General features: G+C 39.2%; 3 pseudogenes; all 3 read right to left on the reverse strand.

Moving 5' to 3' along the window:
• Positions 1–9,389: 9,389 nt before the first annotated feature.
• On the reverse strand, positions 9,390–28,636 carry LOC144250061 (integrin alpha-V-like; annotated as a pseudogene).
• Positions 28,637–29,355: 719 nt separating this feature from the next.
• Positions 29,356–36,291, reverse strand: LOC144250062 (zinc finger BED domain-containing protein 4-like; annotated as a pseudogene).
• A 5,956-nt stretch (positions 36,292–42,247) lies between these two features.
• On the reverse strand, positions 42,248–44,006 carry LOC144250144 (sodium/calcium exchanger 1 pseudogene; annotated as a pseudogene).
• Positions 44,007–60,948: the final 16,942 nt, after the last annotated feature.

Below are 60,948 nucleotides of genomic sequence, written 5' to 3' on the forward strand. Positions count from 1 at the left end.
ACATTTATAAAGATCCAAATAACTGATGGTTCATTGGAAACAAATGTGTTCCAAATGTCTGTGACATAGAGCACGGGACCTCAGGTCCAACCTCTATAATAATTACTTGAATACTCTGTGTGTGTGTGTGCACTCACACCTTCTCTTTAGAGAAATATTGTATTTGCAAGACCACCTTTATTTTAGCTTCCCATTCTTGCAGCAGGTTGAAGAGCAGCAAAAGAAAATGAGAGTGGAATTGACATAAGGAGGGGAGGGTGGAAGAAATAAGCTTCTTAAGAACAGGCTGAAATGCTCAAAACTCATATACTTTTTCCATGTTTGTGTAAATATAACTGAAACCAAATATAAAACTTTGTAGCCAAACTCTGTTACAATTAGCTATGTTAATCATGCTGAACTAGGCTCTTACCATAAAAACAATTACTTAGGGTACTTAAGAATTGAGATTGATGAGACACTAGATAAAGTCATTTATTATCTGTTAATTAATTTGGTCAAATTAATATATATGTATAAATGAAATCCAAACTCTAGGAAGCATCTCAGATTGACATATCTAAATTGTTACTGGAAAAACACATGATTCCTATTCTGAGAGAAGGACTGTAAAATATGTTTTCTTTTAGGTCAAATAAATCAATGTTTATGCCACTGATGAGTAGAGCCACTAGGAAATCATCACCTGCTTTAGGGATTAGAATGCTGCCTTTGAGAACAAAATGAAATGCATGACAGTATTTACACATGAATTGCCACAAAATTTGGAAGTGATTCAGAATGTTTTATGTATCACATTAATATGTATATGACCCCAGTAAATATAAAGCATACATTTATTGGTGCAAAATGTGTTCTGACTTCACAGAAGATGTACATATAAGCAGTATTTGAAAAAATGACTAATGATAGAAAAAATAATGACAAATACCCTTTCAATAGTGACTTCAAGTTCATAGATGGTATAGTATTATGAATAAGTTATGACACCTTGGTAAAGATTTTTGTTAAGCTCACTGCTTTGTGGCAATTTTTATTGGACATTTTCATTTTCTAACTTTCCTGTTTTATTCAAAAGCTTGCACCAATTCAAATGATAACCCAAAGTGAGCATCACTCTTTTAGTGAGTCACAAGCAAAGAGAACTCCAGCATGTTTTATGATTGTAATAATCAAGGTGATTTAGAAAGAAAGAGTATTAAAATTGTGAAGAACTTAGAATCAAAATCAGGGGTGTATTTTATAAAACAATTAACCAAGAATAAAACCAGATAAGAAAGTCATTGAAGACTTTAAGTTAATTATTAAATACCGAGTGAATCTAAGAAATGATGAAGCCAAATTCTATAAAACAAAAAGTGGTTCCTAATCACATTATATTAGAATATATATATGATATCAGAGAATTGAACCCAGGAGCCCTGTTTTAGTCAAGCTTTTTCACTGTTGTAACTAAAGGGCCTGACCAGAACAACTGTAATGCAGGAAAGGTTTATTTGAGGGCTCATGGTTTTAGAGGTCTTAGTTCATAGAAGGCTGTTTCCATTCCTCAGGGCTCAAGGAAAGTCAGAACATCATGGTAGAAGAGGGTGTCAGGGGAAAGCAACTCACATGTCATCAGAAAACAGAAACAAATATATATATATATATATATATATATATATATATATATATATATATATCCCAGAGCCATGTCCCCAATGAACCATTTCCTCTAGCCACACCCCACACCCACTGTCTCCAGTTACCACTCAGTTAATCCCACCAGGAATTAATTCACTTGGGTCCTAGGTTAAGGCTATGAGCCTATCATTTCTCCTCCCAACCTTCTTGCATTGTCTCACATGTGAGCCTTTGGGGGACATCACATCTAAACCATAATAGGTCCTTAGCCACTGAGTCACATCCCCATCCCTTTTTATATATTATTTTGTGACAGGGTCTCACTAAGTTGTTTAGGACCTCATTAAATTACTGAGTCTGGCTTTGAACACACGATCCTCCTGCCTCAGCCTCTTGAGTTGCTGATTACAGGTGTATACCACCATGTCCGGCTAAAAATGTAGATATCTCATGCAGGTTTTTGTATTTTTGCTAAGTGATTGTTTGTGTGATGTTTACAATGATGGCTTTAAGTTTTACCTAAAATACTTCTATCTCATCTTTGATCATGTTGATAGAAGTATTCAACAGAGGGTGATCTGAACTTCTGATTCTGAAACACTTTGATGCCAAGCTAAAAACATCAGTTCTCAGTATTTCCTCTTTATGATCTAATTCAAGTTTCTAGTATTTTCCTCACCCTGAAAGACATAAAAGACACTTAAACATATTCATCATTAATGGTGGGTTTTAGCAATTAAAATCACTACAGTATGATTGATACTAATGTGGTTATAAAAATCCTTCTGTCAATTGCCAAAAATTCTAAGTCTACCACTTTAGACAATTTTTATTTCCCACCAATACAGACATATTGTCCATGCCATGCAACTGAGAAACAGTAACATTACCCCAGTGTTCCTCCTTTCTTAACTACTAGGTCAGTGTGGGGGTCTCATTCATAAGTGTGGGGGATCAGAGGAGAGTCTATGAGAAATCTTTCTCCAGTTTTTAGAGGGAATGTTTGCAATTTTTCTTCATTTAGAATGATGTTGGCCTTGGGTTTAGCATGTATACCTTTTACAGTGTTGAGGTATGTTCCTACTATCCCTAGTTTTTCTAGACGTTTGAGCATAAATTGATGTTAAATTTTGGCAAATACTTTTTCTGTATCTATTGAGATAATAATATGATTCTTATAAGTCTATTGATGTGATGAGTTAACTTTATTGATTTCTGTATATTGAACCAAACTTGCATCCCTGGAATGAACCCAGCTTGATCATGGTGTACTAAGTTTTAAATATATTTTTGTATGCAATGTGCTAGTATTTATTAAGAATTTTAGCATCTATGTGCACAGAGATATTGGTCTCAAGGTTTCTTTCCTTGATATGTCTGGTTTTGTATCAGGGTGATACAAATTTTCTGAAAGGGCAAGTAGTAAATCCTAGAGCTCCCAAATGGCACTTTGTGGATTTATCTTGAGGCAAGTCTGGCATGTTATGTTGCTGTTTCTGGAAAGATTATTGATAAGACAGATTGTATTATGGAAGCTACTTGTATTTCCAAGTAGGAAAATATTGCTCTCAACAAGGGCTCTTCTACTAATCCTTCCTAGTAAGCATTCTATTTCATATGCATATAAGAAATAGATATTTCCTATTTCACCTATATATATATGTATAGATAAACTCAATTTGGGTGGAAAGCATACTTTGAAGAAAATCAGTTCATTTAATATTTAGCAAGGCAAGGTGATGCTGGTGTGTCACCAAGGGATTTGAATAAATATGATTATGTTTCCTTTTGAAAACAGCAGAGCACTGAACAAGAAATACTTCCTAGAAGCTGCACTCTTCCATTTTAAGAAAATCCAATTGTTCTGGCTAATTGTAAATTAGGAGCTTATAGCCCAGTTTCCCTCCTTCTATTCAATGTGGGATAGTCATACAGCTATAAGGAATTTACTTACCATAAAATTTTACTTACCATAAAATCTTCTCCTATAAATCCCCAAGGATCTACAAGAGCATTATGTCTCATCCTCTTTCCTCCCAGAGTCTTTCCTTCAAATTCTCCTGGGACTAGGAGAGCCCTGAGCAATCATCCAGCCCCCACACTGTAGAAATCTTCATCCTAGACTCTTAAATTTCAGAACACAGAGGAACTTCAGGGAGAACAGAAATCAAACACCTACATTTGGCAGCTGACAAAGTGAAATAGGTAGATGAAAACGTTTATCCACAGCACACAGTGATCAAGAGCCAGAGTTCCACCTCGTGAGAGAGCACCCTCAACTTCATGTCACCAGCCTCCATTTCTATCAATGTCATTGACTAAATGCCCTGACCACTGGAAAGTGTACACAGAAATTAGCCAAGTTCTCCATGATCAAGTTCGGCTTTATTTCTTCTGAGTTCCCAAGCAGAGATAGCAAAGGGCTGGTTGTCTTCTTCAAAGGAACATAAGTTTTTTTTTTTAATCATAGCTTTTATCATAGAATTTCAGAGAAGAGAGATCAAGAGGCCATTTTATCTACCCCTTACAACTGGACATTACCAAACAGAGAATAAGACATCTCTTACTTGACTAAAGATTTCCAATAAAGACAAGAAATGCCCTGGTGAGTTAGGGCACCTGAGTATTCAGGCTCATTTACTGATAAGCATGAGCAAAATGAAATCGCCCTATAAATCTAAGTAATGCTGTGTAGAATCATGGGTGCATGAGGCTGGTATCAATTGTCTTACACAAATTCTAGCTGCTAAAGACCTACTAAATTTGCTTTTGTGCTTTTACTAAAAATATCTTTAAAATACCCAGCGCTTTCTAAGATTTTGTAAGATACAATCTTTCCCTTTTCCACATAGCCTCTTATCTATTAGTAATGAAAGCTGACAATCACAGTATTTAAGGAAAAGATAAAAAAATGAAAAGAGGGACAAGGAAGGCATCGTGGTTAGGATCTGTAGAGCAAAGGAAGGCTTTGGGCATTAAAGTCTACAGTAAAGTGAAATGTATACCATGGCTTTTCACTGGGTTCACTTATTTTTCCCTTGATGGATTTAAATACTTATTGTTTAATTTTTTTTCAGATGTCCCTAAATTTGATGCTGGCTTGAACTTGCCATCTTTCTCTCTCAGTCTCTTATGTCTTTTGGTATTATAGGTGTGCACGGCCATGTCCCACCCACTCTCTTTATCATCATAGCAAAGTGAAAGGAAAACTTCCACGTGTTACCCTGGAGTTATCACTCAGCTACCCACTACACCATCCTCATTCACCCTTTTAATTCTGTGTGTGCTTCTCTCAGATAAAGTCTTTGCTATTAGCTACTGACACGATGGTCCATTTGATTTTCATTTGTGACTTACTGCTCCTGAACTGAGCCACAGTTAACAAAATTAAAGCCATGAATTTTTTCCCTACTTAGACATTTGTGACTTCCATAAAGGACACTGGAATGTATAAGATGTAGGTTTCATGAATAATCCACATCAATAGAACTGCATGAAATCATTTGGAAACTTAAATTTATATTTAATTGATATTTTAGAGTTGATCCTCAGTGAATAGGAAACATTAAAAATAAACTCAAAACACCAAGCAATTTGGCATTACTCACTGTAGCATGACAATTCCCTTTATTCGAAAACAAACGTTTTGCAATCAATAATTCTTCCTTTAAATTCAAGCATCAAAAAGAAAGTAGTCACTTGATTGTTTAAGAAGGAAATGCACTTGCCCCCCTGGTTAGCAGATTAGCAGTGTAAACAGCCCAGGGAGCTTTCCCAGGGGCTGTCCTTTCAAGAGGCCCAGCTTCCACTTTCCCATTCCCTCCAGGCAACAGGGGCCAATATCTTTGCCCATTAACAGCAGTTTTCCATATTGAGAAAGACATTATTGACCACAGTAGGATAGCTCAGGTCTTTTCCCTCACTTTCCCCACAGGAGTGAATTCAGTAGAATCTTTCAATTCGGAAACAGTCAAGTCACTGACCATCTGACTCCTTAGATAGTCTCAGCAGTACTCTTAGCAATCTGGAAATCCCTCCCTTAAAATTTCCTCTCTCTCTCTTTCCTCTTTCATACATAGTCAATGTTGAAATTCAACATTAGCTTTGAAGTAAAAGAAGTAAGAAATAGGTAGAAAGGAAACATAAAGGAAGGACTAGGGGATGTTAGAGGGATGAGGCTTTCCAGGAAACTGAGGCAGCATACAGATACTCCCCACCACCACTCTTTAAACCCTGATTCTTGAGATCAAGTCAGACTTTAGACATGTTGCTCAGAGTTAACAGGCACGGTTTATTGAAGGGATAGTAAAAGGGAGAGAGTTGGGTCCTCTCTGGAAAGAGAGGGACAGCATGCCTCTCTCCTACACTCCAGATTATTGGGGATCCCATTAAAACTAACCTCTGTTTATGCCTCTGAATTTTTTTCTATCACATAAGCAAAGGATCCCACTGGTCCTCAGTGGAGTTTTACCTTCTCCCCAGGGAACTCCTCTGGACCCTTCTTCAGAAACACCTCTTCTCCCATGACAGCTTCAGACTAGTAAAAGAATAATCACTGTGCAGGATTCAAAAAGTACAGAACCTATTCACAGAAAGCATTCACACATCCAAAACAAATGTGTCACTAATAATGAATGATGACAGCCATGTCTCTGAAGGAAGAACATGAAAATACAGCATGGAAGTAAAAGTAAACACTAGCCACACCTGTCCTCAAGGAAATAAGCAGAAATCTTTGGTTGTTTTTGAATATTAGATGCTACTATTTTACTTGTTTTAAAATGTCACTTTATTATTATTTAAAAAAATGTATATATATATACATACATATATATTTTTTTTCACCATATGCTCAAGTTTATTGTACAGCCACAAGTTACACATGGGAAACTAAGCAGAACACTGTATCAGCTTTCACTAACTCACACCAATTTAGCCAATGATTGATTTGAGAAGAAAACTTTATTTGATGTCCCAACTAATGTGGGTGATCAGAAGAGAAGCTGAATAAAGATAATTACTTCCTGTGTTATTTAGTTAGCAAATTATTTTGATATATACAGCTTCTAAGTTACCTTAAGATATTTCCAAGTGTTTCAAAGCTGGTGAGGAAGAGTTTATATTCATCCTGAAATAAATCATAGAATGGAGTGTTTAACTTCTTTGTACATCCACAGCAGAGACATTCTTTCACACTAACAGAAATACTATTAATCTTTGCTCTTTGGGCTTACTAAATTAATGATTGAAAAGTCAAGGCTCTTCATCGGAGATTAAAATGCACACACACAGACAGCAGTGACAAAGATGAAGCACTTTATTGCAAGCTGCTGCCAGCTTATATAGGGAAATGAAAGTCAGTTATCCTAAAACAGGAACCCCCTGGGACCAATCATAGTAATTGTTAGGTCATCATCTGAGGTGCATGGGATTCATGGGGGTCATGAGCTGTTCACAAGCCCAGATGGGTGAGCCAACTGAAAAAATTTTAAAACAACCTGTTATCCGCTCATTGGCAATTTGCCTGCTGCCATGTTACATTCATGGACCCATTATTAGAAAAACCCAGGGAATCCTCAGGGAAACTCCCAACAATGATGAATTTGATATTAGCTAGGTTTGGTTACATTGTTGTATTGCACTTGATAATAATGACAATGAAGATCAAAGTTTCAATACCTTTTTCAAGAAGTTCATTGAGATAGAGTTCATAAAAGGAAAAAAATTGAGTGAAAGCAAATACTAACACCAGCTGAAGAGTGTATTTCTATTCAAAATGTATTTTTATGAATGACAGCTCTTAGTTAGAAAAACAGATGAGGGAAAAGTTGCTATAGACCAACTTAGTGACTGCTTGGTGGTAGGCAACACTTGGCCCTAGGGTAAAAATAATTTTTTTCTTAAAAGAATTTAAAATTATTGGTAATAAAATACTTATTACATATGATTGAGATCTTTCAAGCTACTAATAAATTCTACCCCCAAACCCATTAATTTTAAAACTCACTAAAGCTAAATATAAGGTTTTGTCCATGTTCTAACTTGCATCTAAATGTGCTTCTACTTTGCGAATATATTCTCCAGTTCTGGTCATCACTTGTGCTTATATAACACAAGATATGGCAAGATAAATTTCCATTATTTTTTAAATACAGAAAAACAGACAATTATTTTAAGGAAATATTTATCATTGCTTAATGAGAACAGCAGTTAAAAAAAACTATTAAAGTCTCTATTTCTAGAGTAAAACATGATGTAATTGAACAAAATAGGGATAATTAAAAGTCATCCCTAGGTCTTGAGGAACTGTGAATAAATCACACATTCTACCAGAAGATTCACCACCCTGCAGGCATAGAAAACTACAACTTGCTGTCTATGCTGCTTTTATTAAAAAATTAATTTCTGTTAAAAAACAAACAAACAAAACTCAAGAAAGCTTTAAAAGGTTTTCAATAAATTGAATACCTTATGAAAATACCTTTTTGCAGTAATTCTGATAACTGAGAGTGGTTTTACACATTATCTTGCTTAAACTGAGGTACCACCCATGGGAGTAGCATCATGCTACTGCTAAAAGTAAACTTGGGAGCTACCTGAAGAGTATTGATCCCATGAATTTCTCATGGGGTGGGAATAGGGATTCAGGTTCCTGTCTGTAATGAAAATGATCTTGACCCTTTATTGCAACAATTTTAGAAATATAAGAAAAAAACATATTGGAGGAAAATAAATTCATAACTAAAGACTCCACTCTATCTAAGAACATACTATTAATAAGGTAATAGTCTTTCAATTAAAATGCTTTCTTTAAGTGTACTATAAATAATATCCAGATGAAAACAATGGGATAGAAGTGCTTTGGAAATGATTTCCAACTCCATATGACTTTAACCATCATGATATTGAGCTGAAATTAAACTATTACACACACTAAAAGATATTTGTGAATACAGATTACATTTTTATATAGGTTGGCTTAAAGGATTTCTTGTAGAACTTAAAAAAGTAAAGTAATAAAATATATACTACTTTATACTTTAATAAATATATATGGATTAAATATAAGGAAAAAGTAATCACATGTACCCAATTTTCATGTTAAAATATTGTACAATTATCATTACAGGAAAATTTGCTCCCCAGAGCTGGGGACTGAACTCAAGGCCTCATGTATGCTAAGCACATGCTCAACCACTCAGCTAAACCTAAACACCCAGTTTCCAGGAAAGAATTCTGGTGGCATCATAAATTTTTTAAAAAAAGTTCAACTATGTAATAGATATTCAAATCCAAATTCAGGTAATTGCAAAGCTTTCAGTTGCTTTAAAAGTAAACTGTAGCGTAGTGTGTATTAAATAAATACCTGTATAAAATATGTGGATGCTAAGGTCCAAATTTAGATTTCTTTAAAAAAACAATGAACAGTAAAACCTCAAATACTAAATCAGAAATGGTAATTGTAATAGATACTATTTTATATAAAGTAGGAACTGAGGCCCTACCTGTCTTATGTACAATGAATAAAAACCATCATGTGAAATTTCATTATTTAAATATACAAAACAGGGCAATGTATGTGTATTAACCTGTCTGAATTTATTTATAAAGAGAAGACCGACAAATATTGCTCTCAATTTTGTGGTTAGACAGAAGTCACTGGGTACATTCAGCAGAAGTCTTAGAATTTTATTCCTCATGAAGGGAATTTAAATCTGTAATCAAGTTTGTAATCCTAACAATCCAGGATGTAGTATAACTTAAAATCACAGATAATTTTCTGAGTTTTACTCACCATTTTCATGCAGTTGAAGCTGTTATCTTTCTTGTTCTTCTTGAGGTGGTTGAACATGTTTTAAAAAGCCCATCCTGTACATTACAAAACCCAAAACAGCCAGCAACACAATCCTGCCAGAACTGCTAAAATGATCACCCACACAGTCATAGGCATGGGGCTAAATGCTCCAGGTGACATTAGTGATAACTAATGTGGAATTGAAGATATCCTCAATTGGAAGGATTTTGTAAGGAAATTCTATGACATTAAATGAAGCAGATGACTTCAGAGAATATGAATGATTCTGGTATTTCTTATTTATAAAAGTCTCAGTCCATAGTAAAGACAGGATTGAACTCGGGCCTCTGTATAGCTGCCTAACTTAAGACAATCCTCAGGCACTGAGCAATTCCACAATCCAAAGTGTGAACATCTCTTTCACTGAAGGCAAGATCTTGCTTTGTGATGAGATGGTTCTGGTCACCTTGCCCAGCAATTGTATCATTCTTCTTAGTTGTTTGTAAATATGAGATCTTGATTCTTAAAGGGTTGATCTCCATATCTGAAGTACAATTCATTGACCCATTAATGTCATAATGAAGGATGTACAACAAAGTGTTGTTGTTATGTTTATAAGGCCACTGAAGATTTAGCATGGCTTTGCTGAATGAACTTGAACCATTGTTTCTCACCTCCTAAATGTGCTGAACAACTGGTCTAACATCCTGTCTTCAGTCTTGGGTTTCTCCATGTGCTCCCAATTTGCAATAGGAAGAAAGACATGATCAGGACTTGAGACTCCTCTTATCTCAACAGCAGCTATAACAGCAAGGTCAACTCTGTAAGATACAACTGGGCTTACTTTATCAAAAAGATTAGAACTTTGAATTTGTAAATAAAATTTCACAATCTCTGTGATTGCTGGTGTGCACTTAATCAAAGACCAGCTAAGAGTTGAGTTCCAGCCTTCATTGGGTTTCCTAGGTCACACAGCACTTGGCGGGTTTGGCTTTCTGTCTTAAATTCACAAGAAAGTCTTGCTAATGCTTCACTGTTCCAGACAACCCTGAAGAAATCAGCCTGTGGTGGCATGGAAATGCTGAGCTCAGCTTCATAGCCACCTTCTCCTTGATTCTGAGTTTAACAATCAATGTGAGAGGGTTGTCATCTCCAATATAGATCTTCTTTTGATCACTATGTACAGAAACTTCCAGTTTGGGTTTACAGACATTGGCTTCACCACAGTCAAGTAGAAAATGAGCCTGTCCACTGATGTTGGCAGGGGTGAACTGGTTAAGGATGGGTCACAAGCCTGTGGCATCAGCAGCTGTTCTATAATCCAAGTGATGCGCCATAAAAATAGTAATTGGAGTAAGTTTGTCTCTAAATTCAGATTCATCTGCAGATATGCTATCAGCTCTTTCACACTGCATCTGCACCCTCTAGAAATTGTCATGTTCTTGGAGTGACCTGGGAACCTGCTATGGAGAAACAGTGCTTGCTGAATTGATCCTTTTTGCTTGAGTATATACAAAAGAAGCTCCATCTGGAAGTTAAGTTTCCTTGGAAATGCTCCTTTGCCATCTGCCTTTAAGCAGAACCTGACATTAAAAAAGGAAACTTTGAGAGTTGTCCCAGGCAATGAGCAGGTTTTATTGTCTTGATTTTAAATGCTAGGGTATACTTGAATGCCAGCATTTATGGTGATAACAGGTCTGGTCCTGTATAAGACAGCTCTACACAAAAAGCTCTTACAATGAAGTCTGGATATGCATTCTTGTTTCTGTCTGTGGCTTCCTTTATGGAATAGCCAAAGCTTGGTGGCATCCTCTGTGCAGCCCACTGCCCTTCAAGGATGAGATGGCACTGTGTTCAAGCCTGTTGATTTTCTATTGAAGATATAAACAATTCCTTTTTTATCTTCACCCCCATTTGGAGCAGTGATTGCAATATCATTGACGCCATCCTGGTCCAGATCTCCCAAAGGAGCTATGGCACTACCAAACTGTGCCAAGACCTCAAACCCATTCAGCTTTGTAGTATGGAATTCTCCTGAAGCTTTATGAAGAGACACAGACCCCACCATTTGGAGTTTGCCATCAGAGCCTCAAAAAACATCTGCATAATCATCCCCATTAACGCCAGTGGCAGCTACAGAAAATCCGAAATATGCAGCCATCTGCTCACCAGTAAAATTGTGCAAGGAAGACATGTTTTTCCCATCATAAAAATAAACCACTCCCAGAGTCCTTGCTGCTTTTGGAACTCCGGAAACAAAGACATTTATGCCATTACAATTGAAATCTCCGACAGCCAACTAACTGAGTAACCCAACTAACTGTCATCAAAAATTGCTTGTGGAGTCTGAGTGGCTAACTGATTATTATACTTGATGCTATGAACATTGGGGTCATATTTAGATAAGATTTCTGCCACTTGATCCAAAATGAGCTGACATTGTTAATAAAAACTACCAGGGCCACCAAGAAGTACTCTGTCAGCTTTAGTAAAATCAATGCTGAATCCTCCTTGAAAAAAATCCCTGTCCATCAGCATCAATATTTTTTGACTTGCATGGAGCATAGTCAACAGTCTTGGGTCCATCTTGAAGAAAGAAAAATTCCAACAGGCTCTCTCTCCTGTTTCAGCTCAGTCCACCAGTGGTACAAGGGAGCACAGGCCAAAAATTTATCCTGTTTTGACCTCACAGATGCTCCAAACCACTGGCGGGATTTAATCTCTTATGGATCATCCTTGGCATAATCTCTATTGCCTGTTGCATCAAATTCAGTTGGTTGGCACTGGTGGCTAGAAGAGCAGTCACATTTGAGGACTTGCCTTCCTTCTACAACCCCGAGCTGGGTAGTGTTTGCTTAGGGAGCTTCCTCCAGAAAAAACATCCTGAAAGAAGGTGCTGGGCATGAAGAAATCCACCGCTTAAGCCAAGTAACTTCCTTCTGGGCCAAGAGTACTCTGCAGAACTGTTCACATCTAGGTTGAAGGTGCTGCAGAGGCAGCAGTAGTCCAGAGACAGAAGCAGGAGGAGGCAGGGGCCAATGCGCACCGCCGCTGCACCTGAGAATCCATGGCCAAGTGCGCCCAGGATGCCAAGCCTGGAGCGGCTGCCCCTCCCGGGACACAGGGTGCCAGGGGCCCACCGCTTGTGCGCGCCCAAACTTGTGGGCTCTCTTCCCAGCTAGCCTGGGACAGCGCTGGGAGAGGCAGGAGGGCTGTTTCCTAGAGGCTGCCCTGGAAGGGAGGCGCAGGGTGCATGAGGTGGGGACAGCAGCGCGGGTGCCCCTCGCCTCCTCTGAGCTCGGTTCAATGCAACATCACGGGCTGGGGACTCTAAAATATATTTTAAAATATAACTTTTCATAAGTTTAATATGATCCTAGATTTGCAGATTCACTGACATTTAATAGGGAATATTAACCTTAGACTATGAAGATAAAGTAAATTCATGAATTTTAACCTGCTTCTCTACAGGTTTCTCACTTGTCATTCATTAGTGGATGAAAGCCTTCTCTGAACACATTCTGACAACAAATCTTTTTTTTTTTTTTGACTGGTCGTGTGTCTTTTAGAGTCAAACCTTGCACAACTTTAATTCATTCTCACTTACAAACACTAATACCCCGTCCATACTTTCTCTGTAATTCATTGGTTTTACTATGGCTTCAAGAATTGTTGCATCTTTTCTTTTCCTTTTCTTTTTTGGCAGTCTATATGGTGATCTGAAAAGAACATGTTAAGACATGATTTTATGCAATAGCTATCAAATATGTAAACTTCAGTATTCCAAGAGCTTGTGCACAACAAGGAAAGAAATTCAAGAAATATTTAATGAAATTAATGTATCGGCATTTCCCTCCTGGTCTTCTGTGTTCTGTGCTCATTAAAATGGAGAATATGTACTGTAGGGGCCATTGGTCTGCTTTAGGGTGATGTTTCTTGCATTTTCATGATCTAAAAGTAGAACTAAAGATCTCAGCAATTTCAAGCTGGCACAAGTACATTGTTTTCAACCCGAAATGCATAATTAACCAGAAAGCTAGTTGTTGACAGCTAAACTGACTGTTCAAAAAAGGCCCTATTGCAGTTCTAATGAATGCTGAAAAGTAGGGTGTCACAGTGATTTTTTTTTTTTTTACAGAGAAGCTATATCCACGCAATTGACAAAGGCTCATTTTTCAAAGCTGATGAAAGCTTAAGGGTAATAACAATTATCTCTGTTGTCAAGTACTTATATCCAAGAGGGTATTTATAATCCTATGGAAATTCTATAATTTACTAAACCACTAAGCAGGTCCATGCTATTCGCCCTCCCCAGCCCCATAGGAAGCATCTTATCTCAACAGAGAATTGGAGTCAATGATGTAAATTAAGTAGTTCTCATAAGGAAGACAGGAGAAAAATGCTATAAAAGCATGCTTCCCAATTTCCAACAGAAATACCCAATAATTGGATAGGATACCAAATTTCACAGCACAAATTAATCTCATGGTTATAGAATGAGAAAGATACCCAAGCAGGATTAGTGGCTTATAGTTAAGATGGGCTATTATGTCTACTCTTGCTAACAGCAATTTCACATGAAAAATTAAAATAAATATGGGATACATTATGGATCAAAGCCAAGGAATGCCTTAAATATAGATTTCTTCAGGAATGTGCATGAATATTACCACATCTTTAAATGGTAATTTTAAGAGATTGTCTTCAAAATACATGGATGACTCATGATGTAATAATCGCCCTCTTTCCAGCACCTTCGACAAATTAGAATTCTTGGGAGATCCATGTACTAATCTGCCTCCCAATTACAAGAAGCTTTTTTTTTTTTTCTGGTACTGGGAATTGAACCCCAGGGGCACTTAACTACTGAACCACATCCCCAGCCCTTTTAAAAATATTTTATTTAGAGACAGGGTATCACAAGTTGCTTAGGGTCTCACTAAGTTTCTGAGGCTGGCTTTGAACTCCTGATCCTTCTTTCTCAGCCTCCAGAGCCACTGGTATTACAGGCGTGCACCACTGTGCCTGGCTCAAGAAGAAGGAAGTTCATCTTTTCACATTTGTAGTGCAGTGCTTACTCTGTCAAGTCTATGGTTGATCTGGACATGTTTCTTTTTTAGAAAAGTTAGAACAAGAAGAATGAGGTTATTCTTCAAATGACTTTGATGAAATTCAGTCTTTATACTTGAGTTAATGACTCTTTTATTTCTTCATTGTCTTCCTTCCCTCCTTTTCTCCTTTCTTCCTTCTTTCCTCCCTTCCTCTCTCCCTCCCTCTCTTCCTTCTTTCCTTCCTTCCTTTTTTCCTTCTGTGGTTAATCCATGAAACACTCCAGCTATGTCATTCTGATTGTACTATCAACTTGAAATCCAGTTTAAATTTCCATAAATTTGCCTTATTCCTTGAAAATAATTAGCATGAGTTTTATTTATTTATTTAAAAATTTTAATCTTTATTTAACTTATTTATTTATATGTGGTGCTGAGGATCAAACCCAGGGCCTCACTCATGCTAGGCGAGTGCTCTACCACTGAGCCACAACTCCAGCCCCTAGCATGAGTTTTAAAAATCTGTTTGCCAGATCTTTATAGACTTAATAAACTTGACAAGATCATTTTATATAATGTGCATACATAGCATTACTGTATGCTATTCATACATCCATTCTCTTTCTGTAACACCAAGTTTCTAGATGTTTCCCACTCATGAAAAAAAGCAGTTCATACTGAATTCATCTATTGTCAGTCCCTTTACAAAGTATGCACAAACACAAATATATACATGCACACACACAGAAGTTCTAGTTTTTAAATTCCACATTCCTTAAAAATTCATACATGTAAGACAAAGATTATGCTAAATAGAATCTTTCTCTAGAGCATTTTCCCTTTGATAGGCAATGGAAAAGTAACAGAAAATATCACTCTTCTTGGAGCTGTGGGCTTCCCTAGACTTTCTAATTCTTCATGAATGCACAGTTATTTTTCTAAGGTGCTAGAATGTCCCCCGTGCAAACTTAACAGATAAGTGGATACAGAAATAGAGCTATAAATGTCTTATAGCTTTTCAATAATGGCAGCTGAGAGCTAGAAAGGATGACAACACAGGGTCTGTGGTGAGGGCTGAGTGCAGATGCTAGTAAGCTGGGGGCTAGCAGAGTGGAATGTCTCTCCAGACTGACTGATAAAATCAGCATGGTGAAGCTACAGGAAAGCCATAGCCCTCTGCTATCCTGAGCCATGTGTGTGGTGCTGAGGACTTGACCATGAGGACAGCTGGAATGTTTCTATATTTGCACCAAAGCCTAAAATTTAACCATCATCAGCACATCATGTTAGTTTCAAGCCAAAGCATTTTGTGTGACCCTTCTCTGAATGATATAGCCTTCCAACTTACCACCTGGGATTTAAATAGTGTCCATAATCCCCACATCCATGTCACATGCTGACTGCATGTGCATAAAACAGGAATAAGACAATTCTCCCTGTGTTTTGTTCTCTCAATTTCTTTCCCATTGACTTGTTATTTTGTGAGGACAGCAAAGAGTAGACTGAGGATTAGGGTAAGTGAGTTCTAGGCCCAGTTCTGCCTCTTCTTAACTGTGTGATCTTAGTAAGTCACTTGCTACTTTCCTGTGGACAGTTTCCTTATCTGTGACATTAGACCTTTAATTAAATGTGAGATACTTCTTCAAATTTCAGATTTTTCTTCTTTATTGGTAGTTTTCTCTTTTGTACCTGTGTCCATTTCTCCATTTTTATTTTATGAATTTTTAATCCTTCACCTCCGACCTTCAAAAGTTCCCTGTCCTGGGGAAATATGACCCCTCTATACTTGGAGCCTCTGTAGCTCCCAGCACATTGCATTTGGATCACTCTTCCTGTATAGTCAATTTCTTTCAACAAAGACTTTTTGTATCTTATTTATAATATGTTCCCAAGTTCTTGGCACTTAGCCATGCATTCAATGAATATCTTTGGAATACCTGACCTTCCTAGCCTTCTCTTGGAGAGCCCCTTTAGGCAAAGGCAGAGGTCAAGAGGAGTCTAAGTTTGTTTCAGGCTAACTCTGTTCACAAGGATCCAGGCTAGTGTTCAGACTTAGACATCTGAGTTAGGAGTGTTCACAGGTGATTGTAGTGACTAACCAGTTTGCATTTATTCACTTACAAATGTGGGCATTCACACACTATTATGTCAAGATCCAAGGAATATATTCCAAAGATAATAAAGTCCAAAATATGTTATCTCATAACAAGTGAATAGTTTTATATTACACTAGACTGTATATTTGGTCATGGAACAAGCCATATTTTCTTCAGCCCTCTATGGCTCCTTCTTTATTTCCTTCTTCTGCCCCAGTTCCTAATGAAGTTTGAGGAATCAAACCTGGTTCAATACATTTTTACCAAAAGTTAGTTTGAAGTTGAACAACATCAGATCCAATCTCCTCAAAAGTCTTTATTCTGTGTAGTTCTCTTTATATAAAAACATGCAGGTGCCCATTTTAGCCTATCAGTCTCAGCTCATCAATATGCTCTTTTAGAGTGTGGATATCTTCTTTGCATACTTCATAGATTCACACCCAAAGCCCAATTTAGAAGCACTAAGTGGAGAGACTCTCTGCTTTATTTTTTTTACATTTCTCTTCTGAAGCCCCAGGAATGTTGGAACTTAAGACACCCTTTTTACACAAGGAACACATGAAGCAGTCTAATCGCCTGAATCTGGGTAAAACAGGATGGCTTTGGGAAGAAGTGGAGTAAGAAGTTACATGGCCCAGCTGAAGGAACTAAAACTACAGTGACAGCTTTTACTTAACAAGCCACTGCACATTGAAGCATGCCTCCACACTCATAAAAGTGTGAGCTCCTACCCAAGGCCTATATTTTGAAGTGGCTCTAATATATATATATTTAAAATTCATGAGCTTGATCAAGTTTTAGCATACAAATTATTTCTTGGACATGACCAACTCATTCTGCTATGCTGAAAGATTTGACATTGGAGCAAATTTTAACAGCAGTATTAAATTAAAAGATATTAATATAAGGAATAATTCATAGTCTTAGAATCATAAAGGAAAACATTTTCTTGATGACTAATCTACAACTACCCAAGAATGAAAGAAAACATTATATGCTTGAAATCAGAGTTAATGATTACATTTAAGCATCATTTTGATATTATCATGAATACATCAATTTAAGAAAGGCCTGTAAAATTATGCTTTTTCATAGTCATTTATATCTTTGAGACCCTGAGTCAAGAATACAAGTACTTGCTGGGTGCAGTGACGCACACCTATAATCCCAGCAACTAGGGAGGCTGAGGCTGAAGAATAACAAATTCAAGGCCAGCCTCAGCAAATTAATGAGGCCCTAAGCAACTCAGTGAGACCGTGTCTCAAAATAAAAAAATAAAAAGGGCTCGGATGGGCTCAGTGATTAAGCACCCCTGGGTTCAACCCCCAATACAAAAAAAAAAAAAAAAAAAGAATATAAGTTACTTTCCTCAGAGGGAAAAGATTTTCCTGCAATGGTCGTATTGGTACATTTCTTTCTTTCTTTTTTTTTTTTTTTGGTGTTGGAACTTTTTTAAAAAAATTTTTAATTTGTTTTAATTAGTTACATAGGACAGTACAATGACCTTGACATATCATACATTTGAATCAGATGGGATATAATTTCTCATTTTTCTGTTACATTTCTTGTATTTAGTTGAAAGTCTACTTGTTGTCTCAAATACCACCCCAATATATTTTGCTAAAGGGATATATTTTGAATTTTTTTCAAACAAGAAAAATACATGCAGATTTGGGTTTCAGAAACACACACTGGGAGAGTTTCTGCCCTGCTTTATAGTAAAAAAAAAATAATGGATTTTTAGGCCCTTTGTCCAGAAAAAAAATTCATGCTTGAAAATTGTTGAAATAAAGCTGCTGGTCAGAAATAAATTTGAACCCCAAAGGCTTCTGAATTTACAAATCTTTAGAAACATACACACAAAACATCACACCTGTGCTTCCATTTATCAAGAGAGTGTATATAGTCACCCAAACTCTTACCACATAGATCCCACCTACTCTTCAGTCTGCTGAAGAGAAAACAGTTGCAGATGCTGGCATATCACAAGGCTAGATAGTAAAAGGAATAAGAGAAATAGGATGCTCAAGTTTGGGGAAATAATTACTATAGAAGTCTTCTTGCTCAAAATACAGTGGAAATTATGCATTCCAGTACTAAAGGATACACTATTATCAATCTAAAAGGTGGAAGAAGTAGTGAGGGTATAGTCATGTGTATATGGTCATCTTGCTTCTGCTTTGCTTTCAATCTCATAACTGCCTATTTATTAATGGTGTTATTCCATATGGCCCACAACCATGCCACTGAAAATGGAGTTTCATGAACTACTTAAAAAATAGTGTGCTGGGTGAAAAGGCACAATCCTGTAATCCAATGGCTTGAGAGGCTGAGGCAGGAGGATCACAAGTACAAAGACAGCCTCAGCAACTTAGAGAGGCCCTAAGCAACTTAGTAAGACCCTGTCTCAAAATAAAACATAAAAGGGGCCAGGGATGTTGTCCAGTGGTTAAGCACCCTAGATTAAATCACTGGTAAATAATAACAACATAATTATAAAATTTTAAAAATAGTGTGGTGAATTAAAGCAACCATGAATTTAGAGTGGGAGGAGGAAAGTGGAGAGCAAAGGAAAGAGAGAAAAAAAGGAGGTAACCTCTGGAAGCAAATATCAGAGAATGCCTAATATATAAAACCTTTCTAATTTAACTTCCCAATAATCATGAGGCAAAGGGAAGAACAGGTGCTTCTTCTCACTAAAGCTTTATGCAAATAAAATTAGAGATGATTTGTTATGTTTTTATAGTATTCCTATGAGATGCATGATATAATGAAAAACTCAGACCATCAGAATATTAAATTATCTTGACTTAGAAAATACCAGAAAAACATTTCAATTTGAATTCTTCTTGGTCAAGATACATTGAAGCCAACATCCAGTACTGGTAATCACACTGAAAGTAATCTGACTTGTTTTATATTAAAAACTTTCTACATGGGAACTATCAAGAGGCCCATATAGTCAACCTAGAGTTAATGTATGTATTACAGAAAGGAAGAAAATTTTGCAGATTTTTACTTGCAAATACAGATATGAGAAAATAATGTGAGATCTTCCTACTATACAAATATTGTCATCATCATAATTCCACATGGCATTTTAATACATGTCTTCTCACCCTTTGAACTCACTCACATATCACTGTGGATGTATGACAATAATGATAACACATTGTACACCATTTGCTAATTGCCAAAGCATTTTCACTTACCTTATCTTATGATGCTCATCATGGCACTTTGAGAACTATTTTCATCATTTTTCAGAAAAGTACATAGGATTTTAAGAACACATAACTAAATTACCCCTGATCATAAAGCTAGTAAATGGGATTCAAACAAGATTTTCAATCCCAGGAATGTGCCCTTTCTACTATTATGTAATACATGCAAACTTGATAAGTTATTTTGAAATTTTGTTGTTGTTTTGCAGCTGGATTTGTTTCAGGGATCAAACTGAAGTTGTTTGGTTTTAAGACTTTTGAAAATGAATAACCAGGCAAGATACTATCATATGAAAATTTTAAAAATAATTATTACCTATGGTTCTGAACATCTCTTCAAAACAGCATTTTATTAACAGTTTTGAATAATAATAGTTCTCATTGGACTCAAAAAACACACTTCAAAAGTAACAGATTTATATTATAATAATGATTGACATAATTCTTTGCATACAGTAAACAATAAATACTATCAAAAAAATTTAAAGGATGCATTTTCACATATAAGCAATGGTAAGGTTTCCTAGAAAGTATGCATTCTCATCATAAAATTACATACAGAAATTAGGGATGTAAATTGATATAGATTCTCTTAAAATAGCTTTGTGAAGTTATGCCTATATATTTTGGTCTATCCATTTCAATTTAAATATTTAGCTTAAATAACTAAACTAAGATGTAGACCAAGATTTTTCTACTTTCCCCCAAATTTTTGACATTAATTATTTATCAATTAATAGAAATAGAATATAAATAAATAGAAAAACAATATCAAAACAAAAAGAAGTATTAGGATGCTTATTAAATAATTATACTGTAGTTTTTACAATGGAATATTATTCAGATAGCAAGATTTTATTTCAAAAAGCTTTACTTATGTGTTCAAGACTTTTTATACAGACCTACCCAGAAAAAGGAAGGTCAAAATGAAAACTGTATATACTAAAATGTAAAAGATGACAATTTCTTGTTGGTAAAACTACTTAAAATTTTCTTATCTTTTAAAAATATTTTTATAGAAACACTTAGGATATTTTAAAATCAGTATATTTTCTTGAAGAAGGTGGTATTAGAAACTTTATCACTGAGCTACATCCTCAACTCTATTTATTATTTTTATTTTGAGACAGGGTCTTGTTAAGTTGCCAAGGCTGGCCTCAAACTTGTGGTCCTCCCGCCTCAGCCTCCAGAGTCACTGGGATTACATGTATGTGCCACCATGCCCTGCTAATATCACTATCTTAAAAAATGGTCAAAATTAATTTAGTTTTTACCATATATCAGGCATAGATATAACTTTTTTACACATATTATCTAATTTAGTTTTTAGAAAAACCATTTAAAATTAAAAGTAAAAAAACAATGTAAACAAACCTGTTTAAGGCCATGCAATTGACAAAATAGAAGATCAGAGAGACTAACATCTTTAAATATTTAAAGCACTATTATTTTATTTTCTGACACAGATTTGTCAACTGCTAGATATTTGAGTTGAATTAGAATGTGCATTTGAACTTGAGGAAAGAAGTTGACTGACGTTATCAACCTAAATGTATTCAAGAAGCAGCTACATAACCTAGATTTTAACACAATGAAACTTCTTGCATGGAGATATAATTCTACTTAATGCATATACATAATTGATATCTCTATCTAAAATCTATAAAAAATTCAGACAGGATCATGTTTATCTAGAGATTTCTTTGTGGAGGAGGGTATGGGGAATGAGAGAACATGTTGTGAATATCCAGGTAGGTCTTTTTTTTTTTTTTTTTTTTTTTAAAGAGAGAGTGAGAGAGGAGAGAGACAGAGAGAGAGAATTTTTAATGTTTATTTTTTAGTTCTCGGCGGACACAACATCTTTGTTGGTATGTAGTGCTGAGGATCGAACCCGGACCACACGCATGCCAGGCGAGCGCGCTACCGCTTGAGCCACATCCCCAGCCCCAGGTAGGTCTTAATTATGAAAAGTGATTATTATTTTCAGACAGCTCAGATGAGATTTCCACATATTTTTCACAAATTTCAAAAATATTTAATTATGTACTAAAAAAACACTGTCCTGAGGCACAGTGGCACATGTCTATAATCCCAATGGTTTAGGATGCTGAGGCAGGAAGATCACAAGTTCAAAACCAGCCTCAGCAACTTAGAAAGGCCCTCGTTAATTTAGGGTGAGTGTAAGCAACTTTGTGAGACCCTGTCTCCAATAAAAAAAAAAAAATCAATAAATGGGCTATAAATGTGGTTCAGTGGTTAAGCACCCCTCAGGGGATTCAATTCCTGGTGTCAAAAGAGAGGAAAAAAAAGTTTTAAATAGTTTTAAATTAAAAACTTGTCCTGGAAAGGTTAAAAAAAAGTACAAGCAAAATAATAAGTAAAAGAACAAAAGAAATTAAATTAACATTATTTTGGATGAGTTATTTTTGAACTCACATAGCATTTCACATAGTTCTCTATCATCATGATTATATCATTTTGTGTTGTAATTATTTTTCCCACTAAATTTTAAGCTTGGAAAAAAACTTTAATCTTTAAAACAACTTTAATTTACTAAACTAAAAAAAAAACTTTAATTTACAACAACTCATTTAGGATTAATCTATAAACTTAATCTTCAAGGTTATAGATTAGGCATAAAAGAAGTCACCATTAAGACATTTATAGATTTTTGCTGAAATGATTGATTAAAACACAGACATTTCCAAGAATCAGAGTTGGTGGGGAATAAAGACAAGCTCAGATAGTAGGGAGAGAAGCAGCACTTCAGGAGTATTAGGAGGTATTAGGAGTATTAACAGTATTAGGAGGCTTATTAAATATATTGTAGTCATTACAATGGAGTATTATTCAGATAGCAAGATTTTATTTCAAAAAGCTTTACTTTTTAAAAATTTTTTTTAATATTTATTTTTTTTTTTAGCTCTCAGTGGACACAACATCTTTGTTGGTATGTGGTGCTGAGGATCGAACCCGGGCCGCACGCATGCCAGGAGAGCGCGCTACCACTTGAGCCACATCCCCAGCCCAAAGCTTTACTTTTTTGTTCAAGACTTATTCAATTTTTGAGGATTCCTGGGCAAGCTGTTACTGTCACTGGCATCTTCTAAGGTAGCATTAAGGTTGAAAGACAAGAAGTCACCCAGCTCCACAGACTTGTCAAATAAGAGTTACAGTATGTCCCTACCATTGTCACGAGGAATTCCATTTCATAACAAGTCATAATAATTGTGGACATTCCACTAATCCAATACAGCACATTATTCGATTACTAATAATTCAATAAAACCCTTCCCCCAGTGCTAACTCCAAATAACGTTTCTGCATATTATAAGAATTTCTCATTAACAACTCACAAAGGAAAGGAGATGCAGAGCACCAAGAATCAAAGTTTCTTCTTAGACAACTTCTTCCAGGTAAGAACTTGTAAAAATATACTTTAAAATAAGAAGGAAGGATAGACGGAACGAAGGAAGGAAAGAAGGAAGGAAAGAAGGAAGGAAGGAAGGAAGGAGAGCGGAAGGGTTAGGAAAAGAAAGGAAAGGAAAGGGAAAAAGAAAAGAAATATTAAGATGGGTATCAGGTAGACAGCCTCTCCTGAGGTTGACTTGCTGATAGCATATGAAAGAAAATCCTAGATTTAATCCTAGATTTTCTTTCCTAGAACCAACAAGCACACCACCTGGCATAGTTTCTAGGTCATCAGTAGAGAGAGACATCAGTATATTTGGTTTCCAGTTCAAGCTTTACCATTTAGAACAACTCATTTAATCTCTCTCCACCCCAAATGCAAAAGCCTTTGTTGCTTCCTTCTTTTCTATGCTATCTATTCAAAAACCACCTGTTGAGCCCCTACTGAGTATTAATCACTGTGGCACTCCCTCTGTCCTAAAATAGAAGTGCAGATGCCTCAAAAGGTTGGTGTGAAGATGAAATAGAAATGTAGAAATCTCCTAAATATCCAGGTACTAAGAAAAGGCTTCATATATAAGAATTACTCACTGGATTAATAACTACATGCTCATGTTCCCAGTTAGCCCTAGCTCCCTGTTTTCTACACTATATCTTGCTTCTTTCCCATCCCCCATCAAAACAATGACAGACTTGAAGAGACATATTTTGGGTAGCATCATGTTGTAATTATGATCTTTCTCATTTTGATCTTTATTACTTTCCAAGACTAGTAAAAGACAAATACACACCTACCATTTCTACTACAACCAATATATCCCAAACCATCACTACCATCATCATTACCACTACCACTTTCATCTTCATCATCAACACTACCACCATCTTCTCTTCCACTACCATCTCCTCCACCATCACCAATATTATCCTCATTCTGCAGGTAAGAAAACTGACTCCAATATGAAGTAACTTAATGACACACAGAGCACAGAGACAGAGTTCAAACTTGGTACAGAGTCTCTATTTTCAGGTAGTCTAAGATTGGAAAATGGGGTGGCCTGAATTTTGAGTGTCACCCTTAGTTTCAGGGTACCCAGAATCCTCCAATCTCTCATTCTTAAACCTAAAAAACAAAAACAAAACAGCAAACTCTATCAAAATATTAATAAGCAAGGCAAAATTCCGCTTTTGGCTGTTTATTGCCACTTGCCTCTATATCTTTAGCTGCCACAAAAGAGTCCAATGCCTACTGCCTTATCTAACCCTGTGAAAACTGTAAGGAAAGAAAGAAAATGTCATCTAGATCCCTGAGAAAATGAATTGTTTATTCTGCCTGGCTCTATAGTAAGACACCTGTATAGGCTCACGGGAAGAAAGAGGCCTGGCTGTGTCAACCTTTGGCAAATAGATGGGTATTATGCAGACAGCAGGTAGAACCAGGAGAGAAAGGAAAGGAACTTTCATGTACTCCTGTCCATATTGTTGACTGCTTTCTTTTCCTCCCACGTCCTTCTGGACTTCCTGACTATAAGGCAGAATCTGTGAGGCCCTATGAAAAGTCAGTAGAAAAAGTCCTATCTCACACATGAACAATTCACAGCAGCCAAACTATGAAACCAGCTTAGGTGTCCATCAATGGGTGAGTGCGTAAAGAAAACATAGAATGTATATCCACAATGGAGTTTTATACAGCCTTAAAGAAAAATGAAATGATATCTTTTGCGGGAAAATGGATGGAACATAATGTTAAGTGAAATAAGTCAAACTCAGAAGGTCAAGGGTCATATATTTTCTCTTACATGTGGAAGCAAGAGTGGAAAAAGGTAAAATGGTAGACTCTAATGAAAATCAAAGGGAGATCAGTAGAGGAAAAGGACCAGAGGGGGGGAAAGGGGAAATACTGGGGAATGATATTGGCCCAACTATACTGTTATATTGTGTGCATGTGCAGATATGTAACAACAAATTTCATTATTATGTGAAACTATAATGCACTAATAAAAAGTATGGAAAAAAAAAACAAAGTTCTGCCTACTTAGTCAGTAGGCACTGAAGGCCACTCCAGCCTCCTACCTGGTTTACCCAAAGCAGTTGTAAGATTATCTCCTGTGCAGCTGACCCACCTTACATTGGTTGAATTTTCATCCTTTCCTGGCTCCTGCCCCAGAACAGCTTCTACTCCACTGTTGCAAGGAAACTTAAGATTCTCATGGCATTTACCTTTTATTAAGGGACAAACAGCTTTCCTACCCCAAAGAATGAATCTCAAATGATGGGACTTCAGTAGCCATAACAGAAAGTCACATGAATATTTTATAGGAGGTTCCCATGATTACAATATTACAATGTTGTCCACAGGCAATTTTTCATACCTCAGCTAATAAAGACACAGCAGCAAAATGACACTAAATAACTCTCTCATAGGTATTATATCCTTAAGGTAGCTCCATTCAAAAGAAGTTAATTCAGTATCTTTAAATCACCTGCCCTGGGTTACTGGTGTTCTCAGGAAAAAAAAATGCAAAGAGCATCTATTCCCACATCAAAATTTAGTGTAAAATCTGTTCAGGTTTTTTAAGATAGTGGCAATACACTGGTAACTCTGAGAATAGAGGGAGAGTGGATGGCAGAATGGAAGTACTATTCATGAGGCTAGTAGATTAAAGTAAATAAAAACTATTCCTAGAGGCCAAGGACTAATTCACAAAGAACAAAACAAAATACTGACAGCAGTTTACTAGAAAAATTGTCAATTTTTTTAGAAGCTTCAAGAAGTAATGTGGCACAGAGAAGCACATGCACATCTTTGAAGTCAAATAGGTGTTCAGATTCTGGATTCATAACTTCTTAGATCTCTGAGATTCACTTTTTTCATCTTCAATGCTACTTACTTCCTTGGGTTGTCACCATATTAAATGTATGAAAGAGCACTTGACAGCAGGTATGGTGGCACTCACCAGGGGCTCTGGAGGCTAAGGCAAGGGGATGGTGAGTTCAAAGCCAGCCTCAGCAATTTAACAAGGCCCTAAGCAACTTAGTGAGACCTTGTCTCTAATAAAATATTAAAAAGCGCTGGGGGTTAAATCCCCAGCACCAAAAAAATTTAAAAAGACAGCACTTGAGAAATTTCTTGGTCGTCTAATAGTAGTGGTTCTAAATTTTGTTTCTACATATTATACCCCAAAAGGTTCCACAAACAAAGACCCTTTAAGGGATATGTCAGATTGATTTAAACACATTCATAATGATTTAAAACTGCACAAAAGGAAATGAATTGTGGCTAAGTCATTGATTTTGATAATGATCCTCTTTATTGAAATTGTCCATGCTCCTATGTTTTCCAAGATAGGGCACCTTCTTAAAATGCACATCACATCTTTCTTTCCAGTTACGATGTCTGTCCTCCAAAAATAAATTCAAATGTTTTCTCCAAGATTAAGGCTTCCTATATCCCCTGCACAATGTCTTCATAATGATGTTTATACTTACAAAATATATCTCCCACTTTAAGTATGAGGAACATATTTCTTTTGATTTCCCTCATAATATTAGCCCAGTGTTAGTCACTCATCAATAGCTGATTAAGTAGGAATTGATATTGATTTTTAAATTCAAGTCCTGAACTAGGGAAGCAATCAACCCTGTGTGATGGCCTTGGATGATGACTCAGAAAGTAGACCAGGATTTAAACACTTCAATATGCCTACACTAAGAAATTTCTTCATTGGCTAAGATGAATTCCTTTATGTAACTATATTATAACCTCAAACTGTAATTAGCACTAGGAAAATGAGATTACAATAGCATAAATGGAAATCTGGTTGACATGGAAAAGAACCTTTCTGTACATAATCAACTTGGTCTCCAGGCAATACTAAATTATAACATTTTTTATATAACTCATAAATGTTTTTTGCTTCTACCCTGTCTTATTTTTATAATAGTTATGCATTCAGAAAGCATAGGAATTTACAAATACATCTTGTAGTTATAATTTAGGTTATCAGATGATACTACATGTGTTTTGGCTCAAAAAGAGATAAATATTCTTGTCTAAAAGATAACTCACTAAAGCAGAAACCCATTGAAATGCTAAAATTATTCCAAACAAATTTCCTACATTAGCACATTACTTAGGAAAGTTCTATGCCAGTATAAATCATTTTAATAGTCTAAATGAAACTCTATTACTATAAAATAAATCCTGAATATGCTAGATTCAAGGCACTATGTACTAATAGCTTTTCTTGTTTAATGATAATTTCTATAGTATTTTTCATTATTCCTGATTTTTCCCAATGTGCAATTGTTCTTCTGTTCTAATCACTTCAAATTTGACTTCATTTGTATCTGGTGATCTTATTGTACCATATTATAAAGCTACATGCCACATCATATAGCTAGGTATTTGTTCCTTAGAATTCTGTGCAGCAAGAGATGAATTCTGGTTATAAACAGCCAAAACCAGTATTTCTTTTCCATGGAATGTAATAATAATAATGGTAATAATATAATAATAATTTGATAGGATTTATAGTCTTTTGTTCAAAAAAGTATATAAATATTCAGTGTAAGAAAGCTCTATTTGTTGAGATAGATGCCTTACATATTACATCTTAGAGTCATTGAAGTTAAAACCATACCTGAAAATGTAACACTTGTTAAAATTAATTTTGGGCAGACACATTGTTTAATGCATTATTCTGTTATAGGAATCCTGTAGTAAACTGATTTGCTAAGCAGTATGTCATGTAAATTTTCCAACTTACATAGTTTTCTCAACTCTCTGTTTTAAATATATCATAGTAAATGCTCATTTTTTTCCAATTATCTTCACAAATGATATCATTATTGAGCTCTAAGTAATTTAATTTTTTGGAAATTGCAAATAAAAAGTTTAATTTCACAAACTGAATCCATCATTTATAAATACACTAAAGCACAGTCTACTCGAATTTAGAGTAAGCATAGGTACAGTATTTGAACGGAACAACAACTTCCTAAGAGGTCATGGCAAATGGGCAAGTTGTCTCACCCACAACACTTAATGATCTGAAATTAAAACATGAACCTTTTTCAGATGTTAAAGAAAAAATTTTGAAGACATATTGTTAAAAGAATCTGACAATTGAGAATTTCATTCGGATGTTCTTGGGATTCTAAAATACCCAGGTGATGGCTGAATCTTTCCTATTGTAAAAAAAAAAAAATCTAAATGCCTAAGGCTAGCCTCACCACTGTAGCCTTCCAGACACCCCCATTGGTCACTACTGCCTCCAGGGTCCAGGGCTGTGGTCCTAGAACCTGGGTCAGTGCACACAGAGCCCCACTGCTCAGGAACACTGAGTTAGAGGCGCCTAATGCAGGCAATACACCCCCTGTTGCAATGCCCTGCTCTGCACCAGCTGAATCCTCAGCAGGGACACAAGGGACTCCCATCTCAAGGACTCAGGACAGACAGTCTGGAACCTCTGAGTGAATGAATGGACTGTGCAACCCTGAATGCAAAGACTTGGAATGGAACATGCCTGCAACTGTGAACCGCAACTACAAGCTCTGTGACAAGTACAGTTTTGTTTTCAAACACTTCGTCTCTGTGGTAAACAGTTGGCTTCCAGGATATTCTCTCCATTCCTAGACACACTTTAGAACCTGCAGTTAAAACTGCTCACTCAGGATGGCTTTAGCTCCACCTCCTATTTACAAGTTTCATTTCACAGCCACAAAAGTGGTTTTGTTGCAATTAAAGCAATATTTAACTAAAATACAGTACCTGATTCATGATTTTTACACAATTGAATAAACAGTCTACAGGATAGAGTTGTTTACATCTTGTCTCCATTCTAATAAAACAAATGTCTGACCCCTAACTTAAAAAAGATGTTGCAGTTATAAATTAAAACCTGATCCTCTACTTCATAACTGAGGAGACAGGCTGCGTCCAGTGGACTCCTCAACCCCTGCTCCCTGGCTCTACAGGAGTAAGGCATCTGTGAGGTTATCTTGAAGTGTGGGCCGGCAAGTGGCCCCAGATGGGCAAGTGGTCCCAGATGCTGGCCTGATGTCTCACATGTCCCTATTGGGCGGGTCACAGCCCTGGTACAACAGCCAGCCAGCACTGCGGAGAGCATCTCTGGTCTGGCAGCTCTGTCGTGAGTTCAATAATGAAAGCATATCAAGGGAAGATTCACTTTCAAAAATATAAGATTTTCAAAATGCTTCATCATGAGCTAGGGCTGGCCAAAGCTGCCATTCTCCGTGAGTGTGCTGAACAGCTTTTCCAAAGGGATGGTACTTGGGGGACCGCCCCCAAATCTGGCGGCCCAAGTGGACAGCCCAGGCCAGGACGACAGCTTGAGGTTCCAGTAGGCAAGCAGGTTGCAGCTGTGCTCCAATACCTCCTCCTCCAGGTAGGGGAGCACCATGTCTTTGGGCAGCCTCTCCCACCTGTCTCTCCTCTCCACCTTGGCCACCAGTGACCACAGGCTTTCCCCTCCACCAGAGTCTCTAGACCTGGCCCTGAGTCACAGCCATTGGAGACGGCTGTGCCCTCTGAGGTAGAATTTTATATTTCTAGCTCCCTGATTAGATCCTGCCTGTACTGCTCCACCTCCTCCTCTGTGAACAGGGAGGCTTTGTAGCGAGGTTCCAGCAGCGGGTCATGGAGGGTGGCGGACAGGTGGCTCGCCATGACTTCCTTCAGCGACATTATCATAATGTCAATGCCTATCTTCTCCCCAAAGAGCATCTCGACCTTCTTGCTGAGGATGTGGATCATGGGGATAACCTGGCTTAGAGTGGACATGTAGGTACTCATCTCCAGGCTGGCAGCATCTAAGGGCCTCAGCGCATGGCACATGGACTGCATGACTTCCCACTGGTAGCAGCTGATCAGCTCTCTGAAGTTGCACTCAATGGACATCTCCTTAATGGCCCTCTTCTGCTCCAGCAGCCACTCCAGCATGTGCAGGGACTTGCTCCACCTGGACTGCACATTCTGGACAAGACAGTGCTGCTGCAGCTCTTACTCCCGCTGCAGTGTGGCCAGCTTCTCCCTGGCGCTCGGGGAGTGCTGGAGCCGCTCACACAGCTTCTGGGAGGTGCTCAGCAAGCTCTGCACCATCCTCTGGCTCTTGATGGCTTCACTTAGGATCAGGTCCACCGTGTGGCTGAAGCAGGGCACGCTCGAGTGCTCTGTCTCGGTCAGAATCTCGCGATGCTCCGGTTGTTGGTGACCATGATGCCTGCTTGCAGGCCGATGGACCTACACCCAGACTTCTCACCAGCACTCTAGCTGCTTCTGGATGCTGCCGCTGCCATTGTCACAGTCAATCTGCGATGCGTCCAAAAGTGCTGATCAGTGGTGGTCCTCTCAGTGTGGGCAGGCCAAGAATGTGAAGGTGAGCCAGTGGGCAGTGACGGTCAGGTACTCACGGGTCTGGGTACTCATCCGATGTGAAGTGGACCACACTTCTGTCGGCATCCTTCAGCTGCTGTCAGAATCATCTGCTTCACATTGTCATATATGCCCAGGATAGCTGTCCTGGAGAAGTAGGGAGGGGAGTACAAAGATTACTGAGGTTTCTAGTATTTGAGCAGCCTGACAAAACCAACCGTTATCCATGAAGGAGTATGGCTGGAGGTCAAGTGCGATCATTTCTGCTATCAGACTGGTGATTTCTTTTGGCAATTGGGTGAGAGTCATAAAACTTCTCACTGGGGTCATCGAAGGAGGACCTGCCCAACAACTCTGTGTTCAGTGGCCCCTGGACACTTGGAGAGCTGGACAGGGTGGTCTTGGGGTGGACCTCTGCCTTGAGTACATACTGGAACCTCTGCAGGTGCCTCAGGAGGCAGCTGGAGCCCAGGTTGGTGGGCTTCTTGCCCCTGCTGATGGTCCAGCTGCAGTGCAGACACACCACCTTGGTGGAGTCCACAGAACAAACGGAGAAGTGGTTCCACAGCTTGAGGTCTTCTTGCTGCTGATGGGAAACACCACTTGGTGGTTCCTCCTGACCACTGCTAGCAGGCCAGGAGTCTTAGAGAAGGAGCCTTCTATAGAAGCCAAAGTGGCAACTGGAGAATTCGCCAAACTGGCACCCAGGAAACCCTTCTGGGCCCCGACCACCTCGGGATGGCATCTGTACAGCTGGTGCCCACATCAAACAACTGGTGCCCACATCCCTCTTCTTCCCCCCACTGATGACGCAGTCACAGTACAGGCACAGGGCCTTCAGACTGTCCATGGGGGCTGATGAGAAGTGGTGCCAGACCTCCGACTTCAGCCTCTTCATGTCCTTCTTGTTCTGCTGGAAGACAGCACCAGGCTCACATCTTCTTGGGCTCTACCTGCTGGTCTGTTGCTTCTTAGGGGAGACACCAATAGAGGACTCACCCACATCCTTGGAGGATGACAGGACGGACACATCCCTGAGAGTGCATCCCTAGGCAGGTCCTCAGCCAGCCTGTCTGGGGACGAGGAGGTCAAGGGGCACTCTTGGACCACCTTTCCTGGAGAGGATGATCCGGGCTCCCCCTCTGTAGGCAGCAGGGTGGGCAGCAGGGTGGGGAGGTGTGGGGTACAGGAGGGGGATGCCCAAGCCATCCTCCATTTTCCTGCAGCATGATGGAGCCTTGCACTCTCCACATGTACTGGATGAGCAGTTGGTGCCCAGGTCTTTCCGTTCTTACCCCTGCTGAACTCATGCACTGCACGCAGAAGGCCTTAGAGCTACCCAGTGGGGAAAGGTAGAAGTGTTTCCAGATGACCAACCTCCTTCTGGCCCCTGTGCTCCTGGGAAGGCAAAGGCTTCTTTCCCCCATGCCCTCTGCAGTTCCCTAGTAGTGGAGCATGGCAAGGTGGGGGAAGATCCTACCTGGGCCTCCTCTCTGCTGTATCTCCAGTGACCAGTACATCAGAGACCTCAGAGGAGACCACAAACACGGGCTCTTCCTGCATGTGGTCAGGGAATGGGATCGTAGCTGCTATCTTCTGGGCAAGTCTGATGGGCGAGAGCATGGAGCCCACATCCCCGATCTCTGCAGGCTGTGGTGGAAGCAGGAGCAAGGGTGACAGCAAGGAGGAGCCAAGAGACACACTTCAGTTCTCCTGCACTAGCTTGGTGGGGTGCGCAGGCCTCATGTGCCTCATGAGGCAGCTGGTGCTCAGGTCCTTCTCATTCTTGCCCCTGCTGAACTCCTGCATGCAGTGCCTACATATTGCCTTAGTCTGTCCCGGAGGGAGATGAAGAAATGCTTCCACGCTGGAGATTTCTTCCTGGAGCTGATGTGGCAGCTGGAGAGGAGGCTCTGGGTTACGGCTTCCATGGCTACGCTGTGCTGCCTGCTGCTGTACTGGGGGAACAGAGCCCCATAGCCATCCTCCCTGAGGCGCCACCAGCCTGGCCCTCCACCTGCTCCTCACATCCTCCTGCTCACTCTGAAAGTCCACCCCTTCCAAACAGTGGCTGGGAAGTGGATCATCTTCTTCCTCCTCTATTTTGAAACTTATGTCATCAGAAACACAATCACCTTTGCCTCTGGGACTAGCATCCTAGTTGTCTTCCACCACCGACCATAACTACCCCAGCTCATTCCTCATGCTAGTGTCTCAGATCAATGGAGAGCTGGTCCGAGTGCCCCTGTGCGCGTGCATCACCATCACCCTTTCACAGCCATTTCATCTCTTGGGCTGCTCCTGTGAGTGCTCCACCTGGGGCTCTGCTGCCACGTGCCTGGCCGTAGGGATGCACAGGGGAGACTGGCTGCAGGTCTTGAAAACAGGGTCCCCACCACCTCGACAGCACCTCTTGCATGTCCCAGATGCACACACGAAAGCTCACAGCAGTGGGACACCCCGCGAAGCAGAAGCAATCCAGGCCCATCGCCTCCTGCGTCCTTTGAGAAGCACGCCTTGGTGCGCACCAGGAGGCAGAGGTACCACAGCTAATCGAGAAGCAGGAGAAGCAGGTGAGCCTGCTAAGGCACAGCCAGCCACAGCCAGCAGCCTCCAGGGCCAGGAAGGGGTCTCCCACCAGGCGCACTGGCCCTTGGTCAGAACGTCCTGGGTTAGTGTCACACTGCCTGGAGAGCTCAGAGCTGTGAGTAGAAGAGACAAAGGCAGGCAGGACAGGAAGGAAGAAGCAGACATTCATCCACACCTACCAGAGGTCCATGTCCCAGTTCTCACTCTGCAAACTCTAGGCCGGCCAAGGATCTGGGCGGCGCGGGTTGATGCCCTGGGGACCCCTAATGGCGTGGCGCCCATTCTTTAGCTGCTTTGTCTGCCCCCAGCGCCCCTTCTGCTGGCTAGGCACCACAGCCAAGGACTTTGGCCCAGTAGCCTGAGATGCTGAGGTCCCTGCACCCCTCCCAGGGACCCACATGCCAGCGTGGGGGGGGCAACAATTAAATTTGATTTGTAGCTGCATTAATTAATTGGCCTTAACATTTTCCAGAACAGTTAATATTAAAGTTTGGAAGAACAAACAATATTTTGTAATAATTAGGACCACTGAAATAGTACCATTAAAGAACAATCATTAGCAGCATTTCAAATTTATAGATATCACCTACCAAACCAGAAATCAAATTAACATATTCCTGATTTGTTTTTTATTAGCTGTTAACTTTATACAGAATTCCTTGTTGAATTCCCAATTGAATGTTGTTGAAAAGTTAAGATTAGTTGGCACGGATTTAGGATTTGTCATTGATTGTGCTTTCACAAAAGCTTGTGATAGCTGTTAATTTTATATATTTAAATAGGCTTTTGCATTATAATTTTAAAATATTTTGCTGAGAATATGTTTTATCAGTGTTCTTTCTGAAATACATATTTTCATTATAAAAGGGTCAGGTCGAAATAATTCAAATAGTTTATGTAGGAATATGAATAAATAGATCCAGACATCCTTATAAATTTAAATGGTATCCTCTACCCTAAAATTAAGATAAATGTTGAGGAATCCTTAACACCTTTACCTACAAACTAAGATGTTGATACACTTTAGACAAAAGCTATTAGATGCTGGGACAGCAACATAATTTAACTTAGACAAAGAGTTAATATTTTAGTTTTGTCATACATTTATAAAGATTGTGGTTCCACTTAACTTAAAATGTTATTTTGGATTTAATTTTTTGTTAGAAAAATTGATCTATGTTGAAAAGAAATTTTTTTAAGTGAGAATTTCTCTCATTCTTATAATCAAAGAAATCAATAAAGGTGGACTGCCACTTGCTCTCCCTCTTTGATCAGATTAGACTCTCTGTCTACCTTGATCAATAGATTTTTAAAATTAGATAACTTTTAAATCCAAAGCTTTCGTACAAATATTTTTATGGCACCATGAACAAATTCTGATTTTGTGTACAGTATTAAACAATCAAACAAGAAGATTTTTCAAAGTAGTTAATATAGCTTAGTTGTGTGAAGAGCCCTTATCTATATGTATGATAGGTTTTGAAGAAAGCTACCCTAAGATGAACTGTGCTGTGGCAGAAATATAAAATCATCCTTGAAGATAAGTTGCTTTGAGTCTACAGAGCCAACTTTATTGCAGCATAAAAAACTACTTTTTGCTTGGATCTGACAATATTAACCTGGCATTGGATATGATCACCAAAGGAAAAAGGATCCATTAAAAAATGAGAGTAATGGTTAAACTGCTAAGAAGCCAGCACAACATGTCTTTGATAATTTCTTTTGATAGAAACATTGTACTTATCTTAAAGCTACACAAAGACATGAATGTAATCAATGGTCCTGTTAAGCATTAACAATGCTTACCAATAATAAAATTCTATTTAAAGTCAAGATACATCTTTAAAATTACAATTCCAGAAAGAAAAAGGGCTCCAACTCTATCTCAGTTATAAATAAAATTCTTCGCCATTTAAAAATTTTTACATTTCATTTTAGTGAATAAAAAAGTCAAATATTTTTATAGAACAAGTAACCATTATTGATCTAGATGATTTTAGTCATATTTAAGGCCTACCTGCTTCTTGGACACTGGTCATTGAGTCAAATTCTCTGGTTTCTTCTGGTGAATTAAGTGCAAAGCCCTCTCTAAGGCAAGGAAAGAGGAATAGATCTCTCAAAGGCATCTCTCAGTGGAAAAATCACTTCATACCAGAGTTACCACTGTAAAGTGCCAATAGGAAGAGTAAGTTGTTCCCTACTTCTTTCTCTGACCTGTTCCCCATCAACTAGGATGCTTGGACAGAATATGATTTCTCTCCCCATCACTATATGAGCAGGGCAAAAGGGTTTATGTAATCATATAAAGTAAAATTAAATTGGAAATAAATAATGGATATATGTTCCTCTCATAATAGCATAACACTGAAGAAGCAGGGTTGGTCATTAAGTCATAATTAAACACTAGCATACAAGGAGAAACATTATACTGTCATAAAACCACAATGTTAGATGAAAACCACAGAAATAGTTCCACTCAGTCCTAGCATCCAGGAAATTCTTTTTAAAGGTGTTTCTAGGCAGGTCAGGCCCAGCAACCTGCGGAGTGGCAGCGCCGCCCCACGCGCCTGCAAGGTAGGCGGACCTGCGACCCACCAGCAGAACAGCCCCAGCAGCCTGCTGAGGGGCAGAGCTGCTCCCTCCCCCGGTGCCAGCAAGGTAGGCGGAAGTGTGACCATCAACAGAACAGGCCCAGTGGCCCACGGAGGGGCAGAGCTGCCAACCACGCCTGCAAGTTAGGCGGACCTGCGACCCACGTGCAGAATAGGCCCAGAAACCCGCAGAGGGGCAGAGCCGCCCCAGTTGCCTGCAAGGTAGGCGGACTTGAGACCCACCAACAGAACAGTCCCAGTGGCCTGCAGAAGGGCAGAGCCGCCTCCCGAGCCTGCAAGGTAGGTGGACCTGCGACCCACCTGCAGAACAGGCCCAGCGGCCTTCAGAGGGGCGGAGCTGCTGCCCGCGCCTGCAAAGGAGGTGGAACTGTGACCACCGACAGGACAGGCCCAGTGGCCCGCAGAGGGGCAGAGCCACCACCCGCGCCTGCAAGGTAGGCGCACCTGCTACCAACCGGCAGAACAGGCCCAGCGGTCTGCCGGTGTGGTAGGCACATTGCCCCAATTGGAGGAGGAGCAGAGCCCCTGCCCATGACTGTGCGGGAGACTTTGCAACTATACAAGAGTAATACAAATATATAGGGGGAAAATTCAATAACACAACAGTTTCAGCAAGCAGAAAGAAACTTGAACAGTATGAAGAGACAAGGAAAGAAAGGACCACAAGCAATGCAGGTCAACTCAACTTTAGAAGAGGTAATAGCTGCAGCAGATGGAATGTCAGATAAAGAATTCAGGATATACATGCTTCAGATGATCTGGAGTCTCAAGGAAGACATTAGACAGCAAAATCAGACAATGAAAGATCACTTCAACAATGAATTACATAAACAAATCCAGGAAGCAAAAGATCAACTATACAGGGAGATAGAGGTTATAAAAAGAAACAAACAGAAATCCTAGAAATGCAGGAAGCAATAAACCAACTTAAAAACTCAATTGAGAATACTACCAGCAGAGTAGGACACTTAGAAGATAGAACATCAGACAATGAAGACAAAGTATTTCAACTTGAAAAGAACATAGACAGCTCAGCAAGACTGTTAAGAAACCATGAGCAGAACATCGAAGAAATATGGAATAACATAAAGAGACCAAACTTAAGAGTCACTGGGATACAGGAAGGCATAGAGGTCTAAACCAAAGGAATGAGCAATCTATTCAATGAAATAATTCAAGAAAACTTCCCAGATGTGAAGAACGAGACAGAATCCCAAATCCTAGAAGCCTACAGGATGCCGAATGTGCAAAATCATAAGAGATCCACACCTAGACACATTATAATGAAGATGTCCAACATACAGAATAAGGAGAGAATTTTAAAAGCTACAAGATAAAGGAAGCAGATTACATTTAGGGGTAAACCAATCAGGATAACAGCTGATCTCTCAACACAGACTTTGAAAGCTAGAAGATCCTGGAATAACATATTTCAAACACTGAAAGAAAATGGGTTCCAACCAAGAATTGTGTATCCAGCAAAATTAAGCTTCAGGATGGAAGATGAAATTAAAACCTTCCACGATAAACAAAAGTTAAAAGAATTCGCAGCTAGAAAACCATCTCTTCAAAAAATCCTTGGCAAAACATTACAGGAAGAGGAAATGGAAAATAACAATGAAAACCAACAGTGGGAGGTACGACAGTAAAGGGGGGAAAATAATCAAAGAGGAAAACAAACCATGTTCAGTAACATAATTAAACAAATATGGCTGGAAGAACAACCCATATCTCAATAATAACCCTAAATGTTAATGGCTTAAACTCACCAATTAAAAGACACAGGCTAGAAGAATGGCTCACAAAACAAGACCCAACAATATCCTGCCTACAGGAGACACATTTGATAGGAAAAGACATACATAGACTGAAGGTGAAAGGTTGGGAAAAATCATATCACTCATATGGACTTTGGAAACAAGCAGGAGTGTCCATACTCATATCAAATAAAATAGATTTCAAACCAAAGTTAATCAAAAGGGATAAAGAGGGACACTACATACTGCTCAAGGGAACCATACACCAACAAGACATAACAATCATAAATATATATGCCCCAAACAATGGTGCAGCTATGTTCATGAAACAAACTCTTCTCAAGTTCAAGAGTCTAATAGACCACCATACAATAATCATGGGAGACTTCAACACACCTCTCTCACCACTGGACAGATCTTCCAAACAAAAGTTGAATAAGGAAACTATAGAACTCAATAACATAATTAATAACCTAGACTTAATTGGCATATATAGAATATACCACCCAACATCAAGCAGTTACACTTTTTTCTCAGCAGCACATGGATCCTTCTCAAAAATAGATCATATATTATGTCACAGGGCAACTCTTAGACAATATAAAGGAGTAGAGATAATACCATGCATCTTACCTGATCATAATGGAATGAAACTGAAAATCAACGATAAAAGAAAGAAGGAAAAATCATGCATCACTTGGAGAATGAACAATAGGTTACTGAATGATCAATGGGTTATAGAAGACATCAAGGAGGAAATTAAAAAATTCTTAGAGATAAATGAAACCACAGACAAAACATATCGGAATCTTTGGGACACAATGAAAGCAGTTCTAAGAGGAAAATTCATTGCTTAGAGTGAATTCCTTAAAAAAATAAAAAAACAACAAATAAATGATCTCATACTTCATCTCAAAATCCTAGAAAAAGAATAGCAAAACAACAGCAAAAGAAGTAGAAGGCAAGAAATAATTAAAATCAGAGCTGAAATTAATGAAATCAAAACAAAAGAAACAATTGAAAAAATTGATAAAACTAAAAGTTGGTTCTTTGAAAAAATAAATAAGATCGACAGACCCTTAGCCATGCTAACGAAGAGAAGAAGAGAGAGAACTCAAATTACTAGCATACAGGATGAAAAGGGCAATATCACAACAGACACTTCAGAAATACAGAAGATAATCAGAAATTATTTTGAATCCTTATACTCCAATAAAATAGAAGATAGTGAAGGCATCGATAAATTTCTTAAGTCATATGATCTGCCCAGATTGAGTCAGGAGGATATGGACAACCTAAACAGACCAATATCAATTGAGGAAATAGAAGAAACCATCAAAAGATTACCAACTAAGAAAAGCCCAGGACCGGATGGGTATACAGCAGAGTTTTACAAAACCTTTAAAGAGGAACTAATACCAATACTTTTCAAGCTATTTCAGGAAATAGAAAAAGAGGGAGAACTTCCAAATTCATTCTACGAGGCCAACATCACCCTGATTCCTAAACCAGACAAAGACACTTCAAAGAAAGAAAACTACAGACCTATATCTCTAATGAACCTAGATGCAAAAATCCTCAATAAAATTCTGGCAAATCAGATACAAAAACATATCAAAAAAATTGTGCACCATTATCAAGTAGGATTCATCCCTGGGATGCAAGGCTGGTTCAATATACGGAAATCAATAAATGTTATTCACCACATCAATAGACTTAAAAATAAGAACCATATGATCATCTCGATAGATGCGGAAAAAGCATTCAACAAAGTACAGCATCCCTTTATGTTCAAAACACTAGAAAATCTAGGGATAACAGGAATATACCTCAACATTGTAAAAGCAATCTATGCTAAGCCTCAGGCTAGCATCATTCTGAATGGAGAAAAATTGAAGGCATTCCCTCTAAAATCTGGAACAAGACAGGGATGCCCTCTATCACCACTTCTATTCAATATAGTTCTCGAAACACTGGCCAGAGCAATTAGACAGACGAAAGAAATTAAAGGCATAAAAATAGGAAAAGAAGAACTTAAATTATCACTATTTGTAGGTGACATGATTCTATACCTAGCAGACCCAAAAGGGTCTACAAAGAAACTATTAGAGCTAATAAATGAATTCAGCAAAGTGGCAGGATATAAAATCAACATGCATAAATCAAAGGCATTCCTGTATATCAGCGACAAATCCTCTGAAATGGAAATGAGGACAACCACTCCATTCACAATATCCTCCAAAATAATAAAATACTTGGGAATCAACCTAACAAAAGAGGTGAAAGACTTATACAATGAAAACTACAGAACCCTAAAGAGAGAAATTGAAGAAGATCTTAGAAGATGGAAAAATATACCCTGTTCATGGATAGGCAGAACTAACATCATCAAAATGGCGATATTACCAAAAGTTCTCTATAGGTTTAATGCAATGCCAATCAAAATCCCAATGGCATTTCTTGTAGAAATAGAGAAAGCAATCATGAAATTCATATGGAAAAATAAAAGACCCAGAATAGCAAAAACAATGCTAAGCAGGAAGTGTGAATCAGCTGGTATAGCGATACCAGACTTCAAACTATACTACAGAGCAATAGTAACAAAAACAGCATGGTACTGGTACCAAAACAGGTGGGTGGACCAATGGTACAGAATAGAGGACACAGAAACCAACCCACAAAACTACAACTATCTTATATTTGATAAAGGGGCTAAAAGCATGCAATGGAAGAAGGATAGCATCTTCAACAAATGGTGCTGGGAAAACTGGAAATCCATATGCAACAAAATGAAACTGAATCCCTTTCTCTCACCATGCACAAAAGTTAACTCAAAATGGATCAAGGAGCTTGATATCAAATCAGAGACATGGCATCTGATAGAAGAAAAAGTTGGCTACAACCTACATACTGTGGGGTCGGGCTCCAAATTCCTCAATAGGACACCCATAGCCCAAGAGTTAATATCTAGAATCAACAAATGGGACTTACTCAAACTAAAAAGTTTTTACTCGGCAAAAGAAACAATAAGAGAGGTAAATAGGGAGCCTACATCCTGGGAACAAATCTTTACTCCTCACACTTCAGATAGAGCCCTAATATCCAGAGTATATAAAGAACTCAAAAAATTAGACAATAACAAATAACCCAATCAACAAATGGGCCAAGGACCTGAACAGACACTTCTCAGAGGAGGACATACAATCAATCAACAAGTACATGAAAAAATGCTCACCATCTCTAGCAGTCAGAGAAATGCAAATCAAAACCACCCTAAGATACCATCTCACTCCAGTAAGATTGGCAGCCATTAGGAAGTCAAACAACAATAAGTGCTGGAGAGGATGCGGGGAAAAGGGCACTCTTGTTCATTGCTGGTGGGACTGCAAATTGGTGCAGCCAATTTGGAAAGTAGTATGAAGATTTCTTGGAAAGCTGGGAATGGAACCACCATTTGACCCAGCTATTCCCCTTCTCGGTCTATTCCCTAAAGACCTAAAAAGAGCATGCTACAGGGACACTGCTACATCGATGTTCATAGCAGCACAATTCACAATAGCAAGACTGTGGAATCAACCTAGATGCCCTTCAATAGACGAATGGATAAAAAAAATGTGGCATTTATACACAATGGAGTATTACTCTGCATTAAAAAATGACAAAATCATAGAATTTGGAGGGAAATGGATGGCATTAGAGCAGATTATGCTAAGTGAAGCCAGCCAATCCCTAAAAAACAAATGCCAAATGTCTTCTTTGATATAAGGAGAGTAACTAAGAATAGAGTAGGGAAGAAGAGCATGAGAAGAAGACTAACATTAAACAGGGATGAGAGGTGGGAGGGAAAGGGAAAGAGAAGGGAAATTGCATGGAAATGGAAGGAGACCCTTAGGGTTATACAAAATTACATACAAGAGGAAGTGAGGGGAAAGGGGAAAATAATACAAGGGGGAGAAATGAATTACAGTAGAGGGAGTAGAGAGAGAAGAGGGGAGGGGAGGAGAGGGGAGGGGGGATAGTAGAGGATAGGAAAGGCAGCAGAATACAACAGACATGAGTATGTCAATATGTAAATCAATGGAAGTGTAACTGATGTGATTCTGCAATTTGTATACAGGGTAAAAATGGGAGTTCATAACCCACTTGAACCAAAGTGTGAAATATGATATATCAAGAACTATGTAATGTTTTGAACAACCAATAAAAAAAGAAAAAAAAATCTTAATACAAAGAAAGTTAGATTAAAGGTCAGTTCTAATAATAAAAAAATAAAATAAAATAAAGGTGTTTCCTTTTTGGGCTTTCCCAATTTGTACTCAGCAATGAAATCAGAAACCTTTTGTGATGTGTTAAATATTCCTTTTCTGTATATATACTATATGACCCTAAATAGAATACAGAATTTTCAACCCATCTTAAATGATCTGATAACTTACATCATATGCTTCATTTTATCATGGTCTACAGTGTATCAAATATGTAAAAGGACAAAAGTAAAAAAGATCTCAATGTCAAATTAAGATCTGTGTCTAGTACATATTGATAGGTGACACCCAAGCAAGGACTGGTACTTTGACAGTTGTCTTCTGTAATAATTATTCTGTTCCTTTAATACCATTTGGTTTAAAAATATGCACACACTCTCACAGTCATGCACTCACTCACTGAACCATACACACAAAGACATAAAAAGAACTTACACGATTTCATTGTTCTGGAATTCGAGCTCTCCACAAGTGTCCTCAAAGGCTCCCCTCCACCTCTGGCCCTCTCTTCGATGGTTTCATAGGGAATGATAACATTTCCTCAAGCTCCAGATGTTCTCAATACCTTCCCTCCATGATGCCAATGCTCTCATTCACGAGTTACAGGTTCCTCAAAAGTAAAGATGCCAGCATGGTTGTCATCACCGTGGCCATGGAGCGTGATCTAAGGCAAGCAAGAGTGGAGACTGATTGGTTTCCAGGATGCCATCTTGGAAGCTTCAGAAGAAACTTTGACATTGCTGAGGTGTGCAAGGAAAATTTTACCCTCCTCAAAGCTGTCATCATCGATGATGCCAACTCTGATTTCCTTCTGGGTCTCACCAGGTTTAAGACCACAGTTCCTTCAGTGAATTCATAATCAGATCCAGCATTGGCCATGTCTCCTCTGTTTCTGAAGTCAATGAACACAGAGTTGGTCAAATCCCCACTTCTGCAAATAATGGTCAGGAGCACAGTACCACAGTTGTCCAGACACTGATATGTCCCTTGCTCAAAGAAGACCTTGCTAAATGGGTCACTTTTGGCCACTTCCATGTTGACATCATGCATGCTGACAGTCTTCCTTGCTTGATCAGCTGCATGCCTCTTTAAAATGTTTCCAGCTCAGTCATCAGGCAAGTAGCTTGAATGTGGTAAAATGCTTGGCTTTTTTGTTGCTGACTTAGGATTTGGTATTTGGCTAATTCTATTAACTGCTCTTTTCGTTCTCTGGATGTTTCTGCTTCAGTTCCTTCAGAATCCTCAGCATTTCTCCTTTAGCCTATTCATCATCTTGGTCCCTCTCTCATTGACCTCCAGAACCAGAGCCCCATCTAAGAAATTGTCAACATGAGAGTTAACTACTTTCCCATCAATTTCAATTTCCGTTTTGGAAGATGGCTGGTCCCCCTTGTGTTCAGTGATCATTCCCCTCTGCTTGCCAGCCTGATACTGCTTGTAAAACAAAAGCCTCCTATCTGCTACTCAGGCAAACACAATACAGAAGGGAAAGAAGAAGAAAGTTAGCAAAACGTCTCAGACCTCCACAATACCAGGAGAAATGACAAGTGTAGGCGAAGATGCTCCAGGCTGCCATCACAAAGAACACATGCAAATGCTGAATCTTCCTCGTCTCTCCATCAGGGACCACATAAACACAAAGTTCAACGATGATGAACATGCTGAAGGCAGCACTTCCCACGATGATGCTGGGCCCCAGGTCTCCTGCAGTGAAGTTATGGCCACATAATTCAATAACTTAAAGCAGAACCTTGGGAGCAGAAAATCAAATCCCAGGGCCAAAGTCAGGTTGAACATAGTCTCATTCCAGATCCTCACAGTCGTCTTGGTGGTCTTTCCGTTGTTTTTCTTTATGGTTATTTATTTTTCTTGGGATGTGATGACTTCCATAAAGGACACAAACTGGTCGACAATGATAGAGACTCCCAGAAACATGTTGACAATAGCCCCGAAATACCCAGTAGCTCTAGCAATCTTGTCTCTCAAAGAATAATCTTGGGGCTACCAAATAGGCAAAAATCACCCTTTTCTTGCAGTAATATGAGACAGTACACTTGCTGGTATCATTTTCTCCTTCTTCCATTTCGGTCTCAGCAGTTATATATGGTCCATATGGGAAAATAAGAAAGCCATCAGAACTAACAGATGAAATCTCATTGGAAACATGGGTGAGAGGCTTAACCAAGGCATGTTGTACAGGGAGATGACCAACTGTCCTGACCTATTGGTAAAAAGAAGATGGGGGCAGGAAAGGTAGAAAAAAATCACATCATTAGACCCAAATCCAAAGCATGATTAATATCTTTAAATAAATTTCTGTATGTTTGACCATCACAATATCTCTGGTGAATCATCATTAATCTGAGTCCATCAGTGATTAGGCAATCTTTTGTGAAATTTACAATTTGGTCTCTCTTTTTGTGAATTTTCTACTTGTAGTTCCATTCACTGAGCAAGACCCATGACTGACTTCCTGGAAATGAAAAGTTCAATTTTAAGCTTGGCCTTATGAAGCACACATTTATGCATACAAATGGACAACAAGAAAGAAAAACAAAACTTTTGAAGCATTAAAAAATCACTTCCTTGTTGCTAAAGCAGATTTTTCTTTTCAATTTTGGTTAGTACATTGTCTTCAAGGACATTTTTCATTGAGAAAACCACTTTATTAAGATTCACGCATTGAAACTGAGACTCTGAAAAACTCCTACCAACACAAGGCATGATGGTGATGATTTTAAATTTTGAAGTACACTTACACTGTATTTCAAGAAATCACCCCTACGGCTCGGCTCTAAACTTGGAAACAGAGAAATCTCTACATTTGCTTACAATCAAAGCTCAAATGGTATTTGTTCTCAAGAGTAAAAAAAAAAAAAATTCCACTGTAATGCAATATTTCCACACATTAAGTACAGGTTTTAAAAGCATGTTTTGATGAGAGCACATTTTCTCCTAATTTTCAGCAACCCAGAACTCCAGATATATTAGCAACTGGGCATCTGGTATTTCAAGAACACTCCTTTCTATTTGTATCCATAGCCTGCTTTACAACCTGCAGGCTGACCCCAACAGAAAGAACAGATAACCAGGTCCAGGCCTAGTTGTCTATAAGACCATGGCAGGCTTTGAAATCTATATTACCAGCCATAAAATGTTCCTTCTCTGTGTCAGTGTCACACTTTCCATAGTCATTCCAAAACACACATTAGTTCTATAGTGGGCTCAAGAACAATGATTCCATCTAAATCAGCTTATTTGGCAAAGAAACAGTGACCACAAAGTGTGTGTGTGTGTGTGTGTGTGTGTGTGTGTGTGTGTGTGTATAATATGAAGGGCTATAGGCAGTTAGGGATATGGCAATAGAGTCATTGAGGAACACAGAGAATGGCAAGCAAAGTAGTGGACAGAATGACCACAGCCCTAAATTCAACCACCAGCTCATGTAAAACTCAGCTCCGATCTCACATCCCCTTAGCTTCCAGGACCTGGGGTTTGGGGGCCGGGGTAAAAGGGGTAGGGAACCGATGCTAAAGTCCAGAAAGGTCCACAACTCTCATCTGGACCTTTTCTTGTAGACCTAAGAATTCACCAGTGAATAAATGAAACTCTTGGTCTTCTCAGAGCTTATATTCTAATGGGGAGGAAACAAAGGAATAAATGAAATATCAGGTGGTAACTGGCTTCAGGGGAGGCCAGTTATGACATCTATAGCACATGGATAGGAAAAGCATCCTGAGTCAGAACATAGCCCTGTGGCCTGGAAAAAGTTAAAAGAGGAGCTGGGTGAGACGCTCCCATAGCTCCATGCTGCCTGAGAGCCACCCACGTTTGTCTATGTTTGTTGCTGATGGCTTGCACTGAAAACTGCTCCAAGGTCCCAGGAGAATCACCATGGTCAGCACATTCTGGAAGATCCTCAGAGATCCCACCATGGCCTCAAGCCCCTTGTAGCTCATCACTATTGGGAGATAACCTTCTTTTGTATTTCTCCCATACTGAAGAAGACCAGGAGAGGGTAAAAGGCTGACAAATGAAAGAAACACATTTACAAAGCATGCAAGAGTTCATGGTCAATGTGTGTCTGCTTGTTCAGCCATTACAGGGCTTGGATGGATTGTGAGATCCCTGCTTAAAACAAGACGACCTTCAACTGGCCTGCAAGAAAAATAGAGGAGATTCAGTTCCAACTCTCTTATGCATCCATTTATTCCGTAATTTATGTGTGCTTAATATGAAATTTAGAATGACTCACTAGGCTCTCTTCTAGACCTAAGAATTCACCAGTGAATAAAACAAAGTCTCTGTCTTCTCAGAGATTACATTCTAATGGGGAGAAAACAAAGGAATAAATGAAATATCAGGTGGTTAAAAAGTGCTACAGTGTGGGCAGGGCAGAATCAATCTAAGGAAGACAGACTGTGTGTGTGTGTGTGTGTGTGTGTGTGTGTTTGTGTGAATGCATACAAACATACAGCAGCATGATTTTACAGTAGACGGTTAAGGAAGGCCTCTCTGATAAAGACAACATTTGAGCAAAGTCCTGAAGGAAGCAAATGGTCAAACCTTGTGGATACGGCAGGAAGAGTATTACAACAAAGGACAAAGGTAATGGTGATGGTAATGGTGCTTAGCACATCCCAGAACCACAGAGAAACCAGTGTGGAGGAGGGGCTGTGCAGGAGTGGAAATGCAAAGGGAATGGATAATGGGGCCACGAGTCCACTGAGGTACTGGCTTTGATGAGGATAAAGACAGGAATCCCAGGGGGTTCTGATCATAAAGTAATATCTGGTTTTCCTTTTAGAACAGGCTCTCTCCTGGTTCAGTGGAGATATTGTAGGGGATGGGAGGAAACAAGGAGACCAGCTCATGCCTACTATATTGAGATCTGATTTCTAAACAATCCCAATGCCTAGCAGGTATTCAAAAATGAAAGCGCAGACAGCTAACATTTAAAAAGGGGTAGTTATCCTTTTAGTAGGCTTGCAACTTAAAATGGCTTGGAGACTGATAAGGATCAAAAAAGGTTAAATAATTGCAACAAATAACAGTAGTGAACAGAGAGAGTAAACCCTGAAGAAAGATTCAAACCTGTGTCTGTCTCCAAGCCTGATATAATTAATCACTCCTTCAATTCACTGCCAAATTCATCATTCTATTTTTCACATTTCAGCCAAAATAAACTTGCTAAGGAACAGATCTGACACTATGACTCTACTTAAAACTCTTTGTTGGCTCTCTTTTGCCTCATGCCCTGTGGTCAAACCCCTCAGTAGTAAGCTGAAGATCCTTAATGATCTAACCTCTGTGCTCCTGAATGCAGAAATTCTTTTGATTCCCTAAATAAGGCACTTTTTTTACCTGTTGACTATGTTCTTTCCTCTAAACATTTTTCTTCTTACAATCAAGGTTCAAAAAAGTATAACAAATCATAGTCAATTTCTTGAGAGACCAATATTGGATTCTTTTCGTAAAACTATTATAGATATCGTGCTAAATTATTTACATGTATCAGTTATAGCTAATATTTATAATAACAAGCATTTTTGTATCACACAACTTTTAGTGTTTCTATTTCCATTATGATCTTTGCAAACAGCACCCCCTGGAGTTGTGTAGTGGGCAATACACTAAGCCCTATCCAGTATATACTATTAGCTCATTTACAAAGTGGGATAACTGAGGTATAGACTAGTTAAGACCTTGTTGAAAATCATACAGATAGCAAACTCCTGAGTTAAGATTCACACCCTGTCTACTTCCATTAACTGTTCCATTAGGTCATCCCTGAGAGTTGGTGAAGTAATGCTGGACAATTGTTGGATTTGGGCTTGAATTAGTCCATTGGAAAGCCTCTTGACTTCTAAGCAGGTTAGAAGAGCTCAGTTAGCAATAGTCTTGTGGAAGATTTCCAACAGCCTGGCTTTTATCTTATGGATTAGAGACTCAAGCATCAATGACTGCGGTATGTAGCATGAGGGCTGGCATATTCCTAGAGACAGCTGCCCTATGCTTCCTGCCCTTTAGCAACTGCGTGGCAACCTTTTCCTGCATGCACAGTCAGGGCACTCTCTTAGGTTGGCCATAAAAAGGCCCTACCCTCCATCTCTGCCCTAGCCTGTATCTCACAATGTCTTCTTAGCCAAATGAGGACCAGATGTGTAAAAATGGATGGATCAGTAAAAATCCATTGTCATTACTGGGGAAAAAGGAGAGGGGCTTCTGAGATTACCGAAAATCATCACAATTATATTCAAAAAGTGATAGCATCATAATTTGTGTAACCAGGAGATACAAAACACTGATGTAAGTTATTGGCAATAAAACTGGGAAGAACTCTCTGGACTTTGGTTGCTTTCTTTATTTAATGAATTCCAAACCCAGAAGGTTGTGAGGATGTGGGAAAGGTGTTATCTAAAGGAGTTGCTTTTTTTTCCTGTATTTCCTTTCTTCCATGGTCTTCCTTCCATTATAAGATTCCAGAAGTTCTATTTAACTCTCCCCAACTTCCCTGAGATATATATATAAATATATATAAAAAATTTTACAAGAACATTAAGCAGGAATATAAGAACAGAGGCCACAGGTATCTTGGTTTGTTGCTGGCTTTCTTATGTTCTGCCTTGCTCTACTGAAGGGTGGCACAAAAAGTAGGCTGATTTTTATGGTGTATTCAGATCAACTCTTATGTCTATGGCCAGGGATCACTTAGGAATGTCTACTTCATCATCAAAATGAGTCTTAAGCCCATGAGTATCAAGAACACCTGAATTATCTTCTACTCATTATTTATTTTAAGACAAAACAACTTTATCACTACAAATTACAAACTTTAATGGGTCTGACTAAAAAGAAGGTAAAGAGATACTTGCCTGCCAGTAATCCAGCCACCTGTGCTGAAGGGAGAAATCAGTTACAAGGAAGAGAAACACATGCCTACAGACAGGTCTTTATCAAACTGCTTTGTAAAGGATAAGGAAGCAGCTGGGTTGCAAAGGGGCTTGAAGAGGAGTAAGGCAGCAGAGTGCCTACTCCCCACAGGAAACCGGGGCCAGTTTTAACTACCACGGAGAACCTGACTCAGGAGAAAGGAATATGCTGGTGTCCTCACCAGCCCTCACACTGGATGGCCTATTCCCATTCTATTGATTGGCAGTGAATCATAATCTGGGACTTGGACTTGGACCTCAGCATTTGCATTGGAAAATACTCTCTGTGAAACTGATGAGCCCTAAAATGTGCAAAGTTCAACATCAGGTTGAAAAGCCAATATCAGTGTAAGCTGAAGGAAAGGAAATAGATGTTTTAGGTTCATAGTAAAGAATCTCAGGCTGGAAAAATTGTCTCTAGCATAAAGAGATGACCTGGGGCCCTGACATCTTGCCCAGCCCTATATCAGCCCTGGCTCACTGATTGTATGGGCTCTGTTGAGAGAGTCCTGACCCTGGGGACATCCTCAAGGAAGCCTATCTTTTCCTCCTTTGAATAATTTAAAGACATCTTGTGTAACACCAACCCAAATCATCTCCATTATAGAGTCCCTGTAAAAGAGAAAGAGAACCAAGATTTAAATTTTTATATTAACTCTGCAGACAAACATGGAAATATGGGCTCGCAGAGGAATACTGGAGCAGAGAGAGTCTTCCAATAGAAATTAAAGAAAGAAGGATTCAGAGAGAAGATGCACTGATAATCTTGGGTTCCATGTGAAGTCAGTCAGGATTGTCCTTAGAATTACTGCGCCAGGGTCAGAGAGCAGGGTTTAAGGCCCTCACTTAGGGCCACTGATGGCAATGATGACTGAAATCACTTACTTGAGCATGTGCTTTGCATTCATGATTCCTGCTGACCTCTCTGACAATATTGCAAGGAGATCTGTATTATCATTCTCATTTGATAAATTAGAAAAACAAAAAGTTCTTACAATAAGTGGTCAAAGGTCACACAGACTTAAATGACAGCTGGGATTTAAATGTAGGTACTTTGCATCACACTAAAAGGATTTCTGTTGTTTGTTTCCACTACATAGGGTAATAATGCTGTTCTTTGTGGACAAAGAGCTCTGCATTTAGATACTTAGTATAGAATGACCTCTCACACTGCCCCTGCCTCCCACATGAATAAATGTGTTCAGACTGTATTAGTACATCCAGGGCTTTGTGTGTTTTCCATTCCTGTTTCTTGTCTCCTTCCCCAACCCCCAATTTATAAACACTCATATTCATCAAGTAATAAGGGAAAGATGATTCATTTGGGGGATCATCAGCTGAAGTCTGCAGTCTGAAATCATTCCAAAGTCATGTAACAAACTTAAGGTTCTTCCACTTGCTCAGGAAGGAAAAAAAAAAAAGGAGAAAAAAATTCTAGCATTGAAAAAGCAAAACTAATGAGGGGAATGGGATGGGAGCCATGGGAAATGATACAGAACAGTCATAACAAATCACTTAATACATCACTACTAACAAATCTATACTTTTTTTTTCCAGAATCTCAATGCAACTCACAACTTTACTTACTTAAGTCAAGACTTTTTGTTTTAATTTTAAATTGGTCAGAAATCAAGAAAACTGCAAGAACAAAATGTCATTCATGGTTTCACCTGCTGAGATTTTCTGAGCCACTCATATGTGCCAGATGCTGTGAGGTGTCAAGGCAGGAGAGAGTCCACATACTGGGAGATACAATTGTTTAATTACTAGAGAGTCACAGGAGAAGGGAGACATCCCTGGCCTTCAAACAGTTGCATCATTGAACATTCAACTGAACTACCCAGTTCCCAGGTAAGTGTCTGGGGTCTTGGGTTACTAGAACCAGGATTCTAGAAACTTCAGATCCTTCAGTCTATGGCTCTATAACCAAGAGATTTCAAATATAAACTTGAAATCTTAGAGCAGGACCTTGGAACATCTCCTCTGGACTCTGAAATTCCAGGGTCCTCTTGATGGACAGTGATTACTATTTTAGGTAATAATCTGTTCATTATCATCCCTGAAGAGACAGAGCAATCTTTCTTTGATGTTTGATATTATAAGGAAAAGGAACAAGGTCATATGCATTCTTTTATATATAATGCATACAAAAATATCTCCTACCTTAAAATATGTTCTATGCTAGCTGCTGCCATTTATCCTTAAGGAACTTTTATATAGTGTGTCCTCTCCATATTTCTAGGTTTGGAGTGAAGGACCCTTCTTGTACTCACCAAGAAGTTATTGAGTGGCCTTAATGTACAAACACCTTCACAGACACTTCAGGAATTACAAAGATAATTGATACAAGATCCCTGCATTAAGGAATTCCCAGTTTCTGTGTGAAAGCTACCATTAGTGACCATTAATAAGGAAAAATTTATAAAGGAGGAAATGAGGAGAATGGCAAAGCTGGAAATGTTAGAGGACATTCTAGAGGGAAGAAATGATGTGAAAAAGGCACAGAGCAATGCTTCTCCAACTTTAGCTCCCTAGCAATCACCTGGGAACGCATTACAATGCAGACACCTGGGCCCTATCTTCTGATTTATAACAGGTGTAAAGAGGACCCCCAGATTTGTATTTCAACAAGCACCAGGGTACTTCTGAGAGAGTGGTCTTGGATCATCCCTTGAGAAGCACCGGTGTAAAGGGTAGAAGGGCATAAAGGAAAAAGAGAAGCCAGGAGAGAGCAGAACTGGCGGAAACCAGCTGCCTGGCAAAAATATGTTCTGGGAGGCCCTAGAAGGAAGCTAATGCCTAAAAATCAGAGGGCAGAGTTCTCTAGTATACAGAAGAAAATAATGTGAAATAATGCCTCTCACAAACTGGAATTCTAGGCAGGACTGAAATATGAGAGGCCTGTGCATGTGTTCCTGGGAGTCGGGGGTTGGCTCTGAAGGAAAGGGGAGAAGGGACCCTAATTAGGAGTCCCATGGCCCACAAAGAGATTAAAGTACTGAGGTAATTATGAAGCACCTACTTTATGCATGTGGGTTACTTCTGCCTCCTCTGAGCTGACATAGACAAGAATTTCCAGGACATTCTCTCATGTGAACCAAGACTCAGGATAAACAGAAGTCTTCAGAGACTTCTCCAGTTTTTTCATGCAAGCCCTAAGAAGAGGCAGAAAACATGCAGAAGTCCCAGACAGGAAGCCTTGGATGACAGGAAAGCTGCGCTCCTTAAATTACAGGCATTTTATGGGGTATCCCCTGCACCCCCTCGTCACTTCAACTGAAGAGTTAATCTGATCTATGCAGTCACTCTTGCTTTCTAGTGTGCCTCTTGGAACTAGGAATGTTGAATTAGGAATTAAATTTCAAGCTGCATGATAGGAACATCTAGAATGACTTTTTTTTTCTTTTAAAATCTTTTTTAACAAGAAAAGCCACAGTGTTGTGAGCAGAGGCTGGTGAATTTCATGAGCTTTCCCACTGTCATGAAGTTTCAGCTTCCAGTAGATAGCTTTTCAGGAGATGGAAACCTATCAACTTGATGTTCGTGAGTCTTTCAGATTTTCCTGCATAGTCTCAACTCACAGTCCTTGAAAGAAAAAGATGCTCTTGTGAAGAGGAGAAGAGGAAGTAAAAATAATACAAAGGAAAAAAGTCAAGTAAATATGCTCACTTAATGGTGCCCCTTCATCAAAATTCTATGCTACAGTTTTCTAAACTTCCTGACAATATGCTCAATGGCTTGGCTGTAAATTCAGACAAAATCAGTTAATTTTAAAAAAGGGAAATCAGCTTAGATGGGAATTTGTCAAATCTTATAATTTAGAAAGCACAAATGGATTTGCTTACATAGAAGTCTAGGCCCTTACTTTTGGAGATTCTCTTATTGGTCAGAGGTTGGATCTGAACACTGTTGTGTGAGAGGTTGTTTTAATTTTCGGTTTTTAAAGCTTTATTTTTTTTTGTGTTCTCTGTATGGTTCTAAGGTTCAACCAGGGATGAACTTCAGTGAGTGAAAGGTGAACTAGCTAATTGATGGTAAAGACGCATGAAAAAGCCCTCTTCTATCCACTTAAGTATATTTTCTATTCTGCTGTTCCACTCAATATTAATATTTAACAGAATATAAAAATGAAGACTTTTTGGAAATTTAAAAGACCATAGGACCACAAAGAAGCAGAAATGGGTATTTTAATTCTCCTGACAGGGATTTATAAACAGAATAAGCAGATTGAAAATTATGATTGAGAAAGTCCTGTCCATGGCTGCAGGGCCTCTGTCTGTTTTGTTGAACACTCTATTTCCAGCATCAAGCCCATTGTTTTTTATATGGTAGATGAATTAACAGAACAAATCCCACTTACCCTAAGGGGATTTGTCTGTGTAGAAAGGAGATGGCTTTTGCTTTCAGGGTGAAATAAACACTCTGGTTCCTGTCCAGTGGAATTGCAACTTAATACCAACTAGCTCCTGGTAACTGCAGTGTGGGCCCTGGATGACAACTGACATAGTCCCCATATCCACACCCACAGTCCTGCCTGGCCACCTACTCTGTGATGACAGGCAGATTGTCTGTTACATTGCAGGAGGATGAACTGTACAGAAATGGCAGTTAGACCCAGCCTCAGGCTAGAGCTTGTAAAATGACCCTTTGTCAGTTATCTCAGGAATTAATTTTAAAGCTTTTATTTGTTCCAATTTGTTCATTTGTTCATAAACAGGTCAAAGAATCTCTTATTTCATCTATTAAGAGAGAGTCATTAATCATGAATTTTAGGTTTTATGCTTGAATTGTTAAAAATATTTTGAAGACTCAAGAAAACTGAACTTTCTGATAATGTTTAAAGTCAGTTACCAAATAACTCATTAAAGTTTGATGGGACAGAGAAAAATAAATTTCTCTTAAATAAATAAATAAAATTCATTTCTTCTTGTGTTCATTTAACAAATATTTATGAGGACCTGCTCTTTGCTCTGCATTGTCTTCCCAGACACTAGAAAGACAAAGAAAAAAAAAAAAACAAACACCAGTGCAGTTCCTATTCGTTTGGGACTTACATTCTAGAGGAAAAACAACAGGCAGTAAGCAAAATGAACAAATTAGCACATTAGAAGTTTCCATATGTAAATTCGGCTATGAAAACAATCAAGCAAAGAAAATGGAACACAAGAGTTTTGAGAATAAGTACTAGTTGAGGTGGTCAGCTTTGTAGAGACTTGAATATAGTTAAGATTTTCTATTAACAGTGCCATTATTATTAATTTTTGAGGTCTAAACAGAATAAATGATAAAGCATACGTTTGTTTGAGATTCTTTTGGAATTTTCACCTTAATGTCACTGGACTTTATTAGTGTTATCAATAGGGGCTTGGACAGGAATTTCACCTCTGGGTTCAGGAACACATCATATTATATCAATCTAATGGTTATCCCAAAAAAGCAGACTGGGCCCAAAATAAATAATGCACATAAATAATGACTCCATTCAAAGGCACACCCCTTTGATTTTATTTAAAGAGTAGCCTCTTATTAATACCTGAATGGCCAATTTTTCAAAAATGAACTCTAATTAGTGGAACTCTTACTCCAAAGTCAATGGCACTGGTGAAAAGTCAGAGAATCTCATGTGTATAGTCTAATGATGGTTCAATGCCTTTTTTTTTTCCAGAATTCTGCCACCTGTCCTTTCCTTCTCTATTCTTATCTGAAATTCCACAATGAACACACACAAGACTGATGGTTCATCTACAATTCAGACACATACTCTTACACAAATACATTGCCATTCATATTCATGATGTTTAACTTGGCTGCCTATTTAATTACTGAAAATGGCCATATCAAAATTTGCACGTGTGCATGGAAATAAAAGCTGACCACTTACATTTTAAAATTTTATTCAATATCATTTTTTATTTCTAGGTTTTTATATACTTAGTTGCAAGTCTACTTTAAGGTTAAATACGATTTTGACCCAATATTGCTCTTTTGGAAAATGAATGATATTAGATTTGAAGCCTAAAAGATATAAATTATGTATCTTATGAATCTTAAGAGAGATTTTTAACTTTTTATCAAAAGTCAAGTTCTGATTAAAAATTGAGGAAAGGTAGAACTTGGATGGAAAATTATTTAAGACCTCAAAATGCCTACATAACTCATAACATTGAGGTAGATGCTATGATTATCTTAACTTCATTAAGTTCCATGGAAGCAAGGACTTGGCCTATTCACTCTGTACTCCACACCTAGTATAGTGCCTAGCACACAGAAGTTGATCAAGCAAAGTGATTAAAGGACCCAAAGAAATTTTCAGACACAATTAAAAGTTTAAAAAACCCAGAAAAGTATCCCAGGCTGTGCATTGGCAAAGTGTGGCTGAACCAAGACCTCAGTACCAACATGCAGAGTAGAATCAACTCTAAGACACCCTTAACACCAAAATGCAATGAGTAACCTCAGCTTAGCAAGCATCAAGTGTGCAGGAGACAGTGGCTGGATCAACCGACACCAGTGACCAGACAGCTGTCAGGTCTATGGTGAGCTGGGATTCTTTTTCATAGTTTTCACTAATTTGTGCTTGGTCATAAATTTTAATTCAATTCCAAAATCCCAAAGACAATTCTTCACAGAACTAGAAAAAGCAACCATGAAATTCATGTGGAAAAATAAGAGATGCAGAATAGCCAAAGCAATACTAAGCAAGAAGAGAGAAGTAAGACATATCATAATAGTATAGCTTAAACTGTACTACAGAGACATCATAACAAAAACAGCATTGTATCGTCATCAAAATAACACAGAGACCAATGAATGGTACAGAATAGAAGACAGAGAAAACTCACAAAAACACAGTTATCTCAAACTAGACCAAGACACCAAAAACATACATTTAAGGGAAAAAAAAGCCTATTCAACAAATGGTAAATGGTGCAGGGAAAATTGGAAAGCCACATAAAATAAAAAGAAAGTAAAGCCCTCTCTCTCACTCTGCACAAAACTCAACTGAATATAGATCAAAGCTTAGGCACTAGAACAGAGATCCTGAGCCAAATAGAAGAAAAAAGTAGGCCCAAATCTTCACTATGTCATCCTAAGATCTGACTTCCTTAAGGAGACTCCTACATTCCAAGAAGTAATTTTAGAATCAATAAACAGGATAGATTCAAATTAAAAAGCTTCTTCTCAGCAAAGGAAACAATCAATAATGTGAAAAGAGAGCCTACAGAATGGGAGAAAATCTTCACCACATGCACCTCAGAGCATTATTCTCCAGGATATATGCAGAACTCAAAAAACATAACACCAAAAAAACACATAACCAAATCAATAAATGGTCTAAGGAACTAACAGACAAACAGAAGAAGCAACAAATACATGAAAAAATGTTCAACATTTAGCCATTAGTAGAAAGTAAATCAAAATTTCTCCAAGATTTCATCCCACCCCAGTCACAAACATGGTTATCAAGAATACAATCATCAAGTAACAATAAATGTTGGGGAGGATGTGGGGAAAAGGGTGCATGCACACATTGCTTGTGTGACTGCAAATTGAGGCAACCATTATGGAAAGCAGTATGGAGTTTCCTCAGAAAACGTGGACTTGAACCAACATCTGACACAGCTATCCCTTTCCTCATTTTATAACCAAACGACTTAAAACCAGCATATTACAATGACACAGTCACATTATGTTTACAGCAGCTCAACTCATAATAGATAAACTATGGAACTAATCTAGGTGCCTTTCAACAGAAAAATGAATAAAAAATGTGATGTGTATGAGTATAGATATACATATGTGTGTACGTGTATGTATATATACACACACACACATACACAATGCACACACACAAAACACACACATACACACACATAAACAATTTTGCACACATATATAGGATGGAATAAACTCAGCCTTAAAGAAGAATTAAATTATGACATTTGTTGGTAAATGGATGGAGCTTATCATGCTAAGTGATAAGGCAATCCCAGAAAACCAAAGGTTGAAAATTTTCCCTGATATGCTTATGATAATCACAGTAAGGAGGGGGTAGGGAAGAATAGAGTTGCTTTAGACTGCATAGAGAAGTGAAGAGAGGGAAAGGGGTACACTGGGTAGAATGGATAGTAGAATGAATCAGACATTTATTCCAAAGTACATATGCAAATACATGACTAATGTGATGCTACATCCTGCACAACCAGAAGCATGAGAAATCATACTACATTTATGTCTGATATGTCAAAGTGCATTCTATTGTCCTGTAGAATTAGAACAATTTTTAAAAAAGAAGATTAAAGAAAACATACCAATTTGCAGAAAAAAATATGACTACAATATCTGTCACCTGGAGACAATCATGGTAACTGAAGCTAAACCAGTTTTCAAAAAACAAAGGACAAATGTTTTCTCTGATTTGTGGGAGCTAACCCACAATAGGAGGGGTGATGGGAACAGAAGTGCAGTAGATTAGACAATGGGGAATGGAGGGAAAGGAGGGGACATAAACAAAGGAAAGACAGTGGAAAGACTCTAATGCAGGTTTCCCATGTATATACGTGGAAACAACACTGTGAATCCCACCACCATGTACATCCTAAGAATGTAACTCTAAATAGATAAGGTATCTTAATATACAAATATTGATTATATAAAAATGAATTTTATGGGCCAGGGTTGTGGCTCAGTGGTAGGGCACTTGCCTAGGCATGTGTGAGGCACTGGGTTTAATTCTCAGTACTGAATAAAAAAATAAAATAAAATAAATGGTCCATTAACAACTTAAATAATTTTTAAAAAACGGATTTTATAAAAAAAACAACCAATAAATGAAAATTAATAAAATGAAACATTTCTTAGGTTCCCTTAAACATTTTGATAGACTGAAATCAACTTCAAATGAATGGAAAGAAAAAGGGTTTTTAAGAGTAGGTTAGTCTCTCCCATTATTCTGTGAAATGATGACATAACTATTGGGACAGACTTTTCCTGCTTATGACCTCCAGAATTGTGGGAAATATTTTTCTATTATTTATGAATCTCATAATTTTCACTACTAGAAATTAAAATTAACAAATTTCAACATTTAGACGCTAATTACCTAACGTATAACAGTACCTCGAAACCAGAGTTTGAAGATGAGACTCCATGGCTTTAGCTGGCAGGTAGGGGTCTGCGTGCGCGGGGTGGGGAGGCCTCAGCAGCAGAGAGGAGTCCTACCTCCTTATGGCGGGCCATTCCATCCAGCGCTGCAGCAGACCCCAGCAGATCCTCAACCACCTCTTCTTCTTTCAGCAGTCTCTTGGAAGTCGAAGAATCAGGGAACCAAACCAGGGTGAAACTTCCGTGGAACTCCGGCGGAACTCCAGTGAAATCTAGGACACCAACTTCGACGGCCTCCGCTGCTTCTCTTTGTCGGAACAACCTCCAAGGGGTTTATATAGCACTTGGTCCAATGCTATTGGTCCAAACTTATGCTAATTAGGACTTGAGAAAAGTACCAATGCTATTGGTCCAAAGTTATGCTAATTGGGTTGGACACATACTAATGCCATTGGTCAGTCTCTTTTTAATATTCTTAGTAGATTCATTCATAGAAACAGCCCCAAATTCCCACGCTGACAATGAATGAATGGCCTGGGAAGCAGCTCAATGGCAAAACCGCAACGTGCTTGACTCGCATTCCCAAAGCCTTGGGTTCCATCCCTGTTCCAAAAAGAAAAAGTACAAACAAATTACAGATAAATGAATGCCAGCAAAAAGGAAATAAACAAATTTTATCAATACATAAATCTTATTCAAAAACATACCTGCTCTGCGTGTTCTGCAGATCTCTGTCAAGTGACGCTTTACCCTTTGCCTCTTCAAAACAATTTTTTCCCAAAAGTTGAGAGTCATGGACCATGTCTTAGTCATCTCTCTTCTGCACCTATGCCAGAGGTGATATGGATGTGTGGGATGTAATCGGGCTGAGGATCAAGGTCTCATTTGAAGCCAGCTTTTGAAGCATTGCTGGTGATATCACAAAATAGCTACTTGTTAAAATCCAAATGCATGCATGAACAAATGATATAGAACCAAAAAAATAGTATGATTAGAGGTCAAGGGCTGGAGTTGTGACTCAGTGATAGAGCTCTTGTCTCACCCATGTGAGGCACTGGCTTTGATCCTCAGTACCACCTATGAACAAATGAATAAAATAAAGGTCTAGAGACACCCGCCCCAGTTCAGGCCCTTCCCAGATGCACTGGAGCTGGGGCCCAGAGTAGCCCGGTTTCTTCCCACTACCAGCAGGATGCTCAGGCCCAGACCAGGACCACTTCACTCACCTGCAGAGGCCTGCCAGAGCTCATAAACGGTCCAGATCTGCCCCCACCAACCTGCGCAGGAGGCCACACACAGGGTAAAACTGCATCCTTCCCTCAACAAGCTCAGGTCCAGCCCAGAACCACTGGCTGACCCTCCCCAGAGCTGAGACTCTGGCCAGGACTGCCTCTGCGCACCGGCAGACCACTTCAGGAGCTCAGATCCAGTCCAGAGCCACTGCAAGGACCTGTGCAAGAGATGGGGCCCAGGGTAGGCTGAGTTCATCCATTCATCGTGAGACTGGCGCCAGAGCTCAGGTTCTGCCCAGGCCTGCCTCCTCCATCCAGCAGCTCCCTCCAGACCTCAGGTTTGGACCAGGACAGACTGCCACCAACAGACACTCAATAGTGGCCAATCCTGGCCCATTTCAGCCTCGACGACTTGAGTGGTAGCTGAAGCCCAGAGTAGGTCCCAGGTCTTCCCACCACCAGCAGACCCCTGCTGTAACTCAGGTCCCACCAGATAAGCCTTGCAGATGTGTACAGAAACCCTGAAAGAGGGTAGCCCTGGGAACATATGGCCACCACCAGAACACCACCTGAGTTTAGGCTTGGCCCAGGACTGACTCCGCCCACATGCAGAACCCTGCCAGAGTTTATACAAGGCACAGATTGGCCTCACTACCCTGCACAGGATCCCAGGCAAGGGGAGGCCCTGTTCCATCCCACCACCTGAAGAACCCCACCAGAGCTCTAGCTCTGCCCATATCCAACCCAACGACCTGGCAGGATGAAGCCCGAGTCCAGGGTAGACCATGTCCTTCCAAGTCATCAAGAAACTGGCAACCGAATTCAGGCTCTGCCCATGACTGACTCCACCCATTGACAGTTGCAGAACTTTAGCCCCGGCCCATATCAGCCTCACTGACAGGCACAGGAGCCTGGCCCAAGGTAGGCCTAATACCAACTGCCACAAGCAGGCCCTAAGCAGAGCTCCGGCCAAATGCAGGACCGCCTCCGATCAACAGGCGGAACTCAAATTCAGCCAAGATTGTCCTTGCTGAACTGCTTGGGAGGCCAGGCAAGGTGGGCCCCTAGTGTCATCCTGCCACATGCAGAACCTCGCCAGAGCTCGAGCTCTGCCCAGATCCAACTCTATGACCTGGCAGGAGATGAAGTCCAAGCCCAGGGTAGCCCAAGTGCATCCAGTCACCATGAGACTGGCACCAGAGCTCAGGCTCGGCCCATGACTGTCTCTGACCACTGACAGACAGTCACTGAAGTTCAGCCTCAGTCAGATCAGCCTTCCTGATAGGCGCAGGAGCCTGGCCCACGGTAGTTGGATGGACCTGTGGCTATCCTGTGCTTGGGTGTAGTCTCATCACAGGCAGAGGTCAGCCAGTGGCTGGAAGGACAAGGCCTATCCTAGGTAAGGACTCCCATGCAGGTGAAATAGGCTGATCAGGACAGAGCCTGAGCTCTGGTGGCATTCAGCCAGTGGTGGGATGGCAACAGGCTTACACTGAGAACAGGCTCATGTGCAGTTCAGCTGGGCAGATGAGGCCTGGGCCTGACCTCCACAGGGATCTGTAGGTGACGGTATGGAACTTGGCTTACCCTTGCTCAGGATCCCGCGCAGCTGGCCTTGGCTGATCAGGCAGGAGCCTGAGCTCTGGAAGGTGTTCGCCTGTGGGCAGAGTTGGTCCTGGATGTGGCCTGAACTCTGCTGGGGGTTGGCTGGTGGCGGAATGGAGCCAGGCCTACCTTGGACCAGGCTCCCATGCCTGTCAGCGAGGCTGGCCTGGGCTGGGGTTGAACTCTGGCAGGTGTCTTTCAGTAGGCCGAGTCAGTGTGGGGCAGAGCCTGAGCTCTGGCAGGCATCTGACAGTGGGA

The sequence above is a fragment of the Urocitellus parryii genome, chromosome 14 (assembly GCF_045843805.1).
Source record: "Urocitellus parryii isolate mUroPar1 chromosome 14, mUroPar1.hap1, whole genome shotgun sequence".
Classification (NCBI taxonomy): domain Eukaryota; kingdom Metazoa; phylum Chordata; class Mammalia; order Rodentia; family Sciuridae; genus Urocitellus; species Urocitellus parryii.